This window comes from Rhipicephalus sanguineus, chromosome 1, assembly GCF_013339695.2.
Source record: "Rhipicephalus sanguineus isolate Rsan-2018 chromosome 1, BIME_Rsan_1.4, whole genome shotgun sequence".
Classification (NCBI taxonomy): Eukaryota; Metazoa; Arthropoda; class Arachnida; order Ixodida; family Ixodidae; genus Rhipicephalus; species Rhipicephalus sanguineus.
In genome coordinates this window covers 193,596,808-193,657,755 of record NC_051176.1, presented here as the reverse complement: position 1 = coordinate 193,657,755, position 60,948 = coordinate 193,596,808, and the positions used below count along the sequence as shown (strand labels likewise).

General features: G+C 45.6%; 1 protein-coding gene across 1 annotated transcript; it reads left to right on the top strand.

Annotated features, from left to right (window-relative positions):
• Positions 1-652: 652 nt before the first annotated feature.
• LOC119404736 (neuroguidin) lies at positions 653-49,689 on the top strand. The gene is made up of 13 exons (XM_037671405.2): positions 653-721; positions 898-1,041; positions 6,818-6,955; positions 16,497-16,581; positions 27,356-27,408; positions 27,581-27,674; positions 30,548-30,672; positions 33,916-33,971; positions 41,615-41,663; positions 42,968-43,057; positions 46,928-46,960; positions 48,359-48,386; positions 49,557-49,689. Exons 1-13 carry the CDS (start codon positions 713-715, stop codon positions 49,577-49,579), a joined length of 927 nt encoding a protein of 308 aa, XP_037527333.1. The 5' UTR covers positions 653-712; the 3' UTR covers positions 49,580-49,689.
• The last annotated feature ends 11,259 nt before the right edge of the window (positions 49,690-60,948 follow it).

Sequence of the window (60,948 nt, the reverse complement as noted above, 5' to 3'; positions counted from 1 at the left end):
TGACTCTGCGGTCACTCCTAGCTTCGTTGGGTCCAGCTGTTTTTTGTTGTCAAACGCAGCCCCAGAAATTTCTCTGCACGTACGCTGCATGCTCTATGTGCACGACCGCCTGAGGCTGTAAAAAAGCGCGTCCCTCCCGTCCAGATGCATCGGCGGGCCGTCTTTGAGACAGTTGCGATTTGCGGATAGACACAGATGCCGATCCTTCAGAAAAACAAGCATATATAAGTGCAGTAAAGCGGCACGCGGGGTGCCGACAAAGGTCTTTCAAGCGAATGAACGGAGTGAACATGCGCTGCAGGGCACACACAAATGGAAACAGTAGCTTCAACTACTTGGATCAGTTTAAAAAAAAAAAGAATAAAATGCTGGACTCCCTCCCCTCCTCATTTTTTTTGTGATCTCTTTTTGTGTCATTGTGGTGGCCCTCTCCCCGCCACCAACCCCGCGTTTGTTGATACCCCCGCAACTACAGCGTAACCAGCCTAACCCCCACCGACCAAGGGGACGCGCTCCACAACCCGCAAGAGTTTTCAGGAGAAACTGGCGGCAGCGCCCCTGGCGGGCGCTCAAGCTGTCGACGCGGTGAGGGCCGCGGCGGCGCGGCGCAGGGATACGGCAGTGAGCCCACTGCCCCATTCTAGTACACTGTACCCGTTAACCACGTGTCTGTGACAAGTGTGGCAATCAAAGCGGGTAACCCGGTGCGATTATGTCGCAGGTACGACCTTTCACCTTTTTTATGTCGTAAAGATACTGCTGACATGTTTGTACCGCTGAAATTGGATAGTAGAAAAATAAGCGCCAGTTTTCGCGAAGTTAAGTAATGTTGGCTCCTTCGCCAATATATTTAAGCAGTCCGCAGTTTATTGAACCTGATGAACGCCTTATTTCCAGGTTACAGTGTCTGACCAGATTGAAAAGGAGCTGCCTGAGTTCCTTGCGTACCTCAAGGATGTCAAAGACAAGGCGTCTGGTGTTTCTGCCGCAGTGGAAAGCCTTCTATCTCGTGTGAACAAAAAGGAGTTGAATACTGCTGCGGTACGTAATTAGAAGTTCCCAGATGGCACCTGTTTATACCAGGATGCATGGGAAATGTTTTGATTGGCGTATTGGGCATTTCTGGGAAGTATGCTTATTGGTACAGGGACACTTGGTACGAAACGTTTCTGCTAACGAGAAAGCGAAGGTTCAAGGCCGCCGTGAAACAGCTGTGTACGCCTAGTTGGTATAACCGGTGCTACCAGTAACCAAATCACTAGGTTTTAAACAGATTCATCTAAGTTGTGATCAAAATGGATTCTTAGAAATGAGCAATATTCATATTTAAGCAGAGTAAAGTGCCGTAGCACCACAATATTAATTTTGAGCATAAGCCACATGTGTGATACCGTGAGTTACAACTACGTGAACTGCTGTGCACCAGCAACTTGGGTTTGAGGCCCCTTCACCGAAAGAAAGCTGCAGAGTGGGCGAGAAGGCATGAAAGCAAAATGGTAAATAGATAAGATAGCTGTTGTTGCATTGCTAATGGCTGCTAAATAATTTTCAAAGAAATAATGAGAAGCACTGCCCTTTTAGTCAAAATATTACAGTATCAACTTCTATGCGTAACCACCATCGATAGAGGCACGCACAATGGGATCAAAGTTCAAAGTTTATTTGTGCAACGTTCATTCCAACAGTACGGTGCATGTCTATAACAAAATGCAGCCATTAATAGGAGCCGCTAAGGCTTGTGGCCAGGGGAGGGGGGGAGGGGGGAGGGGGTGATGAGAGGTATACATTGTGATCCATAGGAGGTATTCACTGTGCTCCTCCTGCCAGGCGGCACCAGCGAGTGCGCTGCCATGGTCCCTCACTACATTGTACTGGTCATGAAACTCCCGCGAAAGTTTCATATCGGGACAAAAGTGGGCACCAGAGGCGCCACCGTAAGCAGAAGGGGATTGATCTGCCGCGCCTGGTAGCGCAGTTGCGCGTTCCCGGAAGCGTGTGCCGTCAAATACACTTCTTCAGATATTAGATGCGAAGTATCTTATGGCGGAGTTCAATCCGGTGGTGGTGGTGGTGGTGTGCGGCGTGACCACCCTTACTGCGCATGTGCATACCCTCTCCCCTCCCCCTCTCCACTTTTCGTCTCACCCCATCTCCCCTTCCCCTCTCCATTTCCCTCCCCCTCTCCTTCCCATCTCCCCTGCCCCTTTCCACTCTTCCTCTGAAACGCGGGCTAGACATGCCGAAATTCTCTCCTGCGCAACGCCACGATGAGCACCAGCGCATGCGCGTCCCCTCCCCCTCTCTCTCCTCTCCTACGCTGCCCCCCTCTCGCACGCCTGCCGACCGCGTTCCCCTCTCGCCGTGTGAGAATTAACGGCCAGGCTAGGGGGAAGACAAGACGCACGTAGCGTTCCTCTTCGCGTTCCACGACGCGAGGTCGGTAGCATGCCCAACGAACGCCAACGGAACGCGATCGTGCAAGTGCTCCGGCTTCGCATCGCCTCATGGTCCCCTTTAGCGGGAAATGGTGTAATTTTTTTTCCTTCTCCGTGTTCTCATTAACAAATCATAGCAGTGATTAGTATTGTCAATATGGTACATGATGCGCGTTATAAATTGCCAAAGTCATTGATTGCTGGCAATGTTTTGACTGAGGGTGTCTGTCAAGTGACACGTGTGTTCGTGACGTTTCTACATTTCTCCTATTCCTGCATAGTCGCTTTCGGGCTTAAACTGAACACTGTGACTGGTTCTAGATGACTGACAGGCTAACATATTTTGCGCTAGAGGTTGCAGAGTAGCCATGCTCTGGCTGCACGTAACACTCATTTTCGGACTAATTGTCACTTTATTCTATAGGGCATCTGTCATGGTCTCTATAGATGGAAAAGCACGACACAGGAACATTGTAGAGCACGAAAAATTTTTAGCACTGAAAAACACGTATGAAAAACCCCAGTATAAAAAAAACATGCAAAACAACTATGAAACTCCCTTAATCAACTGTGTACAAAAAACTAATAGTCATATTTACAGTTAGTCACATTGCATTGACATAGCTGCTGCTTTGGGGTCCCGTCGTACAGCTCGTCGCATCAGCGAAGTTCGCAGCGTCGCTGGTGTACGTCCGTGAGCTGTATCGCCGATGTAGCTCAGGAACGACGTCGAAGTCAGCTCTCTGCAGCGGCTGTACCGCTCGTCCACTCTGGTGCGAGGCCTACGGGGCGTAGCCGTAGGAAGCCTGGCGTGTCCTCACGGGGATGACGTCGTTGTGCCCGAGCTCAACTCCTGGCCGTGCTCCCGCAGCTCACAGGACGTTGCTGCGAAGGCTGGGGTACATCCTTGCCAGGTGCACTGCTAGCCCTCTTGGGTCGCACGTCATGCCGCCGCTACCGCTCGCCCATGCCTCTTCTCGTTCCAAGTGCGCTGTGTCCTCTCCCAGCCACATCGCCTCTCGTGCCCCTTTCTTGCTTCTTCTTCCTCAGGTTCTTTTCTTAATTCTGTCTTCAATATCTCTTCTTTTTCTTTCTTTCTCCTATATTTCTTCACTTGGAACACATTCTTTTATCTTATTTCTTTTTCCTCGTCGTCTTCTTTGTTTTCTTTGCATGCCAATATACTCATGACAGCATCACGAAGCTGCAAATAGAAGTTCGCGTGCCAATAAACAAGCCTGTATATCAGGCTAACTTTGCATTAATAGCTTTGAAGTACCTCTTTAGGGATATTGTTAGTGAAACATAGCTTTAAGAATCAAAAGGGCAGATTCAGATACCACGAAACGGAGAGGGATGCTCGTATTGCTTTCCTTTTTTTTCTCTGGTGTCATTATTTGCGCTGTTGATTTTGAAGATTAAAAAAAAATAATGAGGTGAAACTGCTGTGAGCTGCTCGTGCTAGATATAGGCACAATGTGCGATTTTAAAGCGAAATGTTTTGATTATATGCATGTAGATTTCATAACACTGCCTAGTTCTAATATGCGCGCTTTTTTTTTTTTTATCCATTCCCAGATACTGTCGCATTGACCACGAGTTCTAAGTTAGCATTCCAGTTAGCCACCCTGTTCCTTCTATGTAGACACTAGCGCAAATCGAAATCAACCCGGTGTTTCCATCAACCAAGTTGTTCAGCTTAAACTGATCAATTATACTTAAAACTGCATTACTCTTTTTGAACCTTTCTATAAATTTTCTCGTTTCAGCGACAGCACCAGCAAACAGCACTATCAAAGTAAAACAAAATATTGCATTTTGGCCCACGGCATCACTTTTTAGTTTCTATCATTATCCAGAAAGCAAACGCACACACTCCGAACACCGCACTTCACATAAAACTCCAAACACACTCACACACACTACACACAATTCTAGGCACAGCGTCTTCCACCAGTCTTGGTCGATCTTGAGGCAGTGAAACGATGTTTCCATTCACTGTGCACATGTCCGCACATACAATGTCACTTGCATCGAAATGTTTTTTGCACATGCGAACGTACTTAGAGTTGAACGAAAATCCGACAGTCTCCTGTCGCGGGATTGCACGTTTCCACCTGTCGCGTTGTTCTACATCGGCTGGTAAACAGAACAGGGAGACTTTTTTGATGGTGCCCTTGTATCCCGAGCGACAGCCTGGCATACAGCAGGTGTTGGGCCTCGATAGCACGAAGAGGTGACCACGAAAAGAAAAAAAGGGGTGCAACCAGCATGAACAAGACCACTCCGCACCCACACTCCACTAATGGCGGCCAGCAGCAGCTGGCTTCCTCGTCCCCCTTCTAGCTACGCCAGCGCCGTGGCGCGGAAAGTGCGGGTGGTATATGAAGCTTTCCCATTGAGTTACGCGGGAGTTTCACGACCAGTAAAAGTATTGAGGGACCATGGCGCCGTCATAGCTGTGGTCGTTCATTGATCTGACATATGACAGTCTGATGTTTGGCGGCGCTGCACCTCACTACGGCGTTTTCTTAGTAAAAATATCAAAACAACACGTGCTGCCGAGAGCGTTGGTTTTAATCTGACGATAAAGTCTGCGCGTGCGACCACGAGTATAGCGACTGCCGCGCTAGGGCTCCTTGCAATGACATCATGTGAATACCTCCTATATGGTACTGCAGAATACTGCTAGGCCATCAAAGTGACAATGGTATTGACTATCGGGAAAGTTGAAGCACGAGCAGTGAGCTGCTTTTATATCTAGGATATATATCTTCCATTTGCAAAGGCACAACAGCAAGGAGATTTATATTGATCTAGTAGCAGTATAGATGGCTTGCACTGATGTCACTGAAACCGCCATGTTGGAGCATCAAGATGATAGGATGCGAAGTTTGTGATGTCTCATTAATGTTTTCAGTATATCGCATACAGGTTCTTTTGTTATTCATGCACACAATGTTCAAGCTTTTGTGGGAGGCACAGTGACGACTTTTTTTTACCATTCATTCTGATGGATGAATGTTTGGTGCACCATTATGACTTGAAAGCAAACTCACAATGAAAACAGTGGAATCATCTGAATCCCCACCTTCAAAAATAGGCCATGGCTTGGGCCATCATCAGGAAAGTCGTGCAGAGCCTGTTCTGGGACTCTCTTTATACACGTCTGATAAATTATGCCTTCAAAGGCCAAACTATCGTGGCAGGGTACTAATGTGAGCTTCTCTTCGAGTTGCAAAACACTATCAAGTGAGAGCAGTGCTCTAGAGAGGCATCTATTTTCTCCATGACAATGCACTGGTTCACTTGTCATATCTGAGATGCTGAGTGACAACCTTATTTGCAAGTTCCTCCTGAATTTTCAAATGAAGTAGTCTGCAGCAGCTCATTCATCACTGGTGAAAAATGCAAGGCCCTGGGGGAGGACATATGGATAAAAAAAAAAATGAGCTCCCAGCCAAGTCTTATTATTTATTGCTTGTTTTTTCATTGCAGTACATAGTATGAAATTCATGGATGTCCCTTGTATATGTTCACGGTAGAGTGCATGCGAATGAAGCTCACCTTAGTGGAGTTTGTATTTTTATTGTTATGATGACCTTGTGTCTGTGCACACAATATGCAGAAACTCTGTTAAACTGAAATTTCAGTGCAAATTATTTAAAATTCACTGTATTGTAAAAGTAAAAGTAGAATCTGCATAGAAAATTGCATTCCTGAAGTTAATAATCAATATTAAATAAACATTCATAGTGTTCAATTTCAGTCCTGTAGTGAAAGTTATTTCAGACGTTATATGCAGAGTTTGCCAGGTATGTGCAGCCTTCAAAAAAGAGTTTACAGGACATAGGCCCCATGGCAAATATGAATTTCTGCTCCATAAATTCATGACATTTCTAATTTAATGGATACCTGTATAGGTGGTAAAAATTGCTACTGGCTGAGTTCTTGGGCTAGGAGGAAATTCAGCTTTTTCTCCAATATCTGTCCCATAAACTGTTGCCGGGTGTACAACTGGACATCTCACTCTTTATGCCCTCATTGGTTGTATTCATTCTTGTTACATTGCATTGAAAACTGCACGTAGCATATTGTTAAAGTGATTTGCCCATAGTCAACTCTCTCAAGGATGTTAAAGTCATCATAAACTACCTGGATTTTTGTTTGTTTTTGTTTTTCTGGTATGAAAGACTGCAATTGTGAGATCAGTCACACGAAGCAATCATTGTTACGGTATTGCGCAACTAAGCTTTCTTTTTTTGTAATAAAAATAATCTGTGGTCTTTGTTGGAAAGAATTAGAACCACAAAGAAGTTTAATGAGCTAGAAATTTGTCTATAGCTTTTGGTAACTTGGGCTTTTGCTGATTTCTTATCCAGGGCTTGAGCTTCCTTGAGATGAAGAACCATGTCATGCTCAGCTACCTGCTCGACCTGACACATATCGTTTGGTGCAAGGTGTCTGGCAAGAACATCAGTGGTGACCCTTCAATTCGTCGGATCGTGCAAGCTCGAACTGTATGCATCACTGACTGCTTCCAATATTCTGTAGCTTTCTAATAGCTACATGATTGGATTTTAATAGTTCATTATGTTTTGTAAGATTGCCTGTAGTTTCTACTATAATTATTGATGTCCCGCAGCTGAGATTCACGTAATGTAACTTAAATCCTTACATACCTGTTCATTCAGAAGAACACCAAGTCTCGTTCACTATGAATTATCTCTCATAGCTAGGATATCACAGCTGGATCAACAACGTCATTTTGACACTCCTGATTTTCTGCACAAGGTTTCTGCACAAAATTTTTGTGCAGATTTCCTGCACTAGATTTTTTACTTTATTAACTTTTTTTTTTATCGACCCGCTGTGGTAGCTTCGCAGGTAAGATGTTGTGCTTCTAAACTCAAAGGGGCCCTGCAACACTTTTCCAAGTAGCCATGGAATGGCTTCACTAAAGGAGCTTATTGCCTCACGAATTGACCGCCACAAAAGTTTTTAGAATCCGTCCAGTACGAGCGGAGTAACAAGGATTTGTCACAGGCTGTAATTTGCTTTCTCTCTTCTTTTGTCCCGATGAACGCGCTGGAAGCTAAGCAGGGAGGGATTATTTGGGGGAAGAAGGTACGTCATGCGTGCCTTATGACCTTGAGTACTTTTTCTTTTTTTCTTCGAACGTGCAACGTGCTTTCAGTGCGATCGCACGGGCGCGGCCACAGTAACTACCGAGCGCGCCATGTTCAAATCAGCCAATGGTGTGGAACTTGAGTCAATGACACAGGGATTTTGAGTAAATAGCATCATATGACTAGAGAAGAGGAAGCGATTTTAGATGCGAAGTATCTCTTGCTTGGGGGTATGTAACGCGGCGTGGTAATCCGCATGCGGCATAGTTGTCCGCATTCACTCACAATACGCATGCGCGACTCTCCTCCTTCGCTCTCTCCAACAGCTGCACGTTACTCTCTCCACTTCTCTACCAGTACCTGCTTGCGCTTCTCCTGCATTCTCGCTTCTGCTCTCACGGTGCATACGCTACTCTCCTCCTCTAGTCTCCTCTCCTTCAAGTGATAGAGCGCTGCGTGCGTTCAGTCCAGCGCTTGCCTCGGTTGGCTCCTCTGAAATGCGGGCTCAACATGCCGAAATTCTCTCCTGCGCAGCGCCACGATGAGGGCCAGCGCATGCGCATCCCCTCCCCCTCTCTCCTTTCCTACGCTGCCTCTCTCGCGCCCGCCTGTCGACCGCGTTCCCCGCACGCCCTGTGAGAATTAACGGCCAGGCTAGAGGGAAGACACGACGCGCGTAGTGTTCCTCTTCGCGTTCCATGACGCGAGGTCGGTAGCATGCCCAGCAAACGCCAACGGAACGCGATCGTGCAAGTGCTTCGGCTTCGCATCACCTCATGGTCCCCTTTAGCGGGAGATGCTGTAATTTTTAGCTGACTTTGAAAATTTATTGCAAATCCCAGGCCGCGTGCTGCGCTATAATGTTTGGCTCGCGTGTTCTCAGGAGCCTGAACTACCGATCGGCAGTGTCTTCTGACCATGCTGAAAAAGTTGCAGGGCCCCTTTAAGGATGTGGGCTCATTTCCCAGTTGAAGAGGCCACATTTCAATGGGGATGAAATGCAAGAACTCCCATGCACTTAGATATAGGTAATAATTAAGAACTCCGGGTGTTTTCAGAATTAATCCAGAGCCCCCTTCCCTCCCCCTATAGCAAGCCTTATAATCGTGTCTTGGTTTTTGTACGTAAAACTAGGGGTGTGCGAATAGTGAATTTTAAAACTGAATGGCATATGAATCAAAGAGCGATGACAGTGAATTGAATACGAATACAAATTGAATACTGTTCGAATAGTTTTCGAATAGTAAGACAACCATTTTCAAAGCAGCCCTTGACTGGTAAGGTAACAACTTTTAAAACAGCCCAAGAATTCTACAACATTTTATTTGAAACAAATATTCACAAGCTTTAACAAAGCGACATTACGATTACCTTTAACCAACAAAAAAATACCACAATTATATAAACTGAGGCAAGCTCTTATACAGCAGCTACTAGAACCTTCAAAATATTTTGTAACTGCAGGCTGAAATATAGCAGTGACTACACTATTCGAGTTGGTACTTTGTCAACAGCTTTTAAAAAGAATTGATACCTAAATATTAAGCAATTTTCAAGAGTTAACATCATCATGATTATCATGGTAGTGGATTGATGTCATGTCATGTAGTGGACGGATGATACTGTCGCTTCGGCAACACTGGAGTTTTAAAGGGAGAAAGAACTGCTCAGAACATGAGGTGAGATTACCCCACTAATGGAAAATTTGTCTCTTGTATTGGCTAGAACGAACCCTGTTTTTCTCATTAAACACGGATGTATATTTTTATTTCTTCACTAAAGTCGCGAAAAATTACTTTTGGCACCCCACATGTCAGAAAAGCGTATGATCCATATGCATATGATCCCTGTCACTTCACCTTTTACTGGTGTACACGGTTAAAGGCCAACTACAACGAAATTTCGCACACCTCAAAAAGGCGATTTATAGGCAGCCTAGCTGGAGGTAGTGCTGCCTGCCAAATTTCACCTTTGAAATACAAGTGGTTACCTCGAGAAAAAAAGCCCCCGCCAACAACGCAATTTCTGATACCGAAACTAGAAAAAACGACGCCATTACAGCTGACCGGAAGTGACGCAGACTGCAGCCCGACAGACCGACCAATGCAGGCGAATCGTCTGCTCTGCGCTCTGAAGCATTGGCTTCGCGGCCGCGCTACAGAGTTTTCTTTTTAGATGGTAACGAATAAACAAAGTATGTAAACATCCACCGTGAAGGAAACACGGATACATGCCCATAAAGGACTTCTCTAAGCAACGGCTGCCCGCTTCGCACCTATCGTCTCACCCTGCTGCCTTGGAGAACTTGGTGGTTCACAATAAATGATGCTGGTGGTTTACACATCGGGTATTCTCGCTTCGTTGATAGACTACGGACGGTAAGACAGTGTTGTTTTCGATATCGATGCTTGGTTTGGCACACTCCCATGTCCACCGAAAGCGTCCCTGCATTTCTGTAAACACTTGCCTGACTGCACCCAAAACTTTTACATTAAACCTAACATAGCACAGTTTGTTTTCTTAAAATACGTTTACGTATTTGAATTCCTTTGAACCGAGCACGACTACATTTCTGTCGAACTTTGCTGCTTTGACTACGAGCAACTAGAAGCGAGCCGATCAGATTTTGGAGCTTTCATTACTAGCGCGTAGGTGGCGCAGCTAGTCTAGCGCTTCGCGGGGTGTCATTTTACCGGCTTTACGTTAGTCTTTCGAATAGCATTACGCTATATTTTAGCATGCGAAACACGCTGGCACAAGCATTTTAGGCTAAAGCTGTCTAATATGAATACCTCTTGTCGCCGGTGCTTCTCCAAACACTGGCCGGAGCTTCCTGCTGTTGGGTTTGCAGTGGCTGAATATTGAAGGCACTGCTTCAGGATTCAACATTCTTTTTAGTTTCAACATTATTTGGGCAAAAAGAGACCGGTCGTACATAAAGTCGTCATCTTTAAAGTGCGCCGCGTAAAGTACCACGCTGTTCGATAGCTCCCATTCCTTTCACCTCACTGTGATAACCCGCAGCTATTGGAGCTTTACGTGTTTCGGAAAAGCAGGAAAGCTAGTCCCGTCCGTAACATACGTGTTCCATCAGCCTACGGCCCTGCATTTCGTCCTGCAAACGAGTTAACTTTTCTTAATTAGCCATTCGTAGAGGAGCGTGATGCAGAGAAGAAAGGGATGCGGCTGCAGAGAGTTCTGCTCACGAGCGGCTGTGAACTGCGATTTACGTCATTTCCGCTTGTGTCCGATTTGCCCGGGCACACCGCTACGGCTCCGCGTCGTCTGCTAGCTGACAATTAGAGCACCGATTATAAATGAAATACGTGACCGTGAGATTTTTCACTGTGATTATCATTACTTAGCCAACATATACAACACATTCCGAGGGAATTCTGTCCAAGTCAAATTTCGTTGCAGTTGGCCTTTAATTGTCTCTGTGTGAGCATTGAAATGCAGTAAACTTTTTTTATTATAATCTTTAATAACTTAAAATGTGCAGATATTCCTTCATTTATAGTGAGCAGAATAGTGGCGCCGCCCTCACTTTACGTATGATCTGATGCTCAGGAGTGGCAGCATGAAAGTTGTTACCTGAGGTCTTAGCGGCACCTACCAATGAATTGGAGAAGTAAGAGGAGCGCCTGGCTCACGAGGCGGTAAAGGGACTTCACGTGACGACAAGCGGTCGGAAAGCTTTTTCTATTTGCTTTTTGTATTTAAAAATGATTGAAAGTGTCAAAATGAAGGTGATTAACCATAGTTACACTGACTCTTGTGAAAGCAGAACGTTGAGTGTAAAGAACAGCTTGCGAGGAGGGCTATTGGCATTGCTATCGGTTCTTAGCATTGCTGGAAGAGGGACCCTAACTTTTTTAATTGCTTCTGCAATCAAACAATTCTTATTAAAAAATACCCACATGCTTTTGGAATCAACCGCTGCAGGTTTAACCACTACCAAGGGGGAGCTTTTCGTTACGCCGTAAAAAACTGGGTCGAGAAAAATCGGCTGTCAGTCCATTTAAGAAAAAACACCTTCATCCTGTGATCAGTCCCTTAAGTACATGGGCTGTATGCGTTTGGGGAATTTGGTGATGCAATCAAGAAAAGTTGCCTCTCGCTGTTCCAACGTCTTGCTCCTTCGAGCATTTTTCGGCATTGCTGATTATTCTGAAAATAATCATAAGATGCGCACTATTCAATTCAAGTACCGAATAGAATGCTACTTGATTCGTTATTCAGAATTTTCGAATATTCGCACACGCCTACGTAAAACCTCAGAATCTATTGTTTTTAGAGTCAGGTTGTGCTAAAATTAAGGTTAAGGATATCATAGTTGAAATTAAGAAGAAGAAATGGATATGGGCCGGCCACGTAGCACGTCGGCAGGATAACCGGTGGTCATTAAGGGTAACTGACTGGATACCAAGAGAGGGCAAACGCGTGAGGGGAAGACAGAAAATTAGGTGGGTAGATGAGATTAAGAAGTTTGTAGGTATAACGTGGCAACAGAAAGCACAGGACCGGGTTGATTGGCGGAACATGGGAGAGGCCTGTGCCCTGCAGTGGGCGTAGACAGGCTGATGATGATGGTGATGATTATGTGCTAAAATGGTCTTGTCAGCTGTGGTCGGTTAGTGACTAAAAGCTTCACGAGAAAACTTGGTCGTGGCATTAAAAAAAATAATGATAACCGAATTGCTGAAGTTGCCGGGATGAAGGAGAGTTGATAGTGGTTCACAAAAGTACTCGAGGCTCTGTATATCTAGGTGCCGTGTCTCAGCTCATTATAAGAAAACTATATGTTCTCATGGTGCTAACATCAAATAGAAGTTATGAAAGTGCAGGCTAGCCTTCTGGTGGCACTCTCTGTAGTGCAGCTGTCAGTTTCAGGCTGTTTGCTTAAAGGAGCACTGACACAAAATTTTGAAGGCGAGATAATGAGTGAAATAGACGTATGTGGAGCCGTACGCAACGTCTACGAAATATCAAGGGCCAATATAGCCTAGAACATATTTAAAATCAATATTAAAGTGCATGCCGCGCGACTGAGCGAGATGCGAGCGCTTCGCGACGCCGACATCAACGCGGAGTATGTGTCAACAAACCTACGTCACGAGTTTGTGTTGGCTGGTGGCTGGTTGTGCCCTTGCGCTTGTGCCGTGCTACCTGCCATTTCTTCCTCCCTGCCTGCGGCTTTGCGTGTGCTAGTTGTGTTCTCTTCCGCTGTTCGCTCGTCGTGCCCGTTGGAAGATGTTATGGCCCGCTCGCGCTAGCGGCAAGCCTGCCGCAACGGCGCGGTGCTGCAGAACGTCGGCCGTTGCCGCGCGCGCGAGAGCTGTCCAACTTGCACGGCAAGCTTCGCCGGCGAGGCATTCGCGCCTCCGAAAAACATGGCAGCACTGCCAAAAGCGGTTGTCGTCCACTTCGAATCTATCAAGTGGCCGCCGTGCACTCCGTAACGTGTAAGTTCCAAACTGATGCTTCCATTTGCTTTAGATTCATGTCCTTAAGCTTCGATAGCAATGTATTCGTCCCGATTCGGCGCCGTTTTTTGAGAGCCATAGTCAAATAATCGATGCTGTAAGCTTAGCGAGTCGAGATGGGCGCTTCCGAATGCTCGGAGGACATAGATTACGCGTTTGTTAGTTGCTTCTAATCCTCCATAGCTGGCGCCACTTGACCTGGTTCGGGGCCCACCGCACTCACGCTCGCGCGCCGCCTACGTCACAATTTTGCGTGCTCACGTGGCCAGCTGTGGCTACCCGTCCTCCGGAAGTAGCTGCCTAGCTCGGTGCTCTTTGAAACCGAAACTGCGACTGGGCGCTCTAAAAACGTCTCTAAATAAATAACCGTCGTGCACTCGCGCAAACGAGGTTTGCAGCCGTGATAAGTGGGTCATAAGCTATCTATTGCAACAAAAAAAAACAAGGTGCAAAATTTTTGTGTCAGTGCTCCTTTAAAGGGACTCTGCAACACTTTTTCAGCATGGTCAGAAAAACGCTGCCAATCTGTAGTCGAGGCTCCTGAGAACATGCGAGCCAATCATTATAGCGCAGCACGCGGCCTGGAATTTAAAATGAATTCTCAAGGTCAGCTAGAAATCACTCGCTCTTCTCTTGACAGATGATGCCATAAGCCCAAATGACCGCGCCATAAACCCCAAATCCACGGCCATTGGCTAATTTGAGCATCATGAGCTGCATAGTTACCGCGGCCACCGCGGGAGGCTGCGATGTGCCCGCGCGCTGCTATTCCCCATCCTGCGTAGCTTTCAGTGCGCTGTCTGGTACGAAAGGAGAGAGAAAGCGCTTAAAGCATGCCACGAATCGCTGTAACTCCACTCGTACTTGACAGATTCTAAAAATTTTTGCGGCAGTCGATTCGTGAAGCAATAAATTCCTTAAATGACGCCATTCGATGATTACTTGGAAAAGTGTTGCAGGGCCCCTTTAAAGGGGTCATGAAGCACCCCTTGGGCTTGTTGAAAAAACACAACCTGCAGAAAGCTGACACGGCTATGAACTGCTCTGCAAAATATTACAGTCGTGTGCGCCGCGTAAAGGCCACAAGCGGAGCGCGAAGTTGCCGTTTCCTCAGGCGCCCTCTTTTCAAACAGAGGCCGGTTCTCACTCTCGTCGGTCGGTGGGGGCGTCTGCACGTTGACGTCGCGGAGACATAGCATGCTTATTGGCCGATAGCCAGATGAGATGCGCTTCTTGCCACGGGGTGCCGCCACTTGCCCGCGCCGCACTCCTCAGTCTGCTAACTTTACACGGTAGCCGCACTCGTGCGTGCGAATCACAGCGGGAGAGCGATCGCGTTTCGTGACGTGTGCTGACGTAACTTCTTACCCCCGTGCCATCCCTCCCTGTCTAGCTTCCAGTGCGCTCGTCGGCACGAGAAAAGAGAGAAAGCACTGAGAGCGTGCGCCAAACCCGCGTAACTCCGCTGATTCTTGACGGATTCGAGAAATTTTTGCAGCAATCGATTCGGGGAGGCAATAAACTCCGATACTAAGGTCATTGGATCATTACTTGGAAAAGTGGTTCATGACCCCTTTAAGCCACATATGTGCACTCAAGCCTCATTATAACAAAGTCACACCTGCAACGAAAATAACTTCGTTATATCCGAAAAATCGTTATAAACATTTATTTGTAACACTGTATCTATGACAAGACTGTTCTTCATTTACTTCGTTATAACCGATAATTCGTTATATCCGAGTTCGTTATATCAAGGTTTGAGTGTATATTGAACATGATTCTTTCTGTTGTGGCATCTGTTGAGCACAAACCTTTCTCCTTTACTCTACGCTGCACGTTCTGGAGCTGCTGGTGCTTGGCTGCTGACACGAAAGTTGTTGGTTTGATCCCGGCCGCGGTGGTCACATTTCGATGGTGGCAGAATGCTAGAGGTCGTGTACTTTACGATGTCAGTGCATGTTAAAGAACACCAGGTGGTAGAACTTTCCTGAGCACTCTGTATGTTGGAGGCACGTGGAGGATTATGAGGCACGCTGTAGTGCCGGATGCATTACGGCATGCCTCATAATTATACCGTGGTTTTGGCTTATAAAACCCCAGATATTATTATTATATACTAGAGCTGCCAAAAATTCTCACATGTATATTTAGCGCTTTGTTCACACTGCCAAGGTTAGTATGGATTATGGTGCGGAAAATGCTTCTGAAACGATCCGAAATGTTTCTGCTTGCAGATAATAGATTTTGCTTGTGTGTGGATCCATCTTCCAAGTTTTTTTTTCCTGCATTCAACTATGGGAAAATTAGTTCAACCTCAAAGACCTCCACATCCTTTGCCCTTTGCAGTTAGAAACTTTTACCCACTTTCTAGCCATTCCAGTCCAAAAAAATATTTTGTCAGATTTGAGCACTGCGAAAGAAAACAACTGTGCAGGAAAAACTCATCCAGTGTTTATTTTTGCCATTGATTTTGTGCCTAAGTGTTTCAGCCATATATGGGCAGCGTAAGGTAAGGGGCCCGACAACTGACAGCAAAGGATTAACTATTCCTGCTCTGAAAAACTTTCAATGTGTTTTTGATTGTCATGTGCTTGTTTTTTAAAGTAGTCATTGAGTATGTTCCCGAATGCCCCGCCACGGTGGTCTAGTGGTTATGGCGCTCGACTGCTGACCCGAAGGTCGCGGGATCGAATCCCGGCCGCGGCGGCTGCATTTTCGATGGAGGCGAAAATGTCTGAGGCCTGTGTACTTAGATTTAGGTGCACGTTAAAGAACCCCAGGTGGTCTAAATTTCCGGAGCCCTCCACTACGGCGTCTCTCATAATCATATCGTGGTTTTGGGACGTTAAACCCCAGATATTATTATAGAGTATGTTCCCGAAAAACATTTTTCACTGATGCTGGGCAGCTAAGTCTTTGTGGAGGGAGAGCAGTCATTTACTTCTGAGTCTGTGCACTCTTGTACTGCTTGCACCGTGATGAAAAGTAGGTTAGTTTTTCTGCTGTATTTGGGTTGAAGACATCTTGCGAAAAATGCTAAAGCCATCTACATTGTGGATTTCAAAGTGCAATATTAGAGATAGAAGTGGAGATTTGCTGCAGTGGTGCATGTCAGTCGTGCTTCTACTGTAGAATACTCTTCTCCTCACCTTCACGTCCTTTCAACACAAGTGTAAGGGTAGCTTAAAGTTAGGATAGCTTTTTGCACTATAAAGGTATAAACAAAGAAAAAAAGGAACACAAACAATACATTCAGAGATGCAAATAAAGCAGCACTTCTAACCACAATTACTTCATCTCCTTAGGGGTATGATTGTCTACACCCCTTGCAATACTGGTAGCATAGAGAAACTACAAACTGTGAGGTTAATTTGTTGTTTCATTATCTTGTATTGCAGGTATATTTTGCTCTTTTTTTGCAATGTATGCCTTCATTATTATAGGTCCTGGAGAGAATTCGTCCTATCGACCAGAAACTGAAGTACCAGGTTGACAAAGTTGTCAGAACAGCGACTCTTGGGACTCTTAGTAAGTCTCCCCTTCAAGTTTCATTTGTTGTTGTTGCTACATATCTGACTGGTAGACGGTAAACAAGGTCATAGTAGTTCAGCAACAAAATTATTAGCAAAGTTTGGGCGAATTCAGTAGTAGTAGCAGTACCCAGAGGCCCCTTAGGAAGTTTGTATGGAACCAGTGTGGTTTAAAGGTACCTTGAAATTGTTTTGACGATCATGAAAAAAGTCTTCGAGCCGGTAGCTCAACGAGTCCACAGGGTCATCAGAAAACCAATTTGAGCTCCCTGCATAAAGTGTGTAATTTTTTAAGAGGTTTTGAGAATGTGCATCGCTGCAGGTTGCAGTGGCACTGCCAATAGGATTTTCAGCTGCTCTTGCCCATGGCACGTTGCATGGGTAAATGACATCCCACAGGTGACCAATCTGATTGGCTGTCTCAGTGACATCACAAGTACGTTTCCAACCTGTGAACAAATGTTGTTCATGATAGTCAGAATAATTCATAATTTGCTTATTTTAGAAAATTGTTAGAGAATGCACAATCAATTTGCCACAGCACTGGGGAACTTGCGGAGAGCAAGCATTGTCTGCCTGTGTTTCAAAGGGCTTCATGTTGACATGAGCTACATGGCCAGTGTTGATCTTAAGGCTTTTTTTTTCTTGAGCTCCAAGGATCTCCCTTGTTGCATTGTGGGCTGCAAACCTAGCAATTGGTGGCATGTTAAGCTGCAGCGTGTTGGTGCACTGAGCATTGAGCTCTCCGTGTCCGATTGATGCAAGGATCCATACGTTGGCCACAGCCACTTCACGCCGGAAGAGTATCACGGTACCCATATTTACACTTACCAGTGATCGTTGTCAGAGAGCTTTAGATTTCTGCAAACTTAGCTTTTGCAGATATGCATGCAGCAGCCTAAGGCCTTACAACGGCCAGGATTTTTGGGGCACCTGGTTAGCGCTGCAGTTGCCGCCGGGAACCTGCCAGTTTTTTCTTATGGGTAGAGGTGTTGCTCACCCGGTGCTCGCAACCAAGCAAAGGGTTCTCAACAAAGGAGGCCCAACAGAGAAAAAAAATCTCTGGGCACTTTTCTTACTACCAAGGCAGTGGTGAAATGGTTAAGCCACTGCTGTTGTGGGATGCAGACTACCGTATTTATTCAGGGATTCCACTCCTGCGCCAAAGTGCGTCAAATTGGTTTTAATGCGCCATCCTGATAATATCAACGTAAATTGCGCCAAACTGCACCAGAGTCTGGGGGCGTCTGGGATTGAGTTTGGGGGCGTATATCACTGGCAGTCGCACCGCCAGCGCGTCAAAACATTTGCACCTTGATTTTGGGACCGCCAATGTCACAACCACGGACAAAGAATTATTCTGCTGAATAAACAGCGCTCGCGCGTGCATCCCGAGTAAGCCACCATGCCATGCTCGGTGCCGACGCATCTTCTGTTGTGCAAGTCGGCTTGACGGCAAAATACACTCTCCGCAGAGGCTCGTGACGTCTAGGCCAATCGGTAGCGAGATATAGTGTGGCGACAATTCATTGGCGGACATCATTTGTTCCAGAAACGCTGCTGATAGCTCGGTTTCAAGCATTGCACGGCACGTAATTGAAGCATTGCTCACAAATAACTACATGCGTGCCACTAATGTCTGCCACTTCTGTTTCTGGACATCGCACAATGAAATCTGCGAATGCCAGCAATAGATATATCGAACAATATCGGATTTTCCGTGCTTCGTGCCCTTGGAAGAGCACGTGAACAGTGGGAACGCATTGACATTTTTCCTCAAATATTTTTTTATCCATGGATCTTCATCCAGAAGAGCTTTTTCGTAATTCTTTCCACCAGCACATCTGGGTTTGTAACTGCTCTTGCGGTAAACAGTCCTTAAAAGGCCCTGCCCTTTTGAGCTCGTGAGTGCTAGGGTCCCAATTCGAATTTTTTGCTTGCTTTTTTAAACATTTCATCTCATTATTAAAAGCATGCCTCCTGGTCGGAGCAGCTACAATTCGGTTTTAATATGCGCAGCTGTCAGCAGTGGGCCCATCGCTGACGGCCCGAGTGTCAGAAGGCCCACTGTGAAGTAGCTACGCATGTTACACGTCTGCCCCTCACTTTCCAGGGTCAATAGCTGATGGTTAAAAAAATGGCAGTTCCCCTTAAGGGTGAAGCAATGTGTGTGATACCAACAAATCGTATTGTTGTACGAAGTAAGGCTAGCAGGATGCTGGCATAAAACTCGCTTGCTACATTGTGATGGACGAATGATCAGTTTCCAGCCATATTTTGGGCGAAAAAGTTATTGTCAGATGCGCGGGGTGGTGTTGGCAGGGGCAGTACGTAATAAGCAGGGGTGAGACAGCTGCGCATATTGCGCATTTTTTATACGATTCCGTTTTCCTGCGCCAAGCTGCTCCGAAAGCATAAAAATTGCAAAAATTGCGCCGAACTGCGCCGAAACGACCCCGCAAGCAAGAATTTTCAAGCCTGCATCAGTTTCAGCATGGGAAAACGTAACTTTAGAAGCAGCGCCAGGGATACGTTCGCAGAACATGTTAACGCGCCCACGCGTGTCCTTCTACGCGCCTTTGTAATGGAGGCTTCCATAGTGCTGTGGTAATCGCCTCTGACTGGTTGTAAATACAGTCAACTGCCGATTTTTCGGACACCCTAGGGACCGCGAAATCGTCCGAAAAATCGGGCAGTCCGAAAAAACAAATTCATGCTTTTTTATTCCGCTTAAGCGGTCAAATCGCCACAGCCACGTCCGAAATAGCTTTAATGCATCCCAGTACAATTATCAGGCATTTTAGTGCGCGCCCAGGCTCTCGCAAATACATTCGGTACCTGCCGCGAACCCCGCTTAACTACGTACGTGCCAACCGCCACTTTTACATCTCGTGATGAGCGCCGCTGATAACAGCAAAGCACGGAATAGATTACGGCTATCTGGCATGAAGCGTTTCTAAACGATGACGCGGAACACAAAGACTGTGGCGGAAGAGCGGACGACTCGTCCGGCATTCCCCCATGCGTGTGCGCATATGCGCACACGCATCGCGGAATCGCCGCTGATACGCAGCATTTGCTGCCGTATCAAGCCGATCGTTTCTAGTTGTGTGCAGTACATCGCCAACTAAACTGACGCCGTCACTTTACTGTTGCTGTATCGTACGCACGCATTTATCACGAAAGGGTTCGTGATGCGCACTTAGTTCTTGACCGCACACGGGCGCGGCAATGGCGAGCTGGTTTCGTCCGCGAAGGCAACGCGTCTATGCGGCGCACTTAGCGGTCTCGCACAAAGAGGCAGCAGGAATGGCGGCGCGGCGCATTTGGGCTCTCGCCTATTGAATGCGTGCAGTACGCATGCAACTGCGCTAGGCCACGTGCACTACCGAGCAGTTAACTGAAGATGCTTGTCGTAAGGGTTGTCAGCGATTAAGTCGTACCGGAGCGTTTGCCAGCTGCCGCCATCACGCCTCCGTGCATTTCCGCTGCTTATCCGTAACATCGCCGCACGGCGCCGCGATAGCGGCCCTTTGAATTTCTGGTCTGCTTCACAACATAACACTTCGGGATTGCGGCAAAGCTGACTTTCGGACTCTGCTACTGTCGCACACAGATCGACTCGCGTACGCGCTGGTTCAAACCTAAGAGATGATTGACGCGGCAGAGGTGAGGGCTCCAATTAATGCCTTTCGGACCCACAATTCGGGCAGAAAGTCCGAAAAATCGGACACCGAAGAGTTTCAGCGTCCGAAATTTCGGACGTTCTTATAGATTGACGTCTATGGGGCTGGTGACGGTGCCGCGATAGTGTCCGAAAAATTGGCAGTTGACTGATGTGACCCCCCCCCCCCCCCACCCTACATGCGTTCATCGGTGGCCGCCATACCGCTTTTGTTCTTTCCTGATGTTACACGTGAAGGCATCGCCGCAATCGCGTGCTAGTAAGAATCGTTCATTGACCATTCAAAGACCTATTGCTATGTGACTACAATTCTTGTGCAATCAGTTTTTTTATTATTTGAAAAATGTGATGTTTTTAATTTTTTTTATTTTCAAATGTAAAGTGAAACTAGTTAAAAAAAACTTTTTTCATCTATTTCATATGTCGTTACCCAGGTTATATAAATTGCGTAGTTTGTAAAAAGGTAGTGTAGTTCACACCTGGCAATAATCTGTTAAAAAAAAGCTTTCTCCAAAGCTCTTTGAACGTTATGTGTATTCTAAGCCGATTAAAATGTGCGTTTCTTCCTCCAAGTTGCTACAAATTTGTTTTTTTCAAGCTCCAAAAACGACATAATAAATGCCACTAACTGCTCCCAAGCAAGGTTCTCCTACTCCTAAATTGAAATTTTGCTGCTCCCAAAACTGCTCCCAAATCGATTTCAGCCGTCTCATTCCTGAATAAGGGATGGGTTCAGAGCACATTTCGGCTTAAGACACGGGGGCCTTGAGCCGCGGTCACATAGTGAACGAAGTCACGAATGACGATAATTGCGGCCTTTACACGGCTCCTATGCAAAATAAGTGCTGGATTTACATATCCATCAAGAAAATGAATATGCATTGATGTAATATGCACTTGTTTATTCTTTTCTTGATACTTTTGATAATTCGGCATTCGGTTAATCAGGACACTTTTCTGGTCTCGTGAAATCCGAAGAAGTAATGAGCTTCTTCGGATTTCACGTTTGTGCTCATGTGTTCCCCTTCTTGTTCCAGAAGTTTTCATGCTTAAAGCTATGAAAAGAAATGGCGCACTTCCCACCAGAACATTGTATCGTGTATCCCTCCTGCTTGCTGATACAGTGCCTGTTGCTCAGCCAACATTACGTCCTGCAAAATGAAAGTATCCCTGAAAGTAATCCTTTGAGAATATAGCTTCAGCATAGCAATGGTAGATGAGAATTGCGATTACTCATTGGCCTATATTATAGTGCAGCACGCAGTTGTATTATCATGACAGTGACATGTTCAGTGTGCCATTGAACAGGCTAAGGAAACTTGCATACCTCAAAAACGTGAGCAGTAAATGTGGCAGAGGTTGCCAAGGGGTTTTATTGAAATGACTTTTTCTACAGGCGGCGAGATGGCAAGAAATGGAAAACTGATTTGTGTCGGACTGTGTCATTGCGTGATTCACATAGAGAGCAAGCAGTACTGTGTGCTGGTGGATGTGCCGAGAAAGTTGTTCTAGTTACTGAAAATAGTGCCACGGACGTTTCCTATTATCACTTTTGCTTTATTCGGTTTTCGCCCACAAAGACTGTCAGCAACGCTCAGCGCGAACCGCGCCTCATTGTTCGAGAAGCTTCCCGATCATTGTAGATCGTTTTTGTTAAGATTGCGCGCAAGACGCGCACACTCGAGCTCATTCTAGAATTTGCACGACAGCCAGTGATAACGCTGGAATATTCGACGGCACATGTTTAAATGCCGACACGCTTCACCGCTTGTCAGTTGTTCGACGGACGACGCCCTGTTCGCCGCTATCATTGTACAGCGTGTATTGCTGTAGTTCTAGTTCTCAGTTTCTCGGCCACAAGTTCGGCCAAATAAACAGTTTCATCTCGGACGTGCTGACTGTTGTCTTCGTCGACGTCACGACCACGTGACATCTGGTGGAGGTGCTGCTTCTTCCATGATCCGGACGCCCCCACGAAGCGCTGACCCAAGCCCAAGCCGCGAGGAGGACGACGGCAAAGAAAACCCGGATCGTCGAGCAAGCCACAGGCAACAAGGTCTACCGCCAGAGCACGGGCCTTTACCTGAAAAGACCCGGCAAACAAAGATCCTGACCTCGACCACAGCGACGATGACAGACGCTGTGCCGCCCGCACCGATCCTTCTCCGGACACCCAAGGAGCCGCCAACCTTCCGCGGATCGTCGTTCGAAGACCCGGAAAGCTGGCTCGAGGCCTACGACCGAGTCGCCGTTTTTAATGCCTGGACCAGCGAAGACAAGCTACGGCATGTCTATTTCGCTTTGGAAGACGCCGCTCGGACCTGGTTCGAGAACCAAGAGCGAAGCCTCACAACGTGGGATATCTTTCGCACCAGGTTCCTTGCGACATTCACGAGCGTCGTCAGGAAAGAGCGTGCTGAGGCTCTGCTCGAGACCCGCGTGCAGATGCCGAACGAAAACGTGGCGCTCTTCACGGAAGAGATGACAAGGCTCTTCCGTCATGCAGACCCTGTCATGCCCGAGGACAAGAAGGTCCGCTTTCTTATGCGAGGAGTCAAACAGGAGCTCTTCGCCGGGCTGATGTGGAACCCCCCATCGACAGTTCAAGAATTCGTTTCGGAAGCAACGACCATCGAGAAGACGCTCGAGATGTGCACCCGGCAGTACAATCGCCGCGCATTTCAAGACAGCGCAGCTGTTCATGGCCTCGGCTCCGACGACTTCCGCGAAACGATCCGAGCCATCGTGCGAGAGGAGCTGCGACGACGACACCGCGACGAAGTTCCGAGCCCCCGCCGCACGCCGAACGACGTCCTGAAGATGAAACTTTGCGACCGGAAGCAGACCTGACGACGCAACGTAGAAGCAGCGGTGCAAACCGACGCAGCCGTGACCCGACGCCGCGACGTAACCGCAACGCAAGACGGCGGACTAGCGACCTCGACGTTCAGATCGACGGCCACAACGTCACCGCTCTCGTCGATACTGGAGCCGACTATTCCGTCATCAGTGGGCCGTTCGCAGCAAAGTTGAAGAAAGTTAGGACTGCTTGGGAAGGCCCCGAGATCCGAACCGCTGGAGGCCATCTCATAACGCCGATTGGTGTCTGCACGGCGAGAGTCACCATCAACAACCGGACTTATCCTGCGAGCTTAGTAATCCTACAAAACTGCTCCAGGGATGTGATACTTGGAATGGACTTCCTAACTGACCACGGCGCCGTCATCGACTTAAGAACCAAGTCGATAACCCTATCGTCGGAGAAAGCGACACCGCCGGATACGAACCCATGCCAATATGCCCTGAACGTGCTCGAGGATCAAGTCACCATTCCACCTAGATCCAGCATCATAATTCCCGTCGGCACCGAAACGGCTGAATGCATCGAAGGTGTCATCGAGAGCGATCAGCGTTTGCTTCTAGACCGCGACATTTGCGTCGCAAGAGGCATTGCTCGGCTGTATGAAGGGAAAGGAAGCATGATGCTAACGAATTTCAGCCAAGAATACAGACACCTGAGCAGGGGCACAACGATTGCGTACATCGAAGAAATCTTGGCTGTCAGCGATGCGTTTGCCTTTTTAGATTCTGACGAAGCTACAACGACAACTGCAATGCCTGAGCCATCCTTCGACGTAAACCCAAGCCTTCCCGCCCGCCAACAACAACAGCTCCGATGCCTTCTGAAGAAATACAAGGACTGTTTCTCGTCGTCATCACGGGTCCGGCAAACGCCCCTTGCTAAACACCGTATCATAACGGAAGAAAATGCTCGACCACTCCGTCAGAGTCCCTACCGGGTTTCGACGCGAGAAAGGGACGCCGTTAAGAAGCAAGTCGACGAAATGCTACGCGACGACATCATCCAGCCGTCCAAGAGTCCGTGGGCGTCTCCCGTAGTGCTAGTGAAGAAGAAGGATGGGACTCTACGTTTTTGCGTCGATTATCGTCACCTGAACAAAGTCACGAAGAAGGACGTGTATCCCCTTTCCCGGATAGACGACACCCTGGATCGACTCCACAACGCGAAGTACTTTTCGTCGATGGACCTCAAGACCGGCTACTGGCAAATCGAAGTCGACGAGAGAGACCGAGAAAAGACTGCCTTTATAACACCAGACGGCCTCTTCGAGTTCAAGGTCATGCCCTTCGGTCTTTGTTCGGCACCTGCGACATTCCAACGAGTTATGGACACAGTGCTGGCTGGCTTGAAGTGGCAGACGTGCCTCGTATACTTGGACGACGTCGTTGTGTTTGCCTCAAGCTTCGACGAACACCTCCGGCGCCTTGAAGCCGTACTTGAAGCAATCAAGACCTCCGGCCTCACCTTGAAGCCTGAAAAGTGCCGCTTCGCGTACGAGGAGCTCTTGTTTCTGGGTCACGTTATCAGCAGGGATGGTGTTCGCCCAGACCCGCGGAAAACAGCTGCCATCGCTGGCTTCCCGCCACCCACCGACACCAAAGCTGTGCGCCGTTTTCTAGGCTTGTGCGCCTACTACAGGCGCTTCGTCAAGGAATTTTCACGAATCGCCGAGCCGCTAACTCACCTTACGAAGACCGACGTGCAATTCAAGTGGGAAACGGCGCAAATCGAAGCATTTGAAGAACTGAAACGACGCCTTCAGATGCCTCCGACACTAGCGCATTTCGATGAATACGCCGATACAGAAATCCACACCGACGCAAGCAGCGTAGGACTCGGCGCCGTCCTTGTGCAGAAGACTGCCGGGCAGGAAAGGGTCATCAGTTATGCTAGCCGGTCGCCATCAAAGGCAGAAACGAACTATTCCACAACGGAAAAGGAGTGCCTAGCGATCATCTGGGCTACATCCAAGTTTCGCCCCTACCTCTACGGCAGGCCCTTCAAAGTTGTGAGCGACCACCACGCATTGTGTTGGCTAGCTAACTTGAAGGACCCTTCAAGTCGGCTCGCACGGTGGAGCCTACGACTTCAAGAATTCGACATTACCGTCGTTTACAAGTCCGGAAGAAAGCATTCCGACGCTGACTGCCTGTCTCGCGCCCCCGTCGACCCACCGCCGCAGGACGACAAGGAGGACGACTGCTTCTTAGGAACCATAAGTGCCGACGACTTCGCCGAACGACAGCGAGCGGACCCAGAACTCAGGGGCCTTGTGGAATACCTCGAGGGCAGGACCACCATTGTTCCGAAGGTATTCGCGCGTGGACTGACGTCGTTTTTCTTGCGCAATGGTGTTCTCCTAAAGAAGAACTTCCCACCGCTTCGAGCCGATTGCCTTCTCGTGGTACCCTCGACATTGCGGCCAGAGGTCCTCCAGGCTCTGCACGACGACCCGACGTCTGGACACCTGGGTGTTTCTCGCACGCTAGCAAGAATACAGGAGAAGTACTACTGGCCGCGCCTTTCCGCCGATGTCACCCGTTACGTAAAGACCTGCCGGGACTGTCAGCGACGCAAGACACCGCCCACTAGGCCAGCCGGACTTCTGCAGCCTATTGAGCCACCACGGCGGCCGTTCCAGCAAATCGGGATGGACTTACTGGGGCCGTTCCCGACGTCCAATACCGGAAACAAGTGGATTGTCGTGGCAACTGACTACCTCACCCGCTACGCCGAGACAAAGGCCTTGCCCAAAGGCAGTGCCGCCGAGGTAGCCAAGTTCTTCGTGGAGCACATCGTCTTGCGTCATGGCGCCCCAGAGGTTCTCATCACCGACAGAGGTACGGCGTTTACGGCTGTCCTAACTCAAGCGATCTTGGAATACAGCCACACAAGCCACCGCCGGACCACCGCGTACCACCCACAGACCAACGGCCTGACCGAGCGTCTCAATAAGACCATCGCCGACATGCTGGCTATGTACATCGACGTCGAACACAAGACGTGGGACGCCATCCTTCCATATGTGACCTTCGTGTACAACACGGCCGTACAAGAAACGACGCAGATGACTCCATACAAGTTGGTCTACGGACGGAGCCCGGCAACAACGCTCGACGCCATGTTACCAAACGTGACCGACGAGGAAAATATCGACGTGACCACGTACCTACAGCGCGCCGAAGAAGCACGACAGCTGGCCCGCCTGCGAATCAAAACCCAGCAGCACACCGACAGCCGTCGCTACAATCTTCGACGACGCTTCATTGAGTACCAGCCCGGCGACCGTGTCTGGGTCTGGACGCCAATCCGACGACGCGGACTGAGCGAGAAGCTTCTTCGCCGATACTTCGGACCGTACAGGGTACTTCGGCGCCTGGGCGCACTCGACTACGAGGTTGTCCCTGATGGCATTAAGAACTCTCAGCGGCACCGTGCACGACCTGAAGTCGTCCATGTCATGCGCCTCAAACCATATTACGCGCGTTAGCGAATCTGAGGACTGTCATTTTGCTTTATTATTGTACTTTCTTGCTTGTGCTTATTGTTTATTGTACTTTGTTGCTTTATTCTTGTTATTTATTGTTGCATGCATTGGCCTGTTCTGTTTTAAGCATCGGGACGATGCTTTTTCGGAGGGGGGCATTGCCACGGGCGTTTCCTATTATCACTTTTGCTTTATTCGGTTTTTGCCCACAAAGACTGTCAGCAACGCTCAGCGCGAACTGCGCCTCATTGTTCGAGAAGCTTCCCGATCATTGTAGATCGTTTTTGTTAAGATTGCGCGCAAGACACGCACACTCGAGCTCATTCTAGAATTTGCACGACAGCCAGCGATAACGCTGGAATATTCGACGGCACATGTTTAAATGCCGACACGGTTCACCGCTTGTCAGTTGTTCGACGGACGACGCCCTGTTCGCCGCTATCATTGTACAGCGTGTATTGCTGTAGTTCTAGTTCTCAGTTTCTCGGCCACAAGTTCGGCCAAATAAACAGTTTCATCTCTGACGTGCTGACTGTTGTCTTCGTCGACGTCACGACCACGTGACAATAGTTTCCTCCTATCATTTGCTTTTCCGATACTCTTAACTATTTATGTTCTTGCCTATTAAAAAAATTGCTCATTTGCTTTAACAATATTTTGCTATGGAGAGGAAGTGCACATGTGGCATTTTTCACAAAGTGGAATGTACTAGCCAGAATTTGTCTTTGTCTTTTCAGACGCCGATGACCCTTTAAGGTTTAGGGCAAATCCTACAGCCCTTGAAGATGAAGTAAGTGGTTTTTGTTTTGGAAAAGAAGGTGCCTGAATAATATTTTAGTATTTTTATGGTATGTTTTATAGCGCTTAATTTTTCATTTTATATAATTGCAAATGTGCTGGCAATAGCATCAGATATAGCCTTGCATTAGTATTTTTTCTGTAGCTTTACTGTTGTTTTTCAGAGTGGTGATGAATCAGCAGATAGTGTTGAAAAGGGATCTGAAGGTAAAGCAACCAAAGTGTACAGACCCCCGAAGTTGGCTCCTGTTCACTATGGTAAGTTTGCTGGCTACATTAGCGTCCTCTTCAGCCCAGTATAGTACTACTAAAGTTGAACATGAATGTATCGAATTATTTGCTATTTTAAACAGTTGTAACATATCCTTGGAATAACCACATAAAAGTATATAGCACTGTAGTATGTGTATGTCTCTCTTCAACCCCACATGCAATACGGTTGAACCATGCAATGACGAAATCGGCAGGGAAACCGCAAAATTTCGCTATCGCGAAAATTTGGTTATTGCAGAATAACAGTACAAATAGTAAACTGGTCAGCAAAACAGCAATTTAAGGCCAATATTCAGTTACCTTGCCTTGGTACCCCTTGCCATGTAGTAAACGCATAGATCTTCCTTTGCAAGGAGTGTGTGTCAAACAATGGATGGCTTGCAGAGCTGGGATTTTATTAGCGTTTTTTTAATGTTTGCTTTAGTAAGCTTCTCTGCAGTACAGCAGCATAATGCAATGAATATCATAATAGCAAACTGAGCTACTAATCGCTTTGCAACGAAACATACTACCTGTCACCATTCGTTATTGGAAAGAGGACCGCCACGCTGCTCCAGGAACTTGAATGATTTCCTGGTCCAATGTGCAGGGCTCACAAGAAGGCATGGATGAAAAATTAATCATAAGTAAGCTTTTATGCCTTCAATATGGCCTTTGAGCAAGAAATTGGTAAATTTCAATTTTCATTACCTCATGAGAAATCTAGGCACTGCACGAAATTGGCTACATTTGCCATTATTACGATGCCACTGAGTGGTATGTCCTTGCTCCTTTGTGTTTATGTGATTAAGGCATCCTCTTGAGTCTTTGGATGCTTAGCAAAATGAAGTCGTTTCCAGGAATTTGTAAAGTTTTCAGCTTTGCAGGTGTGTTCAATTGTTCACTGATGGAAGTGCTGGGCCAATTGTGCCAAGAAAGAATTGCCTGTCACATAAAGCTACAAACTATGGTATTTTGTGCTTATTGCACCAATGACTGTGCTGAGGCTACCACGAATTGTGTATGCTCTGCATCTACACTATAGAAATGTAATGGGTATGAACAGGAACCCTGGCTGTGTTCCTGTTCAGTGGCTTAGCAAAATCAATTTTCTGTATTTGAGGTTTGAGCCACTGTTAGTGGCACGTGTACACTGTGTGCAGAGAGTGCATTGGTCGGCTTTCCAGTGCAGGGTAGCGGTACCTGTAGCAGTGCTGGCACCGCTACTGGTACCGCTAGCTCGCACAGGAAATTCAACTTCTATTCTTTGCTGTTGCATCAGCGTGTTCAAATTGGCAATGACACTGCCATGCACCAGTTAAATGGCTGGCGTGGGCTTCTTCGTATCTGGCTTTGAATTACGATGACTCTTTTTTTTAGAGCAAAAAAGGGCGGCCTGAATGCTGCTTGTCATGTCTCACAGGAGCCTATGGTTTCGTTCACTCTGCTTTTTTTTTTTGTTTGGGTAGTTTTTGAAAACATCATTCTTTTTGTAATTAATTTTCTTGCTTTGATACTGCTTTGCGATACAGTCACCGACCAATCTAAGGGGATTGCTAAAAAGTCTGAAACACCAGAATTACGAGAAAATGTGCGACTTTACAATACAAGGGGCAAAAAAGGAATGTGTAGCATTCTTTTTATGACAGAGAGCTGAGCTAGTTGCTAAGTATTCATTCTAAAAAGACAGGCATTTGTGGTGTCCCAACTTCTTTCTTGTGTCCGTGTTTGCACGCCGTGCCGTTTTAGAATAGCATTCTTTGATTGCTGTTTTTAGTGATAACAGAAATTTCGTGAGACTAGCATAAAATGCATCAGTTTCTACATAAAGGCATTGTGCCAACAATGCCTTTCAGATGTAGAAACTGTAGAAAAGATGTAGAAAAGAAACTGTAGAAATGTAGAAAAGATGTAGCAACAAGCATGTTGCCTCATATTATTACATTACCAGAAATGCTGTTACCCATCATGTGTCCAATGCTAGTCGAAATATTGCAAAAGTATCTTTGAGTGTAATTGCCTGGAACACTGCCCAAGTTTCTCAATGCTTTTCTGTACACACATGCACTTACTTACCTATGGCTTAAAGAGACCGTAGCTGCCGCTATGCCAGTGCCAACTGTCCGGATTTATGCAAATGCCATATAGTAATTACAACTACCAGTATGATCTCTGACGTTGCGAAAATTTTGTGGCAATCATTGAGAATTATCTGCAACAGTGCTGTGTGGCCCTTAGGAACAATAAAAACATACGTGAGTTTTGATTTCTCATATTATTGGTGTTAAGCTTATCGACTGGCAACTGTATATGTCGCGAACTGAAACACCTTAGTGAGACTATCTTTTGCGGTGCAGCGTGGCGACAGCCACATTGTGAGTTGAGGGATGTAGTTCAGTTTTATGTAAGAAAAAGCAATGACAAGGTATGGAGCGCCATTCCATTCACTCAGCAGTGTTTTTTTGCCGCCCACCAGAGACATTTTTATGCTAAAGGTTGCCTGCGAAAGATTGACCTCTCTTGTTTGATGTACCTTTAATTTGTCATAAAGGGATCAGGCATATGCGACAAACATGTATGGATTACGGGAGGATTTCATCAAATCAAAGGTGTGCACAGTTGCTTGACTAAATTACGAAAAAATACATGGTTTTATAAGAGCTAAAATTAGGAAATTTAAACATGGTTCAATACGTTTCTGATTTCAATAAATAGAGGTTCTTTATAACAAGGTTTCAGTGCACTAGCAGTGTATGCATTTATTAGATATCATTTTGCTTGTGCTATTTCTACAGTGTTATTTATGTGTTGATGTTGACATTTGTAAGCCAGTGGTAGTCACTGCGGAATGTGTTTTGAATGTCAAAATGCAATTTCAGATGGGGATGAGACAGAAAAGGAACGTAGGGAGCGACTATTGGAACGAGCAAAGAAAAAAGCTTTGTGCACTAGTGTTATGGAAGAACTGCGAAGCGAGTTCTACGATGGTCCTGTAGAAATCAAGGTGAGTGTTTTATTGTATTGATTTTAGAAATGGAGTCACAGTTGCAAACATTGATGCTGCTGTTGATCCGGTCTAGCATTTGCATGCACTTTATTCAAACCTAGTGGTATGGAAAATCGTTATAACAAAATAGTGCACGCAGTGTCTTTAGTTACGGTAGACCAAAATAATCCAGCAATTATCTAATTCCAAGCAAGCCCTCGTCCCCACTGTCTTTCTCCTCCTCCTCAGCAAGTCGAAATTACCAGCAAAGTGTCGTGGGTGCACTTTCCCAAAACGGCACCAGAATTCAGGATGGCAACAGCACATTTTTCTCGCCGGAAAAAAACTGAGAGCATGTGGACTTTCTCAGAAACCTTCTTGCTCTCGTTCATGGCACGGCCATGCCATGCTTCCTACGATCAGGCCATGGGAAGCACGGCAGGAAGCACCTCCAATGATGAGCCAACGCAACAGTGCTAAGCAACAAACATTGATCTCGGAGGCCTTACTTTTGCTGACTACGTCGTCATAGGTACCATCTTGGGATACAGATCTCAAAGCCCACGCTTTTGCTTGCGGGACCCTGAAAATTGTCATGGGTGTGCCTTGTGCTAAGTTCGAGCTGTAGTCATTATGCGGGGGGGGAAATCAAATGTTGACAACAAAATCCATGCACAGGCGCTTAGAGATTGGGGTGCTAAACAGGATTGTATGGTATTCAAGCAGGCCAGTGTTGCATGGATGTGGTGCATGATCGGGATCCGGAGTGGGAGGGAGAGAGTGGGGGGAGAAGGGGCACTCTCGCTGAAAGGCGTGAAAATGTGAAATTAGTAGTGAAATTGGAGGGGGTGCTTGCTCGGGGAGGGGGGGGGGGTACTTGCTCGAAATTTTACAGTATGAAAATTTTTGTGATGGTTTAGCTTGCGATTAGAACACATCTTAATTTCATCACACTGGAGCAATAAAGAGAAAGCTATGTTCATCAAATTAAGCAGTTGAATGTGTCATCTGAGGAAAACCAATCAATGGGACTGCTACTTTGTGAAGTTTTATGCAGGTGAATGTAGGGCAGCACAAAGGCTATGCCAATTATTGTGCTGGACTTGGCTGACAGAGTTGCACTTGGTCAGAGTAGACCATGTGTCATTGGCGTTAATGTCTATGAAAAATGCCCGACTTTGGTCGTTGGCTGCATGTATGTCCTTGCCAGAAGACTGAAAATGAAAAACAGTGCATTAGCTTCAGCAACAAACCTAGACAAACTGCAGCTAGATGCATCACTAATGCACAGCACACAAGTACAACTTTGCTATGCATATAACGTAGTGCAGAATCTGAAACGGCCTGTCCTTGTACACTATTAATGAATAAGATAACATTATTTTCTTTTGAGATAAGGCCACCTGCCTTTGTGACACATGGTTGTACCAGCACTTCGATGCCGTGTTCACAGCCAACTTTCACTACCATCGCCAACTGATGACACCATCAGTCGCAGACAAAATGGCACAGTGTGTTTGTAATGCTCACCTGTTTGTATTTCGTCTGAAACCTGCCACTCATTGAAATTGTCGTGTGCAGTAAAAGCTTGTTAATTTACGCCTCATTAGAATTTTGCTGCAATTCCAACTAAGTAGCATGGCCTGACAAAGCTCTATAGAACTTGCAGCCTGGTCAATGAACTTTCAGGAAACAGGAGCTACAAGCAATGTTTGTGGGCTGCAAGAGGGGTGACAGCATGATACACACTTTACACACTCTTTCCCGAGTGAGTCAATGTTAGGCTGGGATTTTGGTCACGAATGTTCAACATACCATAACTTTTGTTCAAATGGGTTTAGAACATCCATCCTTGTTTTACTTCATGCAGTTCTCATTCCAGACTATTCTGATATGCTGATGTAGTACTTTGTAACTCTCTCAGTTTAGGCAAACTCTTGCTCCCAAAATGGCACATGAAGCCTTTGATACCTTAAAAACTATACATAGTACTGTATACACTCGTGTAAAGGCCGCACCTTTTTTCCGCTATTTTGATAGGGTGCGGCCCTTCCACGGAAGTGTGAAATTTTTGTTCAATTTTCGATCAATGCATAGAAAAACCTATTTAATCATGCCATATATCTGCCTATAGCACAATCGCAAGCAGTTCCGCTATAGGCAGTTGTAAGAATGAACAGCGGCACAAAGGATCCATGGCGCCGGCGAGAAAAGCGACAATATCTCCCAGATTGTGTCGCACGCCCGAAGCTCACAGATAGCGCTGTGTGACAAAGCCGCAGGACAGCTATTGCCATCTGGTGGCTCTCACAAAATGCGTTGTACGCGAGACGTGACGACGCTGCCGTTTGCTGGCGAGAATTTTTTTTTTTTTTCAATATTTGGATTGCCAAGTTGGGGGGAACGGCCCTTACATGAGCACAGCTCTTAGTCAAGCGTATACGGTATTTCAAATCGGCACACAAATATACATGAACTCTGCAAGTTTCATCAAAATCGGTCAAGAATTAAAAAACAAAAAGTGTTTAAGAGCAGTGTACACCCTTGATTCAAGCTCAGCAGGCATCCCTGTGAAAGTCGAATTAAAGGGGTACTGACACCTTTTTCCGAAGGCGAGTTTACCCTGCCATACAAATCTCCTGGATGCAGAGCAACTTTGAGCAAGTGTGAGGCTCAGCAAATGCTGATAAGATATTTTAATTAGATATTAAAGCCAATTTTTCCACGGCGCACCTACTGACATCGACACTAGCTTGACGTCAGGCTACAGTACAAATTCTAATGACTTCATGACTTCACGCAGCAATCTGGCTAGTTGTGATGACGTTGATACCAAAACTTCCAAGATGGCCGCTTGTGCGTCATCAAAACTTCCAAAATGGCCACTTGTGCGTCACCAACAGAGCCACGGTGCGGAGCGGCCGTGAAAACGTCACTATATATTGTACGAGCACGTGACGAGAAGCTCATACCGTGTTGTGACGTCAGGGTACAGTAGGAACCGAAACAAGCATTTAAAAACACACTGTAATTACTTATTCAGGGCGCACTCGCGCTTAGCAATACCTTTTCTAGGCTCTTGAGGACTTGACCTTTCATTTGACGCAAAAAAAAAAACAACTGAAAATGTTCGTGTCAGTAACCCTTTAACAAGTTTTTACTGTAGAAAGTGTAGTCTTCATGCTAGACTTTTTCTGTACTCACGGCCAACTGTTTGATGAATTGTTATTATATATACTAATGTTTTCTTTAATGTTTCAGGATGCTTATGACAGCCACAAGGCTAAGCAGAACAAGGCCATGCAGGAGCGAGTGCAGTAAGTATGCTTCCTAACATTAACCCTCACTATAATGCATGTGAATCTACTGTGTGAAACCAACATTGGACACACGTAACAACAGTAGATATCAGCCCTTCATCGCTTTGAACCAGAGAGCAGCTATGCTTAAATGAAATAAACTGCTGCTTGAGAGTGTTGGTGACAGACACAAAGTAAACAGTTTCATTCCGTGAAGATAATGTTCTCTGGTTTCGTCTTTTTCTTATTGCCAGAAATGCAGTTACATTTCAATATAACAAACTTTGATATATTGAAATTTTCTATGAAACTTCATGTCCATAAAGCACTATGTAGGTATTTTTAACTTGTATATAACAAAGTGTTTTGATCTGTTGTTTCAATATAACGAAGTTATATTGCTGCTGCAGAGGAAAACTGGAGGTGATAAATTGAAACTTCTGCTGGGACAAGTTGTCATATGGTTGAGTGGCACACAGTTTTTGCGAACGTATTTTTCAAATCACACGCCTTGTGGCTGAGGGAAGCCGCCGCAGCGGAGCAGCTGCTTCAATGGAAAGGATGCAACTCGATACTCTCCCCGCCTCCGGAGAGCGAGAGCACGCAGCTGGTCTGTGGCGTGCAGGAACCCTGGCTCGTGCCCTATTCTACCGTGCAGCTCTACGCAGCTTAATTCCGTATTCTGTGCCACGTATACACGTGTGCCATCTCCTGCAGAAGCAGCGGAACTAAATGCGACAAGCACTTATCTTCTTAGCGATCATTCAGGGAATGGATGTCGTCAATGTGGCATGTGTCTGCAAGCAATCTCGATCAATGAGAAAAAGGTGGATGTTCAATGTTCAATGTGGATGTTCAATGACAAAGCCGACTTTTAGTAAAACATAGCAGTGATCGAAATTTGTGATGCCGTACCGGGTCTTGCACGATTTTTCGAACGTATACATGCCCACTGTTGCGAAAAAGAAAACATTTTCGCAGTAAACGGAGGTGCCTCATTCAGGTTGTTGCATTGCATTAGTGTGATTTTAGACCGCAGCTCTTTTGGTTTTCTCGCATGCGATGGTTTTTGACATTACGTGTTCATCGGACAAAGTGGGAAGCAAGTTAGTTTGGTTCGACGAAGGCATGTTAGCATTGACATCGTGCCACTCCAGACAGCACCCAAGGTTTTGATGACAAGCCGCAGCAGCAGAAGAGGTGCGATAGCTTCACTTATCTTATATTACCACAGTGAGTTGGACTTGCATTTCTTTCGGGCTCACTTGCGACGTTCGGACACTCTGAAGAGGACTTCACCAGCGCAGGATGAAGTCGCGGTCGCTGGATCTTAGCTTTAAGAAAATTTAATTTTTTTTTATGTCATTGAAATTAGTTTGGTGTATTTACGCATTATTGAAACATTATTCAAACTACTGGCACTTCCCTTGCCTTTGATGACTACTGTGTTTACTCCATTCTGTGCACCCTTTTTTTTTCACAATCGCGATACTATAAGTGAGTGAGGGGGGGGGGGTGCATAGATTCGAAAAATCTAAAAATGACCGCAACGAGATAGGCATGTGAAATCTCATTTTATTTGGCCAACAGAAAAAGAAAAATAGGTGCACACAGTGAACCCACCACTTGTGTCTCGTACTGAGTCACTCACTCTGACTGCCACTCGAGCCTGTCGCACCACTTGAGCTGCCACTCTTGGCATACCTCAGCAGATCGTCTTCCGTGCCATTCAAGTTGTTTCTGATTGAACACTTCTTAAGGGGGACCGTGCTTGGAAGCGTATCTTTTTTATTTTTGTTTATCTGTGGGAGTTACAAAGCAAATCAGCACATCACAATGGTCTGGAATGAAAACTGTATGCTGTAAAATGAGAATGGATACTCTAAGCCTAATTGAACAAAAATTATGGCTTGTTGAACTCTGGTGAGCGAAATCCCAGCTTGACATCGGCTCACTTGCATTTGTTGAAGATACCACAACTTTTGTTCAAATGGGTTTATAACGTCCATTCTTGTTTCACTGCATACAGTTCTCATTTCCAGATCATTGTGATATGTTATTTGCCTTGAATGAAAGAAGGAGATATTTTTCGAGGGGTTTGTTTCTTTGGTAGATACAACCAAATGAATCCAACAGACAATTAGGCCAAGGAAAGCATAGGGGACATTAATTACTGTCTTTGACTGTAGTGTAGTAATTATGACATGAATTAAAGTGAGTCAAAGTGGATGAAAAAGCACCCTCTCTGTTGGTGTGATCTGAACCCACAACCTTCAACTTGCACATCTGATGCTCTGCTAATTGAGCATCAGATATGCAGCAGGCACTTCCTTCGTTCATTCTTAGCGAGGGCCTCGTCCTGGCAGACTCAATTATGGGTCATCTGCCACATCATGCAGAGATCACGTACCGTGTCATCCCCTCTGGCAAAAATAGTGTTCCACACTCGCCGCCGTGGCTACGAGTGACGCTGGTTAACACTCCCAGGGATTACACGTACACAAATGCCCAATGAAGTTGAAGAAATACCCACTGAAGTTGATTACACATCATAGCTCAATTGGTAGAGCATCGAAAGCGTAATTCAAAGGTTGTGGGTTTGGATCCCACCGACGGAAAGGGTGTTTTTTTGTCTCCTTTAGTTCATTTCAGTTTATGTCATAATTATTACACGACTATTAACCCCTTAACTGCTTATGAAGAGCTGAGCTCGTCATGGCTCTTCAGCAATGTTTCAAGAGGCTTTTGACAAGCCCAGCTCGTCAAATGGTGTTTTCCCATTTAAAACATAGACGAGAGGGAGCACGGGTTCCGTGATTGGCACTTTTATTGAATGAGAGTCTGCACACTAAATGGCGAAATGAGCGCCTTGCATTGGCGCAGTCCCGTGCTTTGAACGCTACCACAAGGATGGCAGCCTCATCTAGCTTGTATTGAACTATCGAGGAATAGTACATTTTGTTCAGGGGAAGTCAAATGGAATCCTTACTTCCTGGGTGTTGCAGAAGTTTCTTTTGAAATACACATCAAATGCCCCAGGTATGGGGTATTACCAGGCTCGCAGCCATGGGGGGGGGGGGATAGGGGTCTGGGCGCCCGCTCCCCTCCCCCCCTCCGAAATTCTGATGAAGGAGAGTGTTTTACCAAAAATAAATGACGAAATAGGTGTTCTTCAAGGCCTTCAGCAAGTGCCCCCCCCCCCGAAAAAAAAAATTCCTCGCCACGGTCCTGGGTATTACATGATGGTGCGAAATATGACGAACAAAGCAATTTTATCTGTCATAAAATTTTTTCGCAAGTATTTTTCTGTTTTGAAAATATTACTGAGGCATTTCACGTCATAACAAAATTTGGCAATTTTGAAACAATTTTTTATAATTTAATTGCCACTTAAGGGGTTAAAAACAATAATTAATGGCTCTTATGCTTTCCTTGGCCTAATCGTCCATTGGATTCATTTGGTTGATTTTCTTTGCAACTCTCGCAGTTCAGAAAAAAATCTCACTCCAAATAATACCAGATGTATTTGATATTTTAAATACAGTAAAAAGCTAGTTAATTCAAATATCACGGGAGTGGAAAAACTGTCCGAATTATCCGAATGTCGACTTATCGAAAGTATCAAGGAAACAATAAATAAATGTGTATTACATCAGTGTACTTTCACTTTCTTGAGGAATACGTAAATGCAGTAATTATTCTGCATAATAGCAATGCAAAAGCCTCATTTTCGTCATTTGTGACTTCGTTCACAATGTGAACATGGCTCAAGACACACGTGTCTTAATCCGAAATATGCTCCTGACCCCATACCTTATTACGTACCATCAACATGATTGTGGACGGCGACCATGCTTTTCTGAAAGCTTGTGGCCATTTTGACTGTCTGCAAATGCCGTTTTCTTTCCTTTGCGTCGCTCATTTGCAGTGCTTCGCGATCGGCTAACTTCGAGGATCGTCCGAATTAATCGGGTGGTGGTCAAACATGACCAAATTAACAAGAGTTTGATGCCATTTAACAATGCATGTGCTGGCCGGGACCAGAGAACATGTCTGAATTATCCAATTTTCTTAATTAACAAGTGTCAAATTAACAAGCATTTACTGTACTACATGTTGTATTAAAAAATAATGGCATATTTGGAATTAGCTTATAAAAACACATAAGCTGTGAAAGTTTCATGAAAAGCTGCTCAGAAATAAAAACATGTTTCTAAAGCAGGGTCTCCCCTTAAATGACTTGGCGACAATGTTGACTTCAATCCACTCCCATGCGTCCAAAATCCACGTTGCTATCACTGATGGGGACACTTTCTGCAGCTTCCCGTCTGCGTCTGGTTCTGGTTGGGGTTCCATACCCACTCTTCATAGTCTTGTCGAAGGTTGGCCTTAAATGGATTGTTATCTGAAATGTCCAGGGGTTGTAGCACTGGCATCATGCCCCCTAGAATAATGACCAAGTCACAGTTGCTGTATTGATGTCTGGTCATATCCCTTGGGGTAAGGCGGCTGCGAAACGCATCCAAGAGAAGCATAGACAGCGTGCCTGAAGGTCCACCGAGCGATGCCTCCAGGCACTGCTGCTACACAATTTGAATCCAGTCTGACATAACTTCAGCTGTCATCCACTCTTTCTCCTGTACTCTGACGCTGACATCTTTAGGAAAAGATTCATTTTTGGCCATGTTCCTTTTTTTCAGAATGATATATGGTGGAAGCTTGTGGCCTTGAGCTGTTATGCACATCATCACTGTGGCATGCTGCTTTTCGTACCCTGTTGTCTTCATTCTAAAAAGACAGGGCGTGCAAACACAGACACAAGAAAGAAGTCAGGACACCACAAACTTCCCGGGCTCCAACTTTATTAACTGTACTGGCCCTCATCATTTTGAAAAACACCAGTGTCTCATTGATGTTGATGATCTGGCTGAGCTCGTAACTGTTTTCCCTGCAAAGTTTCACGGCGTATGGCTGAAAAGCAATAAGTTTGTCTTCAAAATCACCTGGCAGCTTCTGGCCTATTGTTGTCAGGCATCTCAAAGAAAATCCATCTCTACTCATCATGCACTCCACCTAGCTGCGGCTTGCACGAAGCACGGCGGAGGAAATCTGCATTTCTAGTAATTGTAATATCTGGGGCTTTACATGCCAAAACCATGATGTGATTTTTAGGCACACCATAGTGGAGGGCTCCGGAAATTTTGACCATCTGCTGTTCTTTAATGCACCGACATCGCACAGTACATGGGCTTCTAACATTTGGCTTCATCAAAATGCGACTGCCGCGGCTTGGATCGAACCCGTGACTTGCAGGTCAGCAGCCTAGCACTGTAACCTTGGCGGACAATCTGCATTCTTCTTGCAATCTCCATCACTTTTCGCCCAGATGGCATTGGCACTGACGGCAAAGCTCCTGCATTTTTCACTGCACACAAAGGCGCAGACTTCTTCAGGTTAAGAATGTTGGCCCTTACGCGGCTCGGTAAACATCTTACGTATTGTGGCACCTTTGAAGATCTGGGCCTGCTGCCCCACTGCTTCCTCCACCTGATGATATAGGCTCGCCCACACCGCATTCCGCGGCAGCACTGTGGTTGCCATTATCTTCAGCAAATGCAATTGTAGCTTGCTTGAACTTCAAGCTGTAGGAAGCCCTCTTCATACTCATACCAACATCTTTAAGGGCTATCAAACAACTGGCAAACAAAACAACGTGTGCCCATGGCCCCTAGATGCCAGCGCAACTTGCCCGGACCTGCCAAGTGCCAACAACTTCTGTGCCGCCATCTTTTGTCGGAACCCAGCAACACAAGACATGGCCTTCGAGATTTGGTGGCGAGCAAGCATGCTTAGCAGCATTGGCTGCCACTCTTCCTCTCAAGAAAAAAAGGGGGTTGTCTAGATTTCTAGGCAAACTTTTCTACCTATTTCTTTTACAAAGATAGGGGGGGTGCTTAGAATCTCGAAAATATGGCATATTTCGCTTGAAGGGGTCCTGAACCACTCTTCCAAGTAATCGTCAAATGACCTCAGTATCAGAGTTTATTGCCTCACAAATCGATTGCTGCAAACATTTCTAGAATCCTTCTAGAACAAGCAGAGTTAAAGGGATTTGTTGCAAGCTTTAAGCGCTTTCTCTCTCCTCTCGTCCCACGTGTGCACTGGAAGCTACTCAGAGAAGGATGGTAGGGGGGAAAGCAGATGTGTCAGTGCGCGTGATTAAGCGCGTTCACTCTCTCCCGTTGTGATTCCTGTGCATGAGTGTGGCTTCTGTATAATGTTGGCAGACTGTGGAATGAGGCACTAGCACTTGGCGGCACCTTGTGACAAGAAGCGCATCTAATCCAAACGCCCCTCTTGATTTATGTTTGCTCTTTACCAGTAGTTCGACATCAAACAGCAGGCACCAGCAGCAGAAGGCGCATGAGAAAATAGTAAAATTCGCATTCCACTTCTGAAACTGCAAGATTTGGCTGAGCTGTTCATAGCAGGATGTGTTTTCTCACAAAGCCCGAGGAGTGGCTCATGACCCCTTTAAAAGAGTTGAGTCTCAATCTAACAAAGCTTTGCTATAACAAAGTAAATTGCCAATTTCACCAACCTCGTCATGTCAAGGTTTGACTGTATACAATGTTTCTTATGCTTAAAATGCCACCGTGCACCATTGCAAAGTTGTGTGAGAGAGCCAGCAATTTTTTCCATGCTTTGGCTTTCACCTCCGCTCTCATGGTGACAAGTCGCACTCTCTGCTCTCATCTTGCTATGGTTTGTCTCATTAATAAGCATGCCATAGGACTATCCTAGAAACCTGTGATGTTATTTTTACTGTTAAAGGGGTACTGACACAAAATTTTGCGGCCGAGATAGCCTGCTGGATCGATTCCCGTGTACGTGGGTGTACCATCTGCAAAATATCGACAGCGAATAAAGCTTGGAAGGTATTTTATATGATTTTTGAAGTTCGCGAGCGCGATCCGGCATTATAGGCAGCACCTGGTGCATTGACACCCTCGGAGGTGACCCGAGGTGACCCCCCTACTTCCCCTACGTAACCGTTGCAGCCGGTACAAGTTATGATGACGTCGTAGCCGCAATTTCTGTTTTGACGCGTTTCCCGACAAATCGCTCCTGGCCAGTGGGTCAAACCTGAAGTGATTCGCCACGTCGAAAATTCCTTCCATCCCCGCCGCAAGAAAATCGTCGCCATCAGACGACGATGAGCCTGACGACGACAGACCGCACGGAAATGCGTCACTGTTCTGTGTGCTCACGTGACCGAGCATTTCACTCGCTAGGTGGTGATAGTTGCACCAGGCGGCTTGTCGTTTTTGGAGCTCTGTCAAACCGAAACTGAGGCTGTGTCGGTAATGAGGAGCTTGTAATTAATTATCTGTCGCGCGCTGCAGCAAACGATGTGCCGTGTTATGTCTAACAGGCCCCCAGCAACACATTGCAGCCAAAAAACGCGGGGCGATAATTTTTGTGTCAGGACTCCTTTAAACATTGGAACGGTGACTTAAAGAAATGTGTGATATAATGAAGCTTTCTGCTGTACGATTTCGCTGTATTGAGGTTTGAGCTATATTCACACAGATAGATTTTTAAGACTTTCAGGTCATAAATATCATCTGACATTTTGTTTCACATTTGCCTATTTTTAGGTATGAAGAAGACAACATGCTAAGGCTTACATTGACCAAGAAGGAAAGGGTGAGTTATTTGAACCTTTATAACCACTATGGTTAAATTGAATTATGATTGTGAAAGTGGCGCCAAATGCATTTTTATGTTTTGTTTATATACGTTGAAAATTCGAATCCCAATTCCCTACTCTGTGTTGTGGGTTTTGCAAAGACTAAAGTGCATGTTGACGATCACTTAGTGCACTAGATATGGTGCGAAATCCGCTTAGATGACAGTGCCACCACTCATCACCAGTGTGGGGAACTCTGGCTGCAGACTGCAGCAAGTGTTAGTGGTAGTTGTAGATGCCAAAGAGTGTATGTATTGTTCTTACTTGATTCAAGATTTATTTATTCAAAGTACATGTGATGATTTGCATATGAAATATAGAGATACAGAAGGAAGTCTCAAAGTCGCGAGACTGTGAGTGAGACCTCGTGTAAAATCATACATCAGAGAACAACACTATGGTAAACAGGGGTAAAGATAGAAAAATAAGTTATGCGAAATGTGCAGGTAAGCAAAAAAAGAAAAAAAACATACACTGAAATACAAAAGCGGTTACTGTGAATAATGTAAAGCATTTGTGAATTTAACAAGTGTGAATGCAAGCCTTTTTTAAACATTTGGAAGTGCCCCCCCCACGGTGGTCTAGTAGTTATGGCGCTCGACTGCTGACCCGAAGGTTGCGGAATTGAATCCCGGCTGCGGCGGCTGCATTTTCAATGGAGGCGAAAATGTTTGAGGCCCGTGTGCTTAGATTTAGGTGCACGTTAAAGAACCCCAGGTGGTCGAAATTTCCGGAGCCCTCCACTACGGCGTCTCTGATAGTCATATCGTAGTTTTGGGAAGTTAAACCCCAGATATTATTAAACATTTGGAAGCACCCATTCTTTATATCCAGAGGCAGGGAATTCCACAAGGATACAGATGAAAATTTTGCAGTAAACTTGCCATAATTAGTCCTGGGTTTAGGTAATAAGAAGTTGTTGGATTTTACAAAATGAGTCGATGGTACATGAGGAAACTGACTTGTATGTAGTAAAGGAACAGGAAGCTTTCCATTCACATTTGTAAATAAGAATACCGAGAAAATATCTGCTTAGATTTTCAGCCGATAAAATGCCATGCAAGCAGAGTAAGGATGACGCAACTTGTGCTCTTCCTGTAATTGGCCTGGAAGACCATGACTGTCAAAATGTAAGAACTTGTTCAGTAAAAATGTCATAATCTATTTAAAGGATGACATTTTTTTAAATACTCAGTTAGATAATTGCACTTCTTGGTGTGTAGCATTGTCCTGCAACACATTGCTGTTCATGTTTGTGCAGAACCTGGAAAAGCAGTTGGGAACCATGTCAAGCCTGAGAGACGTAACCCGTTTTGGTGATTTCTCGGCATTGGACGCCAACGATGCAGATGTAAGATATTGTACTAAATTGCACACGCGTCATGACCTTGAGCTTGCGTCATGAAGCAAGATTACTGTCTCCTAGTGTGATTCTGGTGTGCGCTATACTCAATTACAACCAGAGAAAAAAATGTCAGCTCCACCTACAGAACCTTGATGCGCCTGCCGTTCCCCTGTGAAAGACAGTGCTGTAGCGTGCTTGTTGGTGCTCGCGGTATCATGCTAGCTGGTTTCCATTCGAACTGTACGTACTTTTTCTCGGCTAATGTACACACTACACATATTACAAGCTAAAAGTTCATCGTTACGCCTGAAACATTTCGTTTGGATGACCAGCGATGTCAAAATTCCTGATGAAATTTACCATGAAGTCCAAGTTTCCGACCTAAAACCAGTGACACAAACATGTGTCTGTATGGGAAAGCCAACTATCTGAAACACTCTAGATGTGCTTGACATCACGAAAACGAGTAAGCACTATTGGATGGAGCATTTATGCAAATTCTCTGTTTGAAGGACAGCGATTGCTGTGAGTGAAGCCGACATTTTTCCTTAGGTTGTAACCAGCTATGGGGTTGCCGCTGTGTAATTTTGCATGCTATAAAGCGTGGTGCCTGGCACATGGCAGCACCCCGGGGCAAGAAGCGCATCAGATCCAATGCCGCTGTTGGTTCATGTCAGCTATCGGCCAATAGCAGCAATCTCTTGTATGACGGCCCTCCAAAGAGAGTGTATAGGCCACTGTGTGAGGAGAGGGTGCTTGAGAAAGGGGCTACTTCATGGTTCATGTCAGCTATCGGCCAATAGCAGCAATCTCTTGTATGATGGCCCTCCAAAGAGAGTGTACAGGCCGCTGTGTGAAGAGAGGGCGCTTGAGAAAGGGGCTACTTCATGGTTCATGTCAGCTATCGGCCAATAGCAGCAATCTCTTGTATGACGGCCCTCCAAAGAGAGTGTACAGGCCGCTGTGTGAAGAGAGGGCGTTTGAGAAAGGGGCTACTTCATGCTGCGCTTGTGAACTCTCCTTGCTGCACACAACTGCAAGACTTGGCTGAGCTGTTCACTGCAGCGTCTGCTTTTTGCTGTATGTGTTTTTTCACCAAGCATGAGCAGTTGTTCAAGACCCTTTTAATGCATGAGTGGAAAGCAGAATGTATAAGGATTGAAATGCTGCAAGCAGTTTTCAGTTCCCATAACAATTGGCAATTTAGCAGGCCACTGAACTTGAGCACTTACAGTACGGTTACTAAAGATAAGAACAAAAGCAGACAAAAAAATTATAGCGGAAGAAAAGAGAGAATCTGCTTCCAGCACTTCAAGCTTTTCACATTTAGCTTCATATAACAAAAACATTAGAGCTGTATTTATCCTAGAGCATCAGAAATTGTTGCCCTTAATAGGCTGTTTGAGTAAATGCTTGTCTTGAAAGAATGCCAGAAAACAGATAAAGCTCATTTTGAACCAAATGCAACATGAGATATTCAAATACTTTTGCTAAAGGGTTAGTAACCACCAGGAATATGACCTGCATGCCTACAGCTCAGAAGGGAGAACGTTTGGGCATGTTGGTTGTTCAACAACGGCTACTTCTGTTAGAAACTTGATCAGCATTTGTGGCAATGCGTACAAAAATACCATTTGCAGAAAATTAATTTTTTTCCGTGATTTTGCTCTAAGAGCAGTGCTCCCCCCTTAAGAAAAAAAGAATGGACCTGGGAAGGCCACATAATGCCTACAGCTGCTGCATACATAATTCTGAAGCAGCATGGCATTAAAGGGACACTGAAGAGAAAAAACGATTTTTCTCATGTTAGTAAATTACTCTTTCACAATATAGTACCAAAATTACCATGCTTGCCACGAGAAGACACTTAGTAAGCGAGAAAACGCGCATAAAGAAAATGCAAGTGGCAACACCACCTTGAAGTTCCTGTACCAATCGCCGTGACGTTATAGATTTTGGTGCCGTCTACTAGGGCTTACGTAGTTCCTAATCTGGAAATATTAAGTACAGTGTCCTCTGAGGGGGCCAGAGACTTAGCATACCAAGTGTCAGAAAATTTCGTTAATCCAGTGTGGCCGAAATATGACTAAAACATTTTGAAATCGGTGATGTCATGTGCGGGGATTTTGGTGCAAAATTTAAAAATGAAATTTTGACCTTGATTTTATCTTCTATTAAAATGAGCCTATGATGGTGAAATTAATGACAATATAGTTTCAGAGTGTAATTTATCAGCTTAAACTGATTCATTGTTTCACTTTAGTGTCCCTTTAAAAGAGCCCATTCTTTGTGCTTTTTTTTTTCTAGTAAAAAAATAGCTCGTCTTAGTGATATAGATTGCTGTTGTGGCCGAAATATCAATCCATGTTGTTAGAAACTTGATCAGCACTTGTGGCAATGCGTACAAAAATACCATTTTCAGAAAATTAATTTTTTTCCATGATTTTGCTCTAAGAACAGTGTCCCCCCCTTAAGAAAAAAAGAATGGACCTGGGAAGGCCGCATAATCGAAAGGACAGATGACTGATTGTCAGATAGAGGGGCAGAACAGATACCAAGAAGTGGGAAGCGTGGCCAAGGGTTAGGTGGGGTGACAAAATTGCGAAATTTGCAGGCATAAAGTGGAATCTGCTTGCATAGGACAGGGCATGGGTTCGAGGTATTGGGAGAGGCCTTCATCCTGACGTGAACATAAGATAGGCAGGTGATGGTGGTGTTTGATATTGAGCTCTTTGCTATTTCCTAGGGGTTAAATATTTATTTTTTTTTAATTTGACCTCCAAGCAAATTCAGTCTTAACCACTAACCAGAATTACCAGATTGAACTTGAAAGATATATACTACTACTACAATGTACATGTCCCTATTCATTCCCTTAAGTTACAGAGAAGCAGTCGCGGCAGTTGTAATATGTCAAATCCACAATTCACAAATCCACAACTTAGTCTGCGATCAGTGAGGGACCCACTCGGCAGACAGCGTACAAGACTTGTCACTGTGCAACTTGCATGCCTACACAAACCACACTTCTCACTGCTTTTAATTTGTGACCACAAATGTTGTGTTTAACTTGTGAATGGAAATCAACTCAAATTTTGCACACCCAAGGCCACTTCTGAACATAGTGGTGTCTGTCTGATTGATTCTTGTTGCCAGTGGATGTCAATATTGGTCGCTTAAGCAGCATGCGTTATTGGTGGTTCAGGCACATCAGTGCCACAATTTTGGTGCAGGCAGGTTTGTTGCTTCGCTACATTGACTGTTTAATAAGAACATGAGACAAGCATTTCAACGTGCGTGAGAGGCATCAATGCAAGCATATATAGGCTTAGTGTTGCAACTGTTATATCAAAGACCATTCTGCAGCGCAAGTGACTCGTGACTTTTGTTACCAAAAACGAAGAAAAAAGCTTTTGTGTGTCCGACACATTGTTTGCATGATAATGCCATTGACTGTGTGCAGTGCTTAGTCAGTAGTTAAGTACGCTTGGTGTGCACACCGCAAGGCTGCGATATGCGGTGACAGTACAACATTGGTAAAGTGAATCCAGAAGCAATAAGGCTCCCTCCCCTCTTGCCCTTGGCATGCCTTCACTTCACGTTTGGGGCATTTCGTTGTGTGTCTAGGCCCCCCCTCATTCTCTGTATGCTAGTCTGTGTCCTATAAGCACACCTAAAGTGAGGCATAGGTGAGCAGAGGCAATGAGTTCTGCAGCATTCTGAGAAAGGTAGTGGTGTTCCCCAAAGCAAGAAAGTTTGAGAACCTTTGATATGTACTATCTTATTTGTGTAAAAGCAGTACATGTTAATGGGCAATCAGTCTTATAAGGCATTGGTGTATCTACAAAAAGCATGAAGTATTTTATTCATTTACAGGACCTGCAGCCACCAAAGAAAAAGGCCAAGAAGGTAACTTTTCTGTTTGACTTTCACCCCATCGGCATGAGAAAAACATGTTTAGTGCTCTAAAAAAATGCACGGAAATTTGTTCTAATAGCAATGTGTAGATATGAACAGTATAAAATATGAACTGAATGCATTTTTAAAAGGCCCTGAAACATTTCGTAATGAGTGAGACACTTTTTAAAAAATACATTATATGCAAGTAAATGTCCATTTAACAAAGTCGATTAGACATGACAGCTACTTTAAATTAAGAATGATTGAAGTCTTCATGTAATATCTTATTCAAGCCTGAAAAAAGAGAAAGAAACAGTATAGTTACATGTGGGTGCACTTCTCCAGACTTATTGTGGGCTGCAAGTCTGGTGAGCAGTATGTCATGTTTCTTTGTGGGACCTGGTAGACTTCTTTACATGTTGCTGACGTCCAACACCTCTACTAAAACCCGGTGTATCGTACCCATATGATTTCAGCATTTTACTTGTAATCTCCCCAAACACCCCGGGAAAGAAGAAAAAAGCGCCGTAAAGTTTTTGAGGCAGTGGGCTTTGTGTGGACATGTGTTGGGGAATTAAGAAGACTTCATTAAATAGAAAATATAATAAAATCTGGTTTTTAGAAGTTGAAATTTGGCTCGATATCTGAATAATTTTCAAAAAAGGATGGAAAAGTGATAAAATGCAGTATTTACCAGCGTGTCTACAAACCTGGAAAAGCTGTAATTGTCACAGAATTTGGGCATGTCTGGAAAAGTCAGGGAATTATGGAATTTTTGGAAAACCTGGCTTGGTTATGGAAACTGACTGAAGGCAGTCTGCGCGGTAATAACAAAAACAACCTTTAGCCTTGATCAAAGCTTATAAAGTCGCTGATTTTTCTGCAACAACAGTAAACGGCTAAGCTGAAGTGTGAAAAAAGGACAGAGCATGCTGTTGCTCCTACAGATCACACAGCATATCTCAATTCCTGAGCAAGTTGTTACTTATGTTGATAAATTTGTGCTTGTTTGTCTTGGCCAAGACCTCAGCTCGGCTTGAAGGCATTCTGGTTTGGCCAGAAGCACTATGAGCAGAGGCTCGCCGAGCAGCATCAAGCTCATTCAGTGGTGATGCAGCAGCGGACGTCCTCAGTTCTGTACTCAGCTTATGCAAGTGCCCCGTCTCTCTCTCTCTCTTTTTTAACCACTCGAGGGCTCGATCCAGTACACAGTTAGTCAGTTTTCCAAGCAGGCTTACCAGTCAGGGATTATGCTCAGAGTCATCTTGGAAAACCTGGAAAAGTCAGAGAATTTGGAAAAATTAAATTTTTGGAAAAATTAAATTGGTAGTCACCCTGACTTACTTTTCCCACCCTCCCTCAGCTCAAACTGATGCTTGCACCATGCTTTCTTTTTTCCTCTTGCAGGTGTACAAGAAAAAATGGGGCAAGAAAGGTGTGTAACAAAAGTCGTTAGAAGTGGTGGGAAAGCTGCGCTAATTCCACCAAAATTCTGCACTTGTATAATTTCCATGCCATGTTGTGCCAAAAGTGTGGAACTGGTGCACATTGTTCCTTTGCGCTAGTTTCGGACTAATGTAAAAATATTGCATTAGCTTACTTCATTGATGTATAGCAGAAATTTGCAGGTTTGGGAACGGCATGCTTAGTCACTAATTTGTTAAAAATTCTGAATGTTCATCTCCCAAAATTGCCCCAGAATATGTTTCAGCTGTACCATTCTTGGCTACTTCATGTGGATCATTGCAGACACTTGTGACCATATAATCTATGCACAGCAATTTGTTGCACCAGTCTACACCACTGTGAAAGCAGCTCACAGTTTAAAGTTTCACAAGCTATTTTCTTGAAGAAGCCACTTTGGCGACAAGTGGAATGTGACATGCGGGAATGTGACTGTTGCAAGCCACTATGTAAATTGCAGCAGCAGGAATGACTTGGGCATTCCTGTGAAATGTAGAGTGCACAGAACCTCCTCTGGTAATGCACATCACACTGGAAGGAAAGAAGACACAATGTATAAAGAAGAGGGATACCAGGGGCAGGTGCCATAAGGAAAAAAAAAGGTCCCTCGAAAGCATGACTGCCTTACATTTTCTTGCTTCTGCCTCGACTACAAAAAGCTTTAACAAATATTGTGGTGTAATACTCCTTGAATGGTCATTTACAAGTCTTGTTGTACTAATGTCAAATTTTAGATTAAGGCTGTTGAGGGGTTTCCTGGGCTGATCCAAGTTAGTCTGCTCTAAATACCAATTATAGTAGACTCATTGAACAGAACCTGAAGGGACCAGGAAAACATGTTTTATTTAACTGGAATTTCATTTACCGAGAGATTAATAGGGTTGCAGAATTCGGGTACAAAACCAATCATATACGAGGCAGTTTTCCTTTCAAGCAGCAGTTCCGTTCAACAGATTTCCGTCTACTGTATTCTGCTTCAAAACCTATTCCAGCTGTCCCACTTTCTGGCTTAGTAAACAAGGATGTGTTTTACACATTGAGTTTATCTTATTTTTTATTTATTTAGCCCAATTTAAAAGTGCATTTCACTTGAATTAATGTCCTACAGTGTTATTTTCAAGAGTAAACTCATTTCTTGCAGGTTTTCGGAAAGGAAGACGCTGAGTCCATGAACATGTACAGCACACTAAATCATCCTTTTGTGCTTGGTGGCGTCGTTACATCTTTACATTTTTACATTTACAAATAAATGTATAAAATTCTGATAATGCAAATATTGCTGAGTGCAGTGCTTCTGTTTGAGTGTTGTTAGTATGGAGCTTCAGAAAGTCCCACATGAAATTGTACAGTAAGTGTGGGCATATTTTTTCTGCCAGAAAACAAATTAGTTATCCCAACAGTTCTTAGTTCCTTTGCTCTTCAGTTCTCAAAAACCAATGGTACCACATGATCATTCACAATGTGGCAGTCACCTATAAGGCCTCTATTCACGTTTCCAACTGAGCGCTCCCCACATAGTGGGCGCACCAGGGGGCAGGATATCCAGGTTGAACCTAGAAGTGAAACAAGTTTTCACATTGCGGTGCGCTGAGAAGCTGCTGCATAGTCTTAAATTGGCTCGACATGCTCTTCTACCTTTCTCTCTCTCCATATATATATAATTAGTATGTGACATTTGTTCAGCCCTAATTTACAGGCCGAGCATTTTTCGACTGCCTGTGCGGCAAGTCGGCGCTGTTGTTCTTCGCCTTCAGTGCCTATCCAGTCGAGCCAGGTGGTGATGGAAAGGAAGGAGGAGGGTAGGAAGCTGATTGCTGAGCAGCTGAACTGTTGAATAGGGAATGTGATATATGTAGGATTTTTGGAGAGTCAGACCTCCTAATTCAAAATGTTAACATAAATTTGTTTCTTACGTGCTGGTGCTACAATCTCATGGTGTGCTCTGGTGGGAGACTGCAGATTCATATTTATTCCTTGGAGGTTATTTGTCTTGTGCATGATGCATAGCACAAATGAGTAGCGCATCATTCGGAGGACCAACCACTCTCTTCCCGACAGGTTTTTGTTTCCAAGCAGTGTCCCTTTGTTTTTGTTGTGTATTGCGGTGCTGCTATTTGGCTTCTTGGGTGTTTTTTATTGCCATGCTTTGTTTAATTTGTTGAAACATGCCTCGCCAGGGAAGAGTGGAGTAATGCTGGCTTTGGAAGCTTAAGTACGAGTGAAATCGATTTATAGGGACACTAAAGAGCAAAACGATTTTTCTCGTATTAGTAAAGTACTCTTTCACGATACCAAAAACACCACGCTTGCTGCGAGAAGACGCTTATTAAGCGAGAAAACGCGCAAAAACAAAACGTGGGTGGCGACGCCACCTTGAAGCTTCCGCACCATTCGCCGTGACGTCACATGTTTTGACGGCGCCTACTAGGGACTACGTAGTTCCTATATCGGTAAAAATGAAGTACATTGTCCTCTGAGGGGGCCATAGACTTAACATACCAAGTTTGGGGTAATTTTGTTGAGCCAATGGCGCGAAATACGATAAATACACTTTGAAATCCGTGACGTCACGCTGGGAGATTTCGGTGCGAAATTTAAAAATAAAATTTTGAACTTGATTTTCTCCTCTATTAATAAACCTATGATGGCGATATTAACGACATTAGAGTTCTCAGAGCACATTTTATCAATCTAAACCGATTCATTGTTTCTCTTTAGTGTCCCTTTAAGATGGGCTGGAAAAATTATTACGTGATAGCAAATACCATTTGGTGCCATACACCTTGTGCGAAGCCGGGTTTACGAATTTTTCCGCCAAAAGTTTTTTTTTCTGGATGAGTATTTGTGTCACTGTTTGGTGACGAAACTAGTAGTAAAACCCTTCACTTTCCAATAAAAAATGCGTACCATCTTCTTTTCTTGGCACTGCTATGGGCAGATGAAAGGGCACCCATTTGTAGACATCGAAAAAGTTACACTTTTTTCTTGTCGAGCAAGTCTGTGCAAAAGCATTCATTGACTAACTGTGTAGGGGTGCTTTCTACTCTCAGAAGCACTTTTGTTTTCTTAGAACCAAGAGATGTCGCTACGCGATCCAAGACTTTTTTGAGCCTGCCATAGCTGAAGCGGGGACTTGAGTTGTTCATCCGGACAACTTATTCCGCACATATAAATCCATTTGAGGAGCATTTTCCACTGAATGTTTTATCTGTCACTGGTGTAAGATCCAAATTTTAAAAGCCTAAACGAGAATAAACAGGCCCTTGTGAAATAGCTACCAGACAGGACGGCCAACAGTCCGATTTCGATGGGTGTTACCCAAGCCAAGCGCAAAGAAAAATCGCGGTTAGAGCAAGGGAGAAGGGGGCTCGTGCACCCCCCTTCCCCTCTGTAGTTGACGCTTATGGTTGCGTACCGAAATGCCTGTCATGGCAGTGGAAAGACAGAATTCCAAAGTCCACGCCTATCCAACGTGGATAAGACGCGGACTTTCGCATCGGAAAAAGAGCGTGACACTAAGCTGGTTTGCTTGAAACAGTTCGTTTGCAATTTCGCTCTCTCCCCACTCAGTAGACTATCCATCTGCATGCGTGATTTTTTATATGTGGGCTGCTTTCGTTTGGGCTAGCGCTTTAATAAATTAAAGACGTACGCGAAATTTGGCCGTGATTATTTTCTGCACCACATTAGTGCTACTGAAGCTCAAGTTAAGCGGCAGAAATATTCTCGTTGACATACTTATGTCCGCATGCATTGTAGCAGTGAAGCCTGGAATGGATATATGATGGACGCACGTACGCAATGCCTGCTTTTGTTCTGCGGTGTGTGCAGACTACGGTGTGTTCTTTCTCATTCAACGTGGCGCTTTGGCAGTTCATCCGCTCACAAGAAATTTGTGAGCAACTGCAAATAGCGCTTGTTCCAGCTTTTGGAGCATCCAACCTGCGCACCGCATCTCTAGGCTGCTTTCCGCCTCTGTGCACGCAATAATAATTCGGGGCGTCTTACGTGCTAAAACCACGATATGAATATGAGGCACGCCGTAGTGGAGGGCTCCGGAAATTTCTGCCATGTGGTGTTCTTTAAAGGGACACTAAAGGCAAATGTTAAGTCGACATTGATTGTTGATGTTGAAATAGCGGTCCAGAAACCTCGTAGTGCTACTTTGCCAAGGAAGTGCTTATTTTGAAATAAAATCACGTTTTAGTGGTCCGCATCGCGTTAGCGCACTTCAAATCACCCGCCTGAAAGCGGTATTTCGTACGTCACTGTTGCCGTGCCCAACGTTGCCCGCCTTCTGCGCGGCGGCGTGCACCATTCGGGCATCCGGCAGCATCGCATGCACGCGGTATTTTGTCGAACTTTCTGTCAGAGCGAGTTTCACGAGCGTGCAAGACACACGCGGCAGTACGCGATACCGACACTACCACTGAGGCGCGACCGCGTGAGCGAAGCAGGGCGCCTGGCGAAGCGCAGTTAGGCGAAAACGGAACTTTTGAACCACGCGCGCCGTTCTGCATGGCAACGCCAAAGAGGTTCTGTTTTTTTCATGAATCAAACAGAAACGAACAATTTTATTACGTCTCTTGATGCACGGAAGGTTCTTTTTTATTGCAGCTAGTTTGATTACTATAGTGATTAATTGTATTCAGACTCTCCCACGTCATCGGGACCACTTCCAAAATGTCCCACTCGTGGCGCTCATCGTGTGATACATTTAGCTTAATTTATCTTTAAGTAGGGTACTGCTGTTGATAATACTACGTTGTTGATAATAGACGTTGTCATACATTGAGCTTTCTCTCTGACATAAATTGTTATTTGCCTTTAGTGTCCCTTTGAAGGAGCACTGACATCAAATTTATGCATACCAATATTTTTAAATCCTCGAGTAGTTACCAACCCCTTGGTAGCGATTCGCGACTCAGAATGCAACGGAGGGACGAATAACTATCTGTTATATTGGTTAATATGACCAGTATCGAGCACGGTTCAAAGGGGAGGGGGGGGGGAGCCCGCCAATTCGTAGCGCTGTCAGCGCTGCCTTGCGGCCACCTCCTGACCGTGCTCTAGCTGATCACGGCCGCCTGGACCGCCGCCTGGTATACATCCGAAGGTATCGGCGATCGAGATAGCGCATCGGCGTCAGAGTGCTTCCTGCCCGATCTGTAGACAACGCGAATGTCATACTCTTGTAAGCGAAGCGCCCATCGGCCGAGGCGACCCGACAGATCTTCCAGCGAAGAAAGCCAGCAAAGGGCGTGGTGGTCGGTAACAACGTCGAAAGCACGACCATATATGGACGGAATTTGCCGAGAGCCCAAATGATGGCCAAACACTCTTTTTCTGTCACAGAATAGTTCGCTTCGGCCTTTTTCAAAGTGCGACTGGCATAGGCGACGACGTACTCGTCGTAGCCGTCTTTCCGCTGAGCTAGGACTGCACCAAGTCCGATGCCGCTAGCGTCTGTATGGATCTCCGTATGCTGTGGGGTCGTAATGTCGAAGGATAGGCGGTGAAATGAGTAGGCAACGTAGTTGCTTGAAGGCTTTGTCGCACGAGGTTGACCAAGCGGACATACCGTTACTAGCCGTAAGCAAATTCGTCAGTGGTGCTATGATGGTTGCAAAATCACGTACAAAGCGCCAGAAATACAAGCAGAGGCCTACAAAGCTGCGGAGCGCCTTAAGGGTTGTGGGCTTGGGAAACTCGGCGACGGCGCGAAGCTTGGCTGGGTCAGGAAGCACACCATCCTTCGATACAACGTGTCCTAATATTGTTAGCTTGCGGGCGGCGAAACGGCACTTTTTGATGTTGAGCTGGAGGCCGGCAGTGGTGAGGCAGGTCAGTATCTCGCGCAAGCGAACAAGGTGCGTCGGAAAGTATGATGAAAACACGACGATGTCGTCAAGATAGCACAGATATGTTTTCCACTTGTAGTTACGAAGGATGGTGTCCATCATGCGCTCGAAAGTCGCGGGCGCATTGCAGAGCCCAAAAGGCATTAAGGTAAATTCGTATAAGCCATCGGGCGTCACAAAAGCTGTCTTCTCGCAGTCACCTTCAGCCATCGGCACTTGCCAATAGCCAGAGCGAAGATCTAAAGAGCAGTACTCCGCGCCTTGCAAGGAGTCGAGTGCGTCATCTATACGAGGCAGCGGTAGACGTCTTTACGAGTGATCTTATTTAGCCGACGGTAATCCACACAGAAGCGTATTGACCCGTCCTTCTTGCGTACTAGCTTCTTGCGTTCAGCTGACATTTCGTCTGTTAGTTGTTACCAGCATCGCCGTCGTTGCCATCAACAGTGTCGACAAGTGATGAAGGCAACATTCTGTAATTGGGAATCGCCGGATTCGCGATACATTTCAGCTTCGACTATTTGCAAAGCAGTGATTCAGAAATGGACGTCGTTCCAAGCAGCGAAGAGGAGGTGCATGAGGATGCATGCTTGGGTCATACTCTATATTGCTTCAGATAATTTTAGCGTGTACGTCATTCCTGTATACGCAAAGGGATTTGCGGATTATCGGGTTACCGTACGGTGATATCGACAAGTAGTGACACTTTGGACAAGCACAATGATAAATACGTACGTTTTTTGTTTGTTTTTATTGTTTTGCCTGATGTCCGTGACGCGATGAAAAAAAATGTTCTAACAAGGCAACACATTCGAAATTACGCCGCTGCCGCGAATGTACACCAGCAGAGAAGAACAATAAAAATTGTGTGCTTGACAGGTTCTCCTCTGCGCCGCCAGATGGCTTCACCTATCCAGCTTCTCACGTTTACAGCTACAATAACCGGGTATTATGCCAACGCAACAAAGTCTAGGGACGAACTAAAATTCTCTACTAATGCTGTCTGAGTGTTCCTTGGCGATGATATTTCTCTATACACTTTGATAGCTTGTGGACACATTAGCGTGTACCGTACGTGTAATGAAACGACGCACTCTTTCTGCTTTTTCCGCGCTTCGAAGAACACGACTGCAGCGCGCAACGGTTCCCCAACATGCTTACTGACGAGCACGTGACAAACTATTCGAAGCGGCACGACGATGATCAGGCATTAGGAGTGGGGAGAGAGCCACTGGGAGTGAGAGCGTTTCCAGGCGTCGGTAAAACGATAAACGATAAAAACACAGATCGTCGACGTCATTGCTACTAACGCATCGTCACTCAGGATGGTATGCGGCCACACCTAACACGTCACAGTAATGTCGATGTCGCAGGGTGTTGAACGCCCCGTTGAGCTTTCGTACACTGTTTGCCCTCGAAATAAAATGACTTCCAGGAGCGCTGTCCTGGACACTGTCAAATTCCGCCAGCTTGTGAAATTCTGTAATGGCGGCATTTTAAGCCAATCGGAGAGGCCGTAGCAGCCCTCCGGGCCAATCTGACTTCACCAATGGCGGAATTCGACAACATGGCGGAATTTGACCATGTCCAGAATAGCACCCCAGGTGAGGGATGCCTTTAAAATTCGGCCAAGAAGACCTATGTATACCGAGCAATCGAAGAGCGCATTCAATGCTACCGCCGCTGCCGGGATCGAACCTGCGACTTCCGGGTCAGCAGCTGAGCAGCGTGATTACAGTACCACCGCGGCGGACACTGTGCACGCAACTAAATTATGTTGCTATAGCTTTGTTTCGAAGGTATGAATTTCTACTCATACAAATTAATTTGCTCAAAATAAGGAAACCTAGAGCGATTAATTAAAAGAAACTAAGCTTGCTCCTATAAGTTAAGAGCGTTAGAAGTTAATCGCTTCTCACGTTTAATGATGCTTTCATGACCCGTGCCAACAGGGCTTTTAAAGGCACATCTCGTTCACAAGTTAACGGCGTGTTCTCTAATGCTTTTGGTGTGTAGAATAAAAATTGTACAATAAAACACGAAAACCTTTTTTTTTTCCTTTAAGCAACAAAATAATTTCTGAAGGTCCCGATCGGTGGTGGTGGTAAACATTTTATTCAAGAAATTCACAAGAGAACTGCTGTGTGCCTGACTGGCAGTCCCTAGTCCGGGACGCTATTGGAGATGGCCGCTGCCCGGGCGCGTGCCACCAAGGAGCGTTGCGCATCCAAGGTGGAGCAGCCGAGCAGGTACTCCCCAATGGGCATTGAAACTCCCTCGGACATCCGAATAAAATCCGAACGTCCACGTCCTAAGCAGTTGTCCAGGGGACATCCGATGGATATCAATGTCGGATTAAATGTTCAAGTCCGTTTGATTTTCTCCATCGGACGTCCTCGGGACCATAACGTACAGGATATATCGCCAGTCGCGCACGATTTTAAATTGTTTCGGGCTTTATTTGCGAACTTGTGGTTTTCGGTACTTATGAATCAAGGATATGTCTTTGAGGGCCATTATGCGCGCGATAGGTCGAATTTTGAACAGAAAACATGATGTACATAATTCACTACGCCTTTCAAGTACTTAATTACAGCAGCCAAGCCTATATATCGCTTTCAAAAACCCCTCGGTCATTTCTTACAGCGCAGAAAGCGCGCCACGCCCGAGAAAACCCGCACGCTGCCAGTATGACCACCACGGGTGTTTATTGAATCGTCGGATCTGGCTGAGCGTCGAATTTTCAGCGCAGCACAAAAAACACTGGCATTTTCAGCGCAGCCTCAGAAACACTACGGTCTTTATAATTATGTATCGATATATTTTCTACTAAAGGAACGCACCATCTAATACTTACGTATTGATGTTGTGCCTCAGATATGCGTAATATTTGCTTTTTGATCGAGAATGTTCACAATTATGAATCCCGCTACCAGTTCAAGATGGCTGGGCATTCAGAAAGTACTTTAGCCGAGTGGCTGAATATCGGGTGACAGAAGGGCGCCAAAGTATGTGCGTTTGTTACCTAAGGAAGACTATCGTCTTTAATATTTGACGATATGGCGTGCAAATTAAGTCACGCCGATCGAGGTGGCGACGCCCTTTAAAACAAATTACACATATTTTGAAGCCGCTAATCTTACTCGATCGTTTCAAGCGACTACGGTTGATCTGCAGTTGCCACGCGTATTTTTTCCCCTCCATGGCAATGAAAACACCAATACAATAAAAAGAGCTCCTAGCTGCGTCCGTTGAACCTCCGAATATCCGTCCTAGACACCCGTGGGAAATCCGCTGGATTGCCAAATAGTATGCGCCTTATAGTCCAGCGGATGTCCGCTGTACGCCTATCGGCTATTCGCGGATGTCCACTGGACGACCAAGACATCCAGAAGTGGACATCCACTGGACGCCCGCCGGAGTTTAAATGCCCAATGGGTCCTCCCAAGCCTCTCTAGTTGGGATGGGGAAGGGGGATGAGAAAGAAAGTGGAGTTGCAGGACACGAAGCCACAACGTGAAAGGTGTCGGCGAGGACCTGACAAGTCGGGCACGTGCCAGAGATTTCCGGGATGAAGTGCCGGGCGACCGCCGGACTAAGGAAAGTATTAGTCTGAAGGCGGCGTAGTATTCGTTCGTCTGCTTTCGCCAGACCGCGAGCAGGGCCAGGGTAAAGTCGACGCGAAGTGCGATAATAATCCAGAATATCACGGTAGCGTGTGAGGCTCGAGTTTCCAGGATCCGACTCAGGACATGGAAGGGCAGCGGCCCGGAAGAGAGAAGCGCGGGCAGCGGCATTCGCCGCCTCGTTGCCGGGAAGTCCTGTGTGGCCTGGAGTCCAGACTATTCTTACGGAGTGAGGGCTAAAGCGTCAGGAGGCGGCTTGAAGGAGACGAGCAGCCAATGGGGTGATGGAACCCTGGATATATCGAGAACAGGCAGAGCGCGAGTCTGTCAAGATAGTGTGAGTGGTGGGGTGGGAGGCGGCCAAAGCGATGGCAACCTCCTCTGCATGAGTTGCACTATCGGCTCTAAATGAGAGGCCGTCGACGTGGTGACCTTCTGTGATCACAGCGGCCGTGTAGTGACCCGAGGGGGAACTTCAATGAGGAAGCTGTCGTATGAACAAGTGGGGAGATTGCTGTCAATGGGAAACTCAAAAATTAATTTCGTGCTTAAAACAAAACAATCTAATGAGAATCTTGCAATACAAGTACTTATTCGCTTTCGATTGAGGTATAAAGCCGATTTTTAATTGGAGCACGACGTGGCGTAAATTGCATCTCAATATTGACCAAAATTAAGATTTTACCAAATTTGTGATTTTTTCTTCAGTGGTCTGAACACATTTTTTATGCAAAATATACCTTCTCTAGAGTAAGTATTTATTGCTTAAGTATTCATATATAGCGCAGTATTTTAAAGTAAAACATGCAAACATAATTCGGCAAAATTTCTGGAGGCTTATATGGCAGAAAAATTGCAGTAATATTATTGAGCTTCGAACACCTTACACAAACGTTTTTGATCATTATGTAAACCCAACTTCGTATTGAAACGAGAAACGATGCTCTCAGGATAAATTTTCTGACAAACATCACTCAAACGACATTCTGCGAAATTCGGAAGGCTCTCACGTAACTAAAATCTTTTTTTTTCCATCCGAAATATACAAGCAATTCGTTGTTTTCAATGCAATAAATCACCAGGATTTTTTTTTCGAATACATTTGAGATGGTCGCCAAAATGGTTGGGACTTTTAGCGTGGAATGGCCCCAGTATATTGCAAGGTTAACCAGCACAAAAAGACGAACACTAAAGGAAAAATTGGCCGCGTATCTGCGTGCTTCGCTGCAAATGTCGTCTAAAGACGATAGAAGAGGCGCTGCGTGAGATATGGACGCCATCTGGCAATACGCCGGGAAACATGAGTGCTGTGTAGCGGGCTGGTAGTCCCGGCGCAGCAGCAGGCGAAGACCGGCGGTGGCCAACGCGACCGGCGGGGACGCCAGCCAGCCCGAACACGCGGTTTGGCGCGAAGCGCCGAAGCAGAAGAAACGTCCGCACTCAACGAGTACTCTCGACACACTCTTTTATTTACACGCAGGAATGCCAGAGCGGCGCCCCATGGCATTCGTACAGTGCAATACTGAACCGAAACCGAAACACAACAATGAACTCGTGCAGAGGGCACGGAGGAAGGCAAGTTTCAGTGCAGTCGCATTTTCAGTGCAGCTTAAGACTAAAATTACATATCTATGTATTTTCTATTAAAGGGACACACCACCTAATACTTACCTAGTGACATTGCGCCTCAGATATGCGTAATGTTTGCTTTTTGATCAACAATGTACACAAGTATGAACCTAGTGAGCCGTTCAAGATGGCTGGCCCTTGGGCAAGTGGTTCAACTTTGGCCGGCTGTCTGAATCGAGTGACGTGCCGACAAACAGAAAGACAGACCGAAATTTCTGTGTTTAAGTTCCCCAAGAAAGACTATCGTCTTTAAAACACGCACACAGTACCAGTCCCGAAATGCCAACTGTGGTTCGTTTAAAAGTGCTTTATTTAATGTCACCTTTCACCGCTCACTAATGGCCACTATCGCTGAAAAGGTTTCGAAAACCTATGTACCTGTTCACAAGGACGCACGTGGCAAGCCAGTAACGCACTATGTTACGGGTACATTCTCAAATGCGGGAACAAGTCTGGCAAGCAAATTAGCATAGCCTCTTTAGATCTAAAGAAACTGTAGTACACAGTGCGCAGGTACAGGGCTTCCGAATGACTCCGCCCCGCCGCGGTGGTCTAGTGGTTATGGCACTCGACTGCTGACCCGAAGGTCGCGGGATCGAATCCCGGCCGCGGCGGCTGCATTTTCGATGGAGGCGAAAATGTTTGAGGCCCGTGTACTTAGATTTAGGTGCACGTTAAAGAACCCCAGGTGGTCGAAATTTCCGGAGCCCTCCACTACGGCGTCTCTCATAATCATATCGTGGTTTTGGGACGTTAAACCCCAGATATTATTATTATTATTTTCCGAATGACTCATTTGCTTATTATAGCACGTGTCGTGTTCGCTCGGCTCGCAATTGAAAGATGACTCGTACTTCGCAAGAAAATTGCGAAAAGTAGATTGTGCTTGTTGAGCGACGCTTGCGTAACTGCTGCGTGATTTCACTCATCCCAGCTGTGACTAGTGTTTTCCTAGCCACCGTGCAGTTTTCTCGCAAGCGCTTTTAGTCTTATCAGCATACTGCAAAAATAGCGGAGCAGCTGAATCGCATGTCTGTTCAAAGGAACGTCAAGCGGCACTTCTAAAATTATGAACCCTTATTACATAGCATTACTCTAGAGCAAGCATGGAGTACGAACAAATTAGAGCCACTAGGCGGTGGCCTAGTTATGGGTGCGGTTTGTGGTTTCAACCCCCCCACCCCGCACCTCCAGCGCCGCGGGAGAAATTTGTGGCTACGCCCTGCCACCAGCTGAAGGGCAGACACAAAATATAGACGAGCAGTTATGTTTTAAGATTGCAGCGATGTGCAATCAACTCCGGAGTTGTGCGATGACGCCAACAAAGGAAGGAAGAAACAAGCGGAAAGACAGGGAGTTTAGCCATTTCTCGGAGCGGCTGGCTACCCTGCGCTGGGGAAATGGGGAATGAAAGAGA

Bases quoted from the DNA above. Each gene is read 5' to 3' on its own strand.
- LOC119404736 (XM_037671405.2), top strand. The intron at 6,956-16,496 runs GTATGCATCACT...TCATTATTATAG, and splicing joins GGATCGTGCAAGCTCGAACT to GTCCTGGAGAGAATTCGTCC. The intron at 33,972-41,614 runs GTAAGTATGCTT...GCCTATTTTTAG, and splicing joins GCCATGCAGGAGCGAGTGCA to GTATGAAGAAGACAACATGC.